The sequence below is a fragment of the Ziziphus jujuba genome, chromosome 5 (genome assembly GCF_031755915.1).
Source record: "Ziziphus jujuba cultivar Dongzao chromosome 5, ASM3175591v1".
Taxonomy (NCBI): Eukaryota; Viridiplantae; Streptophyta; class Magnoliopsida; order Rosales; family Rhamnaceae; genus Ziziphus; species Ziziphus jujuba.
In genome coordinates, this window is record NC_083383.1 from 28462886 (window position 1) to 28523833 (window position 60948).

Consider the following 60948-nt stretch of genomic DNA (forward strand, 5'->3'; position numbering starts at 1 on the left):
TTCCCATGATCGAACAATGATACTCATTATAAGAAAGGTTAAACTATGCTTTTAATGATTCTTATGCATTAGAAAATCCAAGCAAAGGAATACAGGGTTACTTCTAGATAAGAAATCACATAATAGAAACTATTATATTATGTGAGAGAAAAGAACTCCATCAAAGGAAAATTTTATATGGCACAATTCTTTAGAAACTCTCATAAAACCATGGAGATGTTCATGGCTAAAACAACATAACTATGGAAAATAAAATGTGTAAGGAAGGATTCCTACGTGAGGTATGTCAACGTTTACACAAATAAGAGAATGGTTTAAGGACATTATTTCCACCATTTAATCAGTAAAGTAAATATATTCTTGTAAAGGACAATTCAAATGGTAACACCTGATTATCCTACATAGGTCTTAAATGGTAGAACTCTATTACCAGGGTCCACCTTTGCCTCCCTAGTTTCATTTCATGTCAATATGTCAATTTCATTCATGAGAGGAATGTTGAAAAAAATAATGGATTTTAATACTATGCTGAAGGCCTTTTATGAGGAATGTTTTAAATGGAAATTTATAACAATTTTGACTTTTATGAAGGTAACTAAGTTTATAACTCTTTTGTCTTTTATGACACCAAATAAATTGAATAATAAGTTTTAATTTCATTAACCATTACACGAAATAAATTGGATAACAATTTAGAATTTAATTTACAGTTATGGAATTAATAGCAAATATCTTAAAGCAAAAATTAATTGGCAATTTAAAACCACTGCATGAGCCTATAAATTGATATACATTCCTCAGTTTTCAATATAGTTAAAAAGCTTTTATTTCCTTATTCTCCAGAGTTTTTCTAAGTTACTATAGGCTTCTAGTATGATAGACTTTGGGCCATTATTCAAACTTGCCAAAAGAAGCTTTGAAGGTGCAATATTTCGAAGCTTCTAAATGTCAATCGTATATTGGGAAACGTATGCAATTGGATTCATTAGCACCTTTGAGAGGGTGATTATATTTTAAGGAAAGTACATTCAACATAGGCCTCGGATCAAATTCTTCGTCTGATTTTTGTTATATGTATCCAAGTTCTTATTATTTGTGTAAGAAAGAAAATATGTTTTATTGTAATTTATTTTCCAACATATTTAAATTATAATTGTAGCAATTTGTTTCCTATACATGATATATATATATATATATATACAGTTTCCTTAAAAGAGATTCACCCACTTACCGGTACTGGTGAATTCAATTTTGTTTATCTTTCATAATACAATGGATGTTCAGAAGTCTTGAAGCTTCTCTCTAGTGAACTTAAATAATACCTGAACTTTATCACTGGAAGCCTATAGTAAGTAAGAAAAACTTTAGAGAATAAGGAGAAAAAACCTTTTCAGCTGTATTGAAAACTAATGAATGGTTGTCAATATATGGACTCATCCATGCTGGGGTTTTTAAATTGCCAATAAATTTTGGCTTTAAAACATTTTCTTTTAATTCCAAGTCAATTAAATTAACTCTATAACACTCAACTAACAAACTTGCTCACTTACTCACCGGTGCTAGTGAATGTACTTGTGTCTATCTTCCAAGATACAATGGACATTTAGAAGCTTCGAAATATTACGCCTTTGAAGCATTTATCTGGCAAACTTAAATAATGGCTTGAACTTTATCACTGGAAGCCTATAGCGATTAAGAAAACTCTAGAGAATAAGGAGAAAAAACCCTTTTAGCTATATTGAAAACTAATGATGGTTGTCAATTTATAAGCTCATCGATTTAGGGGTTTTAAATTGCCAATTAAATTTGGCTTTAAAGCATTTTCCATTACTTTATGGTCAATTAAATTCAAAATGATTATTCAATTTATTTGGCCTCATAAAAACCCAAAACTTTTATAAATGTATTGGTCTCATAAAAGCCAAAATTATTACAATTTCTATTCATTAAATGGCCTTCAACATAGTATCAAAATCCACGTTTTTCCAACAAGTATCACCAAACCAACATCTTCTCTCTAATAAACAGAATAGTGACATGAGCTTTTAGGGTGTCATTAGGCACTACACCTCTTTCTTTTATAAATCTACTCTCAAAGATATCTGAAAATTAAGGTACATATTTATAATCAAACAATACCAAGTTAAATTACTATTTATTTTAAAAGTTTTACGGCAAAAACGCACAGACTTAATGGAAAGCAAATGAAAATGATAAATCGTTTGTTGTAAATGCATATGCAAAATTAGGCCTAGCAAAATCTCATACAATACAAACCCACACGATAATTTACGAGTTTGGGTTGACGATATCGTATCGGATCCATATCAATATCACCCAATAAAATCCAATAAATTAAGGTTTTAATGGTGAAACACGATAAATATGATAAACCGATTAAAAAGGGATATTTTGGTAACTATATAAATTTTATAATATTAAAATTATTTAATTTATTGTTATATACGTATTAATTTATTCTTTTTTAGTTTAATTTATAAGAAATCTAAAAATAAACAAGAATTTTTGTAAGTTTTTTTAAAAAATATTATTTTATTATTTCAAAGCTAAGTGAAATTTAAATTTTCAAATTTATATCTATGGTTAACAAGTTGGGTGATGGGTTACACAATAATTTATCAAATAGGTTCGGATTTATCTATTTTCACACGAAAATTTAACGGGTTATGTTTGGATTAATTTAATTTCATACGAACATGACACAACACGACACGAACACGATTTAACATGACATATTGCCAAGCCTATGCAAAATAATTGACTTGAAAGCAAAAAGACATGCTACCAGCTACACATTAATTTCACAAATACATAAGACTTCACGGAGTTAATTCACCACCATGGCCCCTCCCTCTTTCCCATGGAACTAGATTTTTTGTATATTAAAGGCTACTGAATTTAGTTTTCTGTTTTGATTATAGTAGTACTATTTCCCTTTATAAGGATTACAATTTTTTATTAAACTATAGGGGAGAGGGCATGACTAGAATCTACAACTTCAAAAGTGATGGTGTGCGGAACTAATTATCATTAAACCAACTTAGTCATCTCCATTACTTTAGCTTAATTTTTTTTTTTTCAAATAAATGTTAGATAATAACGATGTAAGCTAAATAATTAAAATTGTAAATTTATTGTAAAAAGCTTTATATGCGTATATATTCCAAGCAAATAATACTTTTGTCAGACATTTTTCTTTCTATTACTACTTAAATTAAACACACTAATTGCATTAAATTACGAACTTTTAACCATTTATTTTACACACTACTCATTGCATTAAACGCAGTACTTCGAGTTGTATTGTACTTTCCACTCACAAGTACATAGATGAAATTCATATATGGATGGTTAAATACCTATTAGTGGAAAACATAATATTCCTTAGAATATTAGAATTTTTTTTTCTAATTATAAATGTGATTATAATTCTTTGCCTTTACTGAGAAACCCCCAAAGGTCCATATCCATGGTGGAGTCCACCCAGAAATAATTCTTGTAGTCTTCCCCATCAATAGTTGGTTCTTGTTCTTGTCCTGGTTCAAATTCTTCAATTGAAAATTTGGGGAGAGTCTCCCCCTCAGACCAAGGCGTTGAGGAATTATTAATTACTTCTTTCCATGTGATGTCATCTGTTAAGCTTTCCTCCCATCTGCTCTCCTGTACTAGTACCGGAGATAACTCAGTCTCAAGATTTTCTTGTGGTTGAGTACCAATAGTTTCTTGAATTGTAGGGTTAATATTATTCATCCGTCGAAAATGTTTAGAAAGTGTCCGAGGGCGAGGCTTTATTATATTGAATTTAATTCCTATATTATTTTGTTGATCATTATTATCTAAATTCATATTTTATTTTTCATCTAGATATGCCCTTTTTCGCAGTTGCGAATTCCAAAAGTTCTTCACACAATTTGCTGTTCTTCCTGGAAGTCTACCAGCAATGAGTGACCATCTACAGCCATGAAGAATTATAAGCACATGGTTATTGAAATTAAAGTTGCAATCAAATCAGATAAATAATCATAATACGTACTCTCCAGAACAAAAAGAAAGTTATAATGCCAATTTTAATTTATTGTATTTAAAAAATAAATAACATCATATTAAATTATATATATTACAAAATTTGTACCAATTAATTTATGTGCATATACATGCGTTGGCCCACTTGATACGCCAATATACATACATATATATATATATATATACATGTTTATGTGTGTGTAAAAAGTACATCTATATTGCGGACATTCGGACATTTTTATAATGCGAACGTTTACAAAAACAAGAAATCATCATCAATACCATCACATAAATATGAATATTGACAATGGTTTTTTCAAAAACCATTATCTTTTCAGATATCTACATGATAAAAATTTATTATGCAGACGTCCACAATATAAAATCTTTATATATGTAAATATATGTATATAGTTCATTTTCAATGTGGACATTTGCATTTTATTAAAAGACGGATATGGCTTAAAAAGATAGTTTTTAAAAAAACCATCATAAATAATTGATCTTTAGACCATCGTCCAACACGATGCATGCATTGAAAAATTCACATATATATATATATACACGGTACTAATTTTATTGTAACATAATAATAATAATAATAATAATGTCACCAAGGGTCTTTAAACTATATTACCAGTGACACTTATTAGGTCCTCAATCTTTATTTTTTTAAAAGCAAATTAGTCATTGAGTTTTTTAATTTGTTCCACCTTTAATTCTTAACTTACTTTTCATCCAAAAATCCTTTATTACTAGGGGATTAAAGCGAAACTTTTAGGGACTACACATGTAATAAATACTAAAAAAAAACTAAATAATGTTTTTAAATATATTTTTCAATAAAATAAATATTTATTACCAATAATTATTTATAAATCTTGAAAAATTGGGAAAGTATTTTATCCTTTGAAATATTTTTAAAAAAGATAAAAATTTTGAAATATTCATAAACTATTTTCAAAAAAATTTATTCTTACAATCAAATGCCATTTAGTTAAGGTTTTTTGTTTTTTTTTTTATCATCATATGTGCCAATAATTAAAAAATGTGAGAGAAAAATATATTTTAAAAAGATTTTTTTCAAAGATAATTTTAAATTCAAAAAATCTTTATGACTCATAAAAATCTAAAGTTTATATATACGAAACCATCCATACCTTTTCTCCTTTTTTTTTTTTTTTTTTTTTTTTGGGATCAGTTGGTTTATACAAAAACATATCTAAAATTGAATTAAGTATTAAAGGTTTGAAATTTTTTTAAGAGAGTATAAAATAAACAAAAATCAATATAAAAATTTAAAATGTTTACAACTATTCTCATAAATTAAAAACTAAGAAACGGTAGGTATGGTTAGTCCGTAAATAGTTAATCATCACACTGTTAAAATTGGATAGGTTCTAACTATAATCATTGGGGCCTCCTAAAAAGATTTACTAAATTTATCAAGTTGTTCCAAAGGATCAAAACAGCAAATTAATAATGGAATGCCTTGTTGGCTCTAAAATACTCATTAGACGAGGGCTTCCAAATACATCATAAGCAAAACCAGTGCTATATATTTTATAATAAATAAATGAAGGAAGTAAAGTGAAACTTCATTAAATGACATTTGATTTTAAGAATAAAATTATTAATAAATAATTCTTATATATATATATATATATATTAAAATTTTCATTTTAAAAAAATATATTTCAAAGGATAAAGTACTTTCCCAATTTTGTTTTCATGATTCTCTATAAAATAAATAAATAAATAAATAATTTTTTTAAGATTTTTAAATAATTCAAGTTAGTCTCTTTTTTTTTTTTTTTTTTTTACATCTTTCTATGATTATGTTTCATTGTTTGAAAAATAATGTAAATAACTGAAGTAACAAAATGAAAAAAAAATTTGTTAAGTGAAAGTAGAACAAGAAATCATATTATTGATTTTTCTTTTGATGAAAATGAAAAAAAAGAAAAAAGAAAAAAAAATAGAAAAAGAAGAAATAATCGTTTTTGCATATGTCGAGCATGCATCGCCTAAAGGCACATGTAAATTTATTTGATGGCACCATATATGTAGACGAACAAAGCACCCAAAGTTTTTGTAGAAAGCATATGTGTGGGTATATCTATATATAGATGATAATATAACTTTTAAGTTGAGCTTAAGTATTTAGAGCTGTTGGATTATATGTATTTGGATTTTAATGGTTTCAAATAGTTAAATTCACATCCTTACTTAAGTATGAGTTGAGAGATACACTGATGTGAAAATTGTAAATTCGACATGTATAATCTGATTAAAATTTTCCATTTTTAGTGTCTACATTATTATGTTTCTCTGCATATACTAGGAAATAATTCCTAGAAATTTAATTCTCTACATATAATATATATATAAATATATATATTTCTATTATTGAGAATTTTTATATCTAGGTGTGTATGGAAAAATGTCTTCACAAATTACTGATAAAATATCTTAAATGAGAGAATTATCTTGTACAACTAGGCCTTTATCAGATTGAGCTGATGATTTTACTATCAAAACTTACTTTATTAACCATTAAATCACTTTAGTGGTTAAAATTTACAAATTCATTTATAGTTTACTAGGTTCTTACAAGATTCATTTTTCCTGAATAGAGTTTTAGTATATTATCAAATCCATGTTAGACAATTATTATTAAATCATAACCCGTAAAATAATCTAATAACTTATAAAGAAAAATCTGATGTTAAATAACCAAACTCTTCTTCTATATATGTGTATACATAAAATAATTTAAAGCTCATAAGTCATGAGGTTCATAGTTTTATATTAGATGGCTTCTATACTAAAAATTTATATATATATATATAGATAGATAGATAGATATAGATATTGTGTCAATTTCGAGTCCTCCTGATTGTTTTAATAATATTATCTCTTTTTTAGCTATTAGATTGTTTAAAAGATAAGATTTAAAAAGGAGTTTAGTGAAATATTAAAATCTTATTAAATAAAGTGAATTTTTATTAAAATCAAAGAATTATAAAATGTATTTCAAAAAAATTCAAATAGTGAGAAAAAATTTAAAAGAAAAGAAAGTCTGGATGATAATTCTATTAGGTCAATATGATTGTGCGTGTGTCTATATATATATGAGTTCAGATGCAAGTAAAACTTGTATTTTTGTCATCATTTTAGAACTTCCTATGTTCTCAGTACTGAGCTTTACTACCATATACATTATACAACACATACAATAACAATTTTGGACCCGTGTGGTAATGTTCTCCTTCCAGTGTTTTATATACTTTACCAAGATTTACAATGTTGTGCCACTCCTCTGCTCCTTCCTACATGCATCAAGCTACCTTTGTTTTTTTTTTTTTTTTTAAATTTTTTAAAACACTTTCAATGCCTTTTCAATATGCTGGCGCAGTAATACTTAATTATTTTTAATTTATAATAATAATAATAATATATTTGTAATTGTCACGTAAGATATATCTTTTTTCTACAATATAATACTTATTTAATTACATATTTTTTGTCTTAGTTAAGAGAAGTTGAGCTGCCAATTATTTGGCTTCAATTATAATTTTTTTAATTCTTTTTTATTATTTTCATTTTTTTTGGGTAAATATTTTCACTATTATTTTGATTAATCAAATTCTAACAAAAACCATATTTACTTTTGCCATCTGTTTTTATACTTTTCAGTGACTATAATGTGATGACAAATATCTTTACTTAAATATATATATATATATATATATATATATATATATATATATATATATGTGGATATATATTATCATAAAATTTTAATTTATAATTATGTAATACCATGTAAGAAATGATTATTATAATTTTGAACTGGAAATTGTGTCAAATTTTGAAATAAATTCAAATATTTTATGAATCTACATTGTTTTTCAAAGAAGTAAAACAATTCAAACAAAAATTTGTTTCTTCTCAAAAAATAATTTTTGGTGACTTTTCATGCCAACTCCTAGTATTTCTGTATATATGTATATAAACTGAAATTATTATTAGGTTTTCAAAATCGCAATTACATGTAATCGTTGATTATACTTCTGGAGTTGCATGTAGTTGGACGTTAGAGGGTGCAAGATAATTTTTCTATGTATAAAATCTGTCTGCCTTATGACTTCCAAGCTGCATGGCAATCAAAATTAACGAAGTAAAACTTGCCTGTTGCCTAAAAGCTTATGAAGTCTAAAAATTAGATCAACTTCATCTTCTGTGAATTCCCCATTATTGATGTCTGGTTTCAGATAGTTCAGCCACCTCGTTCTACAACTTTTCCAGCATCTTTCCGGACCTGTAAAATCCGAAAACAACAATGAAAATACGTTTATATATAGATAAGCAAAGTCGAGGGAGTTAGAGAATTTTGTTTTTTTTTTTTTTTTTTCCACTTTATTGTCTCCATTAGTGTATAAATATTACCTTCTATTTCAGGTACTTTACGCCAATTTCCAACTCCATATTTGTCTATGCACTGCTTAAGGAGTCATCTTCCTCCGAAGTCCATGCTCCTTTTCTGAAACCTAAGGAGCTTTCGCCTTTCATATTTATACTTGCTGGAATATTATCTCACATATTTACTCTATTGCTTCCAAAACCTTCAAAAAGGAAAGGATTAACTACTAGCCTCGGACTATACTTTTGCTTTCCATACAGCAAACTAATCATTCTTAAATAGCACTAAACAGCAGAATACCCCAAGTGGTAGCACCGTTATTGATGGATAGCAACATGTCAAAATCTTTTTTTTTTTTGGGGGGGGGGGGGGGGGGGGGGGTTGGGAAATCAGGTACTGTTTGAATCACTATTTTTTTCATAAATTTTTAATGTGTGAAAAAAATGACTGATATGATTTCAAAATAATTTATGTAATTTAATATATTAATTTTTTTTATTCTATATTTATCAAGTGTTAAAAAATGTATAAAAAAAATCATATAAAAATATATGATTTAAAAACCATTTAATTTTATCTCAAAATTTAAAAATCTACAAAATTAAATTAAAATATTCTAACTTTACTCAACCAATAAGTCTGTATAAATTAGTTATTTACCTTTCATCTTAAACGATTTACATTATACATTTACTTTATAAAGTTCCAAAGTCTACATGTAAATCTGTACCAAAGTAAAAGCAAAAGCTGCTGTTAGATCATAATGTACGAATTGGAAAACAACTATTTATCATAATTCCAGGAGATCAGCTACCAGTCCAACCTTTTAAAGTACTGTTTGCTGATTTGCTCTACCATTGTTAGTATCTACATATTAAATGCATGTTTTGTAACCGTTTTAACTTTTGGAACGGATTGTATTTTTAATATTGTATCAGTGCTAAGAAAGTAGAACACGACTTTTAATCCCGCTTAAGCTTTTAGAAGGACAATCCAGCGGCCTGCCAGGTTTTCTATCTGCGTAGGTAAAGAGTAGGGTTGGAATTCCTTATTCTTAATATATATATATATATATACACATACATGATTGTTATTATAGGTGAAATCGAAATCCAATATCATATGATGAGCTACCGTTATTTTCAATATTAGATCACGATCATTAAATGTGAGTTATCCAATAATTGTAGATAGCTATCACTTATTAAATATTAGATGACTACTCTTACAATAATATATTTTTATATATATGATAAATAAAAAATTAATTGTAATCCTGGAACAGATAAATTTAAAAAAATTCATGGTAAATTATTATAAGAATATCTTTAATGTTAAATGTCATATTAACATTGCTATTGCTTAATTTGACATTAATATAAATTTTTTAATAGTAAATATTATTAAATTTTACTATTTATGCGTAAATGACAAATGTTAAAAAATAATAATACTAAATTTTAAATTTTATTAAATAACAATGGATTTCATTTTTTATTCTTTTTTTTACCAATTAAACACTGAATAATATTAATTCACTCATTAAATGACATGGGCCACATATTTATGAAAATGGGCTCCAATGCCAAATTTTACCATTGCCAAAGTTTGTCAACACCCATTAAAAAAGCCAATAATAGGAGACAAATGCAATATTTTGACAATGACATGCCTGACTCATGTTTAGGTAAATAAACTTTTATACAATAGAACACAATATAACACAATATGTAGTATAGTTTTTAGCTTTTATAATGGTTGAAATTTAAAAATTAATAAATTTAAAGATTATGGATTAAAAGATATATTAAAATTATATTTTAATATATATATATATATATGTAGAAGTCATGTTTACATCAAGTCTGCGATTTTTTCATTATCTACTTTTTTATTTAGAAAAAATTAATCTAATAAACCATAATTGTATTTTTTTAATTTTAGCATATACAAAAACCTTTGTATATATTTATATTTATAGACGGCAACAAATTAAGAATTTTAAACATATGAAATCAAAAAAACCATAAAGGGTTGAATACAAAGATGTAAGTACGATGCTTTCCGTTGGCCTACCTACGGTGAAGAAATTCGACTAACCATTACCAAAACAGACTATAATTAGAATAAAGAACATTATACTTGCAGATGATCATGGATACCAATCACACCTTAAATTATCTTCTCATTCAAAATCAAGAAGAATGTAGGTGGGGAAAAAGGAAAAGGAAAAGGATAAATCATTTTTTTCATTGTGCTTCCAATTATGGAAGAACATAGGGTTTGTTTGAAAATGATTTACAAACTAACAATCTTGACGATAGGAAACAATTTACTTAATTACATGTTTTGGACGTCGTGGCCCAATTACATGGACTGGTATTTCTGCGAAATTATATGTTATTGGAAAACAAATAAACGCTTGTATATATAGAGATATAATTAATTGTTTGCCACCTTTTTAAAACCGAAAGTATGTGTGTAAATAATATGGTTACGCAAAGCTCGGTCTGAGCTTTGCCCATTTCTCAATTGGTTGAAATATAAATAAACATGACCATCTCTCTGTTTAGTTTCAAGCTTTGAAGGCAAAAAACAGGAAAAAAGAAAAAAGAACCAAAAAAGACAAAAAGAACCAGTTGGCTCCGCCAATCAATAATCATGGAAATGATAGCGGAGCTGACTGGACACCTCCTCCTCCAAGGGTTCTTCTGTTAGACCTCCTTCCCCTGCTACTTAACTCATACTGGTAATTAATCTCTCAGATCCATTTTGCTGCCATTTATTTTTACTTATTGTAGTTTCTTTTCTCTTCTTTTTTTTTTTTTTTTTTTTTTTTCCCATCATGTTCCATGCAAAATATATTATATGTTACAATCTTTAAAATATTTCATCTACATAATCAGATTCTTTAACATAGTTTTTACATATATACAGAACTCATCTCCTGGGCTCATCAGACAACTTAATTATGTTAAAGCAATTATATGTACTTTGTGGTTTATTACCAGTAAAAAAACCACAATGGCATCCAGCATAAGCTATCTAATAACGCCTTATAGATAATTTTTTTTTTTTTTCTGTATAAAAATCTATCATATATAATAATAGGATATTTTGGTAGATCTCAAAATATTTTCCTTCTTCTGTTACTAGCTTTTCTTCACTCTCTGGCCATATAATAATTCTTTTTTTTTAATTTTTTTAAGAGCTTTTCTTGCTTTCCAAAACCCTATTAGGGAAATTAATTTATGCAGAGACAAGAAAATATGATTTAGCTCATCAAAAACTTTCTCAAGACCTTGTCTTCAATCATATCTTTCTCATTCCTTTATCCTCCCATAAATGGCACTTTTTGATCCTCTACATGAAATAAGGAATATCTACCACTTACCATTGCCCTTTAAAGTGAGCAAGTCATAAAGATTACCAAAATGCCTTCATTCCCATAAGATATCCATGACACAAAATTAAGGATTGTGAGTGTAATAATAATAACATCAGTCTTTATTCATTAATTAGCAAAATTATTTGTATAATATTTGAATGAAAGATTAGGTCCTAGGAAGTCAGATTATGTATGCTTAGAAATTGAAATTATTCCTTGTTAGTTATTTACAAAATAGTTATGCAGACCACATAAAATGCACTAGGCTCCGAATTAAAAGGTTCTCAATCTGAATAATGTTGACTTTAGTATATATGGTAGTAATTTTCTGTAACTATGGTCAGTCCATCAGCAAAGTGGAACTGCTTAATGAAAAACGAAATCTCTGCAACTTTGGTGTATCATTAAGCTTAGTAATTGTATTATCAAATGAAGATGCATCACTTTTCTAACAGCTCATTTTCAACAGGTTAATTTATATATATAAATAAAACATAATAAAAAATAAAAGGTATGGAAAATTTAAATGGTTCATCAAACTTGGGAAATCTCTCATATACAGGAAACCAGTTTCAACTTCCCCCAAGAAGTCCAATTCTTTTCAACTTCCCACCCCACTTCAGTTCTGTGGTGAGAGCAGAAGGTTTCCCAAATCCTACTCATGAGTTTCAGGCTTACCACCAGCGCGCTTCATCTGATAGCATCCTCCAAGAAGAGCAACCCTCTTGGCTTGAGGATCTACTTGAAGAGCCTGACACAGAAACACAATGTTTTAAAGGTCACAGACGCTCATTCAGCGACTCGTTCGCATACTCTGATGCAACTGTACCAAAGGCATCTAAAAATGAAGAACGTGGATTCAAAGACATCAATGCAGGAACTCCAAATGAATGTCACAACCATGAACATTATCATCATGAAGTTTCACATGCTCTGCTTCACAATACAAATCGCTGCAAGCCTTCTGATTTGAATGAGTTTTGGGAATCATCTTCTGTCACTGCAGTAACATACTCAAATGGATTCATGTCGACAAATGACACTATGACTCTTCAAACTACAGAGCCTTCATGCATTTCAAAGAAATCTGATAGCATAGTAAAGGCAGTTCAAGAAGAGCCTTTTGTGTCTAGTACTGTTGGAAGTGATAGCTCTCAGATTACCAATGCTCCTGCAAACAACAACGACACCAAATGTTCTAGACAGTACGTCGTTGTGCTATAGTATTTGTCGCTTTCTCTTGATTGCCGTTACTTAACAATTATTCGATAATCATATTATATATATATATATATATATATATATGATGCTAAAAAAACACAGGCAAACCTCTCATGGATCTAGGGTGAGGAAACTTCGGTACATAGTTCAACTTGAAAGGCATCTCCAAGCTTTACAGGCAAAGATGATGAAACTAAATTACCCTTTTTTCACTTTAATCTTTAAAATTGTATATTCCTATTAATTGTACAAATGTTGACACTTTTTTGATATATTGATATTCCAGGCAAGAGGATCAGAAGCTTCAGCACAGCTCGAATTCCTTGACCAGTACAATCTTATACTTGGCATGGAAAATAGGGCTCTCAAGTATAGGTTGGACACCTTACAGCAGCAGCAACTCATAAAATACAGTTGAGTCATTTTATTACAAACTAAGATTTAACTTCATGCATTCATTTCTTATTTCACCATGCCAATAGTAGAAAAGTCAAAAACCAATTCTATTATGCATTGCAGTAGTCGTTAAAGATAAATTCTATATTATAAGTTCTCATGATCATGTCATTTTGTCTATTTTAGCTAGTGATGACATAAAATTGGTATATGTGGTTGGTATAGTGGAGCATGAAATGCTTGAGAGAGAAGTTGCAAGGCTCCGAAATTTATACCAGCAACAGCAACAGCAGCAGCAGCAGCTGCAACAACAGCAATCTACACGTCGACGATCCAAAACTAGAGACCTCGATTGCCAACATGCTAACGTCTTTGTTGTAAGACACTAGAGAGAGAGAGAGAGAGAGAGAGAGAAAGAGAGAGATCAGAGCATGAACTGGTTAATCCTTGAAGAAAAAGCAGCAATTAGCAACTTAGTTGCACCACATAAGATTAAACTTTACTGAAGAAACACAAAACTTTTGGATGGATCCCAAAATTCCCTTCATACCTTTACTACTATATTTCATTTTAACATAAATATATATATTTATGAATTCAGAGATAGCAGGGGCTAGGCTTTGTTAGGGCCCAATGTCTCACTTTTGCCATTGTTTTTCCAATTTTTGAGTTGTGTTTGTTTTAAAAGTGAGCTGAAATGGGGTGGCTGAGCTTGTATTGTCATTTCCTATTTAATACCACTTACAACTTGATTGTCTTTTCTCCCATTTTATTTTATTTTATTTTATTTTTAAAAAATGTTTCCATTTGAAGAACTAAATTCTTAATCCATTCTATATTCATTTACATTTTTAAGTTCAAAATTTTGTTAAAAAATTGACAATAATAAGTTGTCAAATTTACAAAAGTCTTCGCTTCCATTAATCTGACGTTTGGTTAAATACAAATGGATAAATTGCATTTTACTTCCATGTTGCCTCGAAATGTTTTTATTTTGGTAAATTTTTGCATTGAAATATTGCACTTAACTTAGACTAGGAAAGGTTCATTTTTTCCCTTCTCCCTAGCAGTTTTCAGGCACAAAACATATACTGAAATACATTTAGGCATTATAACTTCTTTCTTTTCTTTTTTTTTTTTTCTTTTTTTTGGCTAAAAAAAATCTCCATTAAAAGCAAAAAAGGAACCCAAATAGGGGGATCGCACAGAAATTGCAGCTTCAACTTCCTCCTTTTAACAGTTGAGCACATAAAACAGGAGGCGTATCCTCCAAAGAATATCCATCAAAACCAAAATCAATATTCCATTGAAGGGAAATTTTGGCAGCCAAGCCTGCCATTTTGTTGGCTTCTCTTGCAGTCCACGAAATGTTCCAAGAGTGAGAAAATAACCTGTCTTAGCAGTAAGAGCCCATTCTGCGAAATGTTCCATGTGCTAGATTCTTTTTCCTAAACAAATCCGTTTCACCAGTTGCTGGGCATCACTGCTCTATTCAACATTTCTCCATGCTCACTCTTCCGCAATGTCTGTAGCCCACTCCAAAGCCTTAACCTCTACCGGCTCTGCTGTTAAGGATTGCATAGTCTTCATTGCTAAAAACAGAACCTTCCTTTTACAATCTCTCACCAACGCAGCAACCACATTCCCCTCCAATTTGTTGCCACATTCATGATTATCCAGCCTAGCAAATGCGGATTCCACTTAGCGCTTAGTGGTTTATCTGATGAAGCTTGCTCATGATCCTGGTAGCTTGCAAATTTTTCGACGAAACTACCAAATTAAACAGCACTTGGTCTAACAGATTTTTTCCCTTCAAAGATTTTCTCATTTCTCACATTCCATGTTATATAGAACATAGAAACCAACAAAAACATACACAGCTTCATATTCCTCTTAGGGAAATCTCTTGGGGGGTTTAAGCACCATTTTACCAACTTTTCCATATAATTACAACAAATTTTGTCCAACCGCAGCCCCCATCTACTAGCAAAAACTATAGGTCTTATAAAGTGGAAATCTCTGAAGAGGCATGAAGTTGATTCTTCCTCATTCCCACAAAAGGTACAACCTTTGTACCCTTTCCCAATCCAGGACCAGGACCAAATCATGAATTTGGTGGGCAAAACATTAGAGAGCACCCTCCACAAAAACAGGTCGAGCCTCTCATAGATGCGCCTTCCAGATGAGAGTCCATACATAACCAAACTCTGAACGAGACCATCATCTTGGATGACATTATAGCAGGTCTTGACGGAGTACAAACCATCATCGCTCCCAGTCCAGAGCAATTTATAGCTGCATGTGACTCTAGGCCAATTACTCTTCGTATTGCCTCCACAGAATCAGATGTGTGGTTCTTGAAGCATATCCAGATTCCAAACATTAGCTCCTGTATCCATCAGATCAGCTACATGATTAATCCCTACCACCTCTGCTCCCTCTTTCAAAGAATTTAAGTTGCAGATACAAAACACAAACACAGATTTAAGTTTTCCTTGCCATCATAGATTTCAAAGACCTTTTCTTTCTCTCCCATCTTAAAACTGCCATTTTCTCATATTTCTGCTTCCGATATCTTTTTTTCTCCTTCAGCCAGCTAGAATAATCCTTCCGAGGATCACATTCAATGAAGCTCGCTAAATCATCAAAATCAGATATTTTGTGAGAGCCTTCAAGAAGGCAATCAAGAAACATTGTTCCATTACATGATTCCTCTGTTTCCTCCTCAATGCCAACAGCAGACTCTCTCGTGCAGTTAAGAATGGAGGTATTTTTCAAAGTTCCTTCCATTTCATTTTCTGATCTTTGATGGAAGCATGTGAATGAATTGGTTCTGTAAATAACAAAAGAGGGCAAAAAAAAATTCTTTAGTTATGAACACAGTAAAATAGCAACATACCAGCATACAGAATCAATGTAATTGCCTCAGGTTTTCATCATACTGTCAAAGTGTATATCAAAACCAGGGATACTGATTTAAGAATTTCAACAGAAGGGATAACAAGGGTAAATGTACGAAAGCAATTAAATGTAATTTATCCAAAAGTATTAGTAAATTACAAAGCAAATACAATGACTTATTTTTAATCACTTTTGTGTGATAAACGCTTACTATACTTCCATTGAATAGGATAAGCATTGAAAATTAAGTTCAAAAGAAATTTCACATTGAATTTGATGTGATGATGGCCAAAAATAATTTTATGCAACAATCAAAATCCAATACTGCCAAGCAAATTGCAAGCCATACTTCTTGACCAACGAAGCTATTGTTTTGCTCCATATAAGTATTTCAAAAGGGAGATCTACTAGCACACATGCACATGCATACTAATTTTGAAAAGCAAATCTTCCATGAGGTGTCAATATAAGAGCCAGACTATAGCACAGCAAGGAACGTCTACACACATTTCGATCCATGTTTAAATGGAGAACTAAAGGAAAGCATTGGAGACAGTTATAGGGTATGCAATAATTGCATGTACCTCAAGCGAAGTGTTTGTATCTTCTGAAACTTTGATGCAATCTTTTTGCTTGATTTCTCATCCAATGGGACCTTTAATTTTTTCAATAGCTTAGGAGCATCAAAAATAAGAATAATTAAAGAGACAAAACAAAACCAGAGATAAAGTGAAAATATTTACCTTTCCAACTTTGTCAGAAGATAATTTGGAAGAAGACTCTGAAACAGAATCAAGCAAGGACTTCAAAGCAATTATGTTACCCTCTTCAAGAACATAGAGATTCATCAGTGTCATGATTGTAGATACACAGCCCTTCACTAAGAAATTAACCCCACTAGCAAAACTTGATGATAGCAAGCCTACAAAATGCAAAAGCATCCACTTGGATGTCTTATGCCTGGACAGGTTAGTTTTCATCTTGTCAAATAACAACTTCTGATATGGTAGATACACAGGGAATTGTTGAAAGCAGTCTATGACGCCCATTATGAAATCATATTCCTTACATGAAGCACCTTCCAAGGATTTTGAACAACCCAAACTTACAGTCGACCTTAAATACCAAATAGCATTTGACATTGAATCACTCATTAACTTTAATAAGGAAGCCAGAAGATAGACATCTCCAAGGCTTGTATCTCCCTTTTTATATAATGCACTATCACCAACACCATCAGAAAAAGCTCCGAATATTATATTACCTAATATTGACAAAACATCATCTTTGCATGACTCATCAACACATTCACTCTTGTTTACGTATGCAATAGAATCAGCCACAAGGTCAGATCTTGTTTTGATGAACATATTACATGCATGTGAATCCCATAAAGAATCTGATTTTGTAATTGTATCATAAATTTTATCCCTTGTCACTTCTTGGATTAAAGATTCAAAAGAAGGTGGACAGCTCCCAAACATAAAAGAATTTGCAGAATATTTAGCACCCATATAGTGACCATCCTGAAGCAAACTAGACAAGTGTTTTGTGTACAAGATGACAGAACTTTCAAATGCTGTTAGGTAGGAGGCTCTATGTCTAAGATCTGGTCTTCTATTCTCATGAAACATCCCAGTATTGATGACTTCAGAGATTAACAAAATCAGATGTGCATGGAACAATTTTGGTGCCGAAAGAATGATGGGGTTGAGAAGCAATGATACAGCGACAGTCAGACTCAGTTCAGGAACTCTAAACTCCTTGCCATGCTTGCAACTTGATCTGTTGAGGAAATTCTCAAGTGCTTCCCCATCAGAGAGAGATTGGATGAAATGAATAGAAACCACCTCAAGAACAATTCCAGCGTCAGCATTAAATGAGTGGCACTTAAACATCGCACTACTTAAAGTAGAATCAGCAAGAATAAAACACTTCCTCAACAATTCGTGCATTAAAAGCTCATCTGCAAATACCTAGAGTTTGTATTCCAAATTCAGTTATGTATAGATGCATAAAACTCTCATGAAAAAGAAGACAAAAAAGAAGAAGAAAAGAATAAGTGAAATACAAAAGAAAAACATTAAGAAGAGAATAAGTGAAATACAAAAGAAAAACATTGTAAAAGCAGTGTGAAAAAGTGATTTATAACATGGACAAGGACATCAACGAAGGCATGCCCTATTTTCTAATATTATTACCAGCTTACAATCCGATGCTATGATTCCGAGCAGAAATGAGAGCAAGAAATGTCTTAAATCTATCACATAGGCGAATCAACAATAACAGAAGCCTTTAGGGTGTAATTCTTCTCCATCCACAGAAGGAATGTTTGCAGCTAAACATTTTCGTTTTAAAAAAAGTTTACAGCTAAATATCGTATGATTACAACTAAAGCATGTCATTAATATACATACATATATACATATATATACCAATTTGAAGAATGACCTATATGTTGGTTGCAAAGTATTGCATCAATTGAATACAGACAGGGTGGAGGAGATAGATTATCATGCATAATTAAGTAATGGATAAAGTTTAGGTTATCTGGCATATAACAGACAAGACAAGTCAAAATACGTAAAACATATGCAACCAACTTTAAGACAAGTCGCAAAGTGGGGGGAAAAAAAATCACACAAACAAGACTCTGCAAAATGAGGGCATTTCCTTCACATAATCGATCATCCATAACAAAAGAGAAAAAAGTATCATGCTCAAAAGCAATACTAATTTCCTTCCTGTTACAACCATAACATAAGAGCTTTTAAATTTCCAAAAGTTTACCTCAAGCACTGCACATAGATGCGGCCTGCATGGATCAGAAAATTCTGAGATAGATAAGGAGGCAAAGAAGTCCTCGGAAACAGAAACGGAGCAGGAAGCACCACTATAGGAGGACTCACGAGTTGCAGACTTGTGGAGCCTGATGGAACTTTTATCATTTCCTCCACTTCTAACCAAAGAAAATATTTTCCCAAGTACCGAAAGAAGAACTTGGGCTTTCTCAAGAACAAAATTTTGGTCAGCCAAAGTCAAGCTTAGCATGCAACACCTTAAGAGAAGGGTTAATTCATGAACAGAGGCCTTTGCACATTCATCAGAAAACAAGATTTTGAAACTGGTAAGCAGTTTCTCAAACAAAAGATCAGCTAAACTATGTATATCTTCAAATTTCAAACGACCATCCAAGCTATCTAAAGCACTTTCCATGCTACAACTCCGTGCTGGTCCATTCGATGAGAAATAAACTAGAAAGTAGTAGAGACTTTTCAAATATGGCAACCTAATACCCTAAAATCAAAGAATCGAAATGAAAAATGTTATAATTCAGTTAAAAATTACAACTAACAAAACCCTAATTTTAAGCAACTTGCCGCCAAATTCTACAATATTGTTCAAATTTGTTGCCATAATCCAAACAAGCCCCAAATACACAACAAAAAGTATATGAAAATGCAGAGAAAATATAGTTTTTTTTTTTTTTTTTTTTGTTTGGTTTACCTGAGAGGATTGAATTGCAGAGATTAGGGTTTGGAGAGTGTGAGAGGGAGAGTGATTAGAAGGAGGTTTGGCTTGGCAGACGGTAGGTTTTGGGCGCTTCGTGGCCCTTTTGGAACCCATCTTTACCACCCAGAAATATTTACGCTTTCAGAATCAGAAGGAGAAGAAGAAAATGAAGAAGGTTCTGAATATCTGAGAGTTGGTGAAAGCAATTGACACCACCCAAAATCTCTTTGAACTTTTGGGACATGGAAATATATCTTCGGCGGGAAACAGAGATCCAAAAATACTAAAATCTTCGTTTTCTGAGTTTTTTTTTTTTTTTTTGAATATTATATATATATATATATATATTAGAAATAGCAAAATGACTCCATTTGCCCTTTCCATACTGTGCCACCCCTAAACGACGTGGATGCATGTCGCCCGGTCAGGGTGAGGCCATAGTTAAGGTCGGGATGAGCACATAATCTCCACCCCAAACCATATTAATTAAAAGTTATTATTAATTATGCATTTTTATTATAATTTTTTTTTTATATATATTTTTTTCTTTTGTTTGAAAAAAAAATAATATCATTATTAAGTTTTGGATATTATTTAAACAAATCATTTTTAAAAAAATTAAAAACTTAGGTGGGGGACTTGGGGCAAAGAATGGGGATCCTCACCATAAGAAAATGGGGAATCTCGACAAGGCGTGGAACGATGGAAAGCTGCTCCTCTCGCCCTGTTGCTCTCTCCTTCTTCTTCTTATTAAAAAAAAAAAGGAAAATTTATTGAAACCAAATCTAAGCTAAGAAAAACAAAATCTAAATTCAGAAGTCTTTTTCAAATACATTTTTCTGGATTATACACATATCAAAAGAAAACAAAAGCCAATTTAGATATATAAGCCTATATACATTTTGACTCAACATCCACTAACACACACTATAAACTAATTTATTTGTCCTTTTAAAAGCCCATATAAAAGAGCACAGTTTACAAAATTAAAGATGTACAAGGAGATTTCTTTAAAAAACATATCAGCAGTCCAATAAAATGGTTTATGTCTCTCTAGTTTAAAGCTTGGATGACTAAAAGGGCATCTAATTCAAAGTGCACATTACCCAAATTTTATGTCTATTGAAATCTTATATAGTACACATAATCAATCAAGTAAAAATATGTGTACATTAATTATAAGCCAGGTGAACAAGTTGGAGAACAAGTTATTTTGTTTCCATCATCACCGCTTGTCTCTCGTTCCTTCTTTGTTCCTCACAAGTCTTTTCTTTTACCTCCACAAATTCTTAAATATTCATCTAAATAATGGAGACAAAGTGCTAACGTTGGAAAAATAAAACAGGACATAAGTTTGAAAAAATGTTGAAATAATTTATAGATGATGCTTAGCTCAAACTGATGGCTATCTATCTTTTTTTTCTTTTTCCTTTTTTTTTTCTTTTTTTTTTTATGATAAATGGAGGTTAAAGCCCCAAACAGATTCATCTGATTTTAATACATACTCAATTAGTCTTTATAAATGGCATAATCCCTTAACCAATTATTAATTCTATGTGTTTTAATATTTATAAGACCAGGGTTTTGTGCGTGGGAATGGAATGGATGATTTCAATTAATGCATATTCTAACTACTCAGGCTTCAATATCACGCGCCATTAATTTAGTTATGGGCTCTGGAAGAATTTGCTAATAACAATGTTCTTAAGCTTGCGGAGACTTTTGCTAAGGGTAACAATTTAGCTTATTATACGATTACACAATTTAAAAACAACACAAAATTAGTGAATTTGATTTTATTATTAATGGATTTGGGTCAAATCATGTAATATAATTATTAAATTTGTCATTGATCCACTTAATCCAAAATTAATCTAAATTGGCATGTTTAACTAAACTAAGCTTGACAACCCAATCCAACATGATTATAATCCGTTTAAATTATAACTTTAATATATTAAATTTACCATTAATAAAATCATAACTAATACTTCTTTATTACTAAATTACAAACTTATTTAAAGTTGCATAATTAATTTTCTTTTATGTAGTTATGGGCACCAAAAATATAGCAATTTTTTATGCCTAACGCCATGGGAGATATAGAAAATTAAAAACATAGATTATTAATAAAGTTTTTTATTTTTTTTATTTTTGAAAAAGTAGTATTAGATTTATTATGTATATATATTTTTAATTATTATATGAGATTTGTATATTATCATATCTTATGTTGTATTAATGTAAATTTATAACTATAATTATATATTTATATTTATATATATATATATATATATTAATTTAGGATTAATTAATGACTAAATTATTCTTATTTTATATGAAATAATTAATTTTAACAAGTTAATTTATTTAAACAGGATTATTTTTGTGTAAATAAGTTAATTTTGTATAAATAAGTCATTTTTGTATAAACAGATCATATTAATCCAAATTGACCGATTTAATAAATGAATTATACTGATTATTTGTTTATCAAAAGGGTCATATTCAGATTGAGTATTTTTTACGCGATTAATAAATAGATTATATTTGAATTGAACAATTTCAATACAATTAATAAACAGATAAATTCAAACATAGCTCACTAATAAGAATTGCCACCCCTAACTTTCACATATAAACGTGAGAAAAAAAAAAAAAAAAAAAAAGGAAAGAGATTGGGAAATGAAGTTAGAGTGCTTACTGACTCATTAATGTGAGGTGTCATTAATATTCACGTATATTTATTTCATTGGGTATGTGTACAGTGTACCACATAAGACTTAGCATATGGTGTTGAATAATTTTTCTCTAATATATATATATATATATTAAAATAAAATTGTTGTGATTTTTTGTAAATTTAAAATAAATAAATAAATAAAAAGAAAAGATAGAAAAGGTGTTACTAATTTGGAAATCTATTATCGACATTATTTTATGTTATCAAAATTAAGTATTAATAACTAGTACATATTTGACTCATGGCCTTGGTAAAAGTTTATACCATCCAATAGAATGTAACATGCTCACATGAAAAATTCCAGGTTCGGGTCTTCCCTATTAGATTAGGTTAATGACAGGTGAACCCATTGAGATACCATAAGCTAATTGGTTGTTAATGGTTGAGCCCGTTTATAAAAAGTTATGCATAGATTGAATATGGTTTTGGGAAATATAATTTGAATGTTTGGTTTGTTTTTATGTATTATTCTTTTATGCTTGTGTGTTAATTTTATAGTAATTTTTTTTTAAAATTATATAATTTTTTAGACCAAAAGCATCAAATAAATTATTTAAGTACAAGTTAACTATTTTTTTTTTAAAAAAATTATGTTCAACTTAAAATTATAATTTCTTTTAATGTATTAATAAATTAGATAATAAATTATATGAATTCTAATTAATGGGTTCGGATTTACTTATTGTAACACCGCAGCTTTAACAATTTGTATTCGTATGGAAAAAAAAATTGGCACAGGCACAACATATTGTCTAGCCTATTTGATATTTTGACTTTATTTTGTTACAACAACTAGTTTTAGAAAACCAGTTAAACTCTTAAAAAGGGATTCCAATATTGAAAATTCAAGATGGTATCCAAACACCCTAATGGTAAAAATCATTATTTCCTTTTGTAATGATTTAAGTTCAATTTTTTTACCCCCAGTATTGAAAAAAAAAAATTCATTATTGTTTTTCATTTAAGGATTTTATTTTATTTTTTATTTTTCTGAAGAAGATGAAGAATAAATGTACGAAAACCAATTATACATAGAAAATAACAAAATAAAGAGTATAAAAAGAAAAATCACATTGGATTTTGTGAAGATTTTGAATTTGAATCTTCATACCTCCAAATCTTTATAAAATAAAATGCTAATTAATTAGCCAAATTTCAAATGGTGCTAAGAGCATATGATTCTCTCACTTAAAAATTATCACATCATAGTATCATGTAATTTTATTTCAAATGGTCCTTAGAATATGATTCTTTCACATTAAAATTATCACATCATATAAGTATCATATAATTTTATTAGGAAAGACCAGGTGGTTTGGACCATCTAATTATTTTTGTATTTAATTAATACACAAATACACAAAGAGGAAAAGAAAATAAGAAAAACTCTTATTTGCTTTCTCTAACTTCGATATCTACTTCATAAACTATAAATTTTGGAACATTTAATTAATCGTTCTAAATTTTACATGGTATAATAGTATACAGTAATTTAATTGAATCAATATTCTTTAAAGAAGGTGACATAAATAGCACAAGCAATAGCAAAAACAATGATAACAGCATCAATGGTGAGAGCAGTATAAGCTTGATCACTGAGCTCCATGTTCCTTCCACCAAGTCGATCAACCATATCAGGAACTGGTTTATAGTTCTGCAAGTCTTGCTCATATGGATCTTCCAATTTCATCCTCATTTTCTCAGCCTGTCGACTGGCCGCCTCTTGAGCGAGTGTCCAATCGTAAAATCTCCGGCTCTCTTCGTTGCTCAGAACATTATAGATCTCTCTCAGCCTCAAGAACTTGTTGGATGCATCTTTAAGGGGAAGAGAGGTTGTATCTGGATGGTATTCCTTTGATAACCTCCTGTATGCTGCTTTTATCTCTTCCAAATCTGCTTCTGCTGATACCCCCAAGAACCTTCACATACATTATTTTCCAAAATCTCTTGTTATCAATCATCTTTTATCCAATCAATATTGATAATATTATACTAAAAATTTGGAAAATCTACAATTTAGATTTAATTTTAAAATATAAACATCAAATTAAGAGTTTGAGGTTATAAACTTTAATATAATATTACTCAGATGAACTTAATAAAAGACTTTATTAATTATGTCTTATATGATGTATATAGCATTTAATATAGAAAATGTGAATATTGTTTTGGACGGCATCAAACATGGTATGTCACCCACTTATGAATCAAAAAATTGTCGGACAATATACCATGCTCAATGTTGTTGTACAATAGACATTTTAAAAAATTAATATTCTAGTGCTAAAAATTTAAAAAGTGTGTAACGACCACTTCTTACCATTTATCATATGAATAAAGGAAATAGAAGATTATATGTGTATGATTATGAAACAAATTAGGAGTATAGGATCTATAGTTTTAAATTCCTAAAATTATGATGTGCAACCCTTAAATTGGTGATAATCATTATAGGATCTAAAGTTTTCGCTACTTAAAATTATGATGTGCAACCCACCAACATATGTAAATGATGATTATTATCAATATTATTTTGAATGAATACTATACTTGTGCAAAAAATGGAAACAAGTAATTAAGAATCTAAAGCATGTTTCAAGTAGATTGGCATTTAAGAAATAGGAACAAAAACAAAAGCACTAATAACAAGCCCAAATTTATTAAAGGGTTAAATGTACATTACTACCTTTTTGTTTGTTCGACAAAATTTATTCCAAGGTTCCCAAAATCCAATTTTTTTTTATTTTCTTTTTTAATTTTTTTATCAATAATACATCCCAAATAATCTAAAAAGTCACCATTTATTGGATAAAAATAAACATAAAACAAAAATTAGAATTTAGGATTTAAAATAGATAAACGGTTAGGTCCTGCTAATACGTAATTAACTTTTTGAAATTTAAACAGTACCAAATAAAAAAAAAAGTAATATATATATATATATATAATATACTTACTGATAATGGGAGTCAGGGGAATGGTCGAGCAAATCAGAGAATTTTTCACCCAAAAAATTCTTCCGCTGTTCTTCATCACCAGGGATTGAAGAAGAAGAAGAAGAAGAAGAAGAAGAAGAAGTAGTTTCTCCAATCCAACCTTCGTCTTCGTTTTCCCAGTGAATTCTGGTGTCGACTCCTGGTGGTGCTCTCTGGCGCTCTTTGCGAGTGCCTTGTTGTTGTGATAATGCATACACCTGAAAACTACTAACATTTACATGCCTGGAATTAAAACTTGCTCTTCTCCTTCTTCTTTTTGTTCCATTAATATTTTCTCGGCTCCCAAACAAGAGGGCGTATGAAGTCTGAGAAGCAGTTGCGAATGCCATATTGAGCAAGTAGACGATACAAAGCAGCTTAATTTTGTCATTGCCATTCACACTTTCTCCACCACTTGTTTATGTGGCTCACAATGTATCATACATTATAATCAGCTATTTGGCAGCATATGTTCTATTTATTCCATTAAAACATTTTTTTTTTTTTTTTGTAGTTATTTTGTTGTATTCCCCCTATAATCCAAATTAATTTTAACTTATATTTTCGTAATCGATATCACTTAATCTCACGGAAATTTCCTCCCTTTTGTTATTAGACAATTTATATTCATCATGTACCCACCACCACTCGTGTCATAGAATCCAAATCCTCCATCAAAACCCGACAAATTTCAAGGAAAATAAAATCATTTTAAAAAGTGTGGTGACAAATAAACTTTGTGGTGTATTAAGGGAAATTTCTACAGTAAGATCGTATATACAGTAAGACTTGTAATATTGAATTATAAATTATGCAACATGATCTATAGTTTATAAAATAGTAATATTATTTAAAATATTACTCATATTATGGAGAATATTATCACAAATCATATTACACTAATAGCTAAATTTTATCCAACTTACCATACATCTTTTAAATTTGATTTACAAGTATCAATCAGTTGTTATAGTTGTATAGAATTTCACTGCGTAATGAAAAATGATGGTATGTGCTCAAACAGTTATAGTTAAGATATCTTTCTCAGATAACTAAATAAATAAATAATTTCACAAGTAGTACCATTATTGTTTTTAGTAAAATACACAAATTAGTACGATATTGATGCAAGACATTAAAATGCCTACTTACTTGGCTTCTTCCCTGGTTATAAACTAGTCAAATAAATTTGTACTCCTTTATTCTTTTATTTATTTATTTATTTATTTTCCATCACATATTGGATAGTTTATAACTTTTTTTTATTACGTATAAAATTTGATAATTATATTAGTCCTTGCCTGCTTGGAACCATCGTCGGGTTTTTACGGACAATGACTATAAATTCAAATTCTCACAAATATATAATAAACATATAGAAATATTAAAGTTTTTTTTTTTTTTTTTTATCTGGGAAAAATGGAATAAGTGAATTCAGAATCATCGACGGGAAGAAATTCCGAGAAGACGTAACCAAGTTTTCTTAACTTGCCTGAACTTTATCACCATTTGTTTCCAACCTGTTACTTAAAACTCATTACTATTTTAATAATAACTTAACCTAAGCTCATTCGATCATTAATTAAGTTAATCAATTTGGATCCAACATTAATATCAATTATAGCTTCATCAAGAAACACTACAAACAATGCCGTTACATAAAAAGTGGTAGCTATGGCACAAAACCCATCAAGTTTTTTTCTTGAAAGACACAAAACCATCAAGTTAAACACAAATATGAAAAAGACTGATTATGGTCATTATATAAAGCTCTTTTGTCCCCCTAATTGTTTCCGTTTACCATCCACTACCAATAGACTAGAAATTCACTTTGCATATATATATACAGTCCCTTCTTAATTTCTGCTCCTTTTGTTAATACAACGTTGGATTCCTTTCACTTTCAACACCATGCAAAAAGCTACAATCAATATGGCCTACCCTCCCAACGTAATCACCTAATCCCATTCCCATGCCCCATTCACTTCTTTTGGACTCCTACAATTTATGGATGCCCATCCTTGCAATTTAATATTAAAGTGAAGCAATTCTTGCAATTTAATATTAAAGTGAAGCAATTCTATTTATTTGAAATAAATAAATAAATAAATAAAGATTTATTTTTTTCCCCCTTTAAATTTGGCTACACCTTGAAGTTTTGCAAAAACTTTACGACACCCCTGAAGTTTAACAAATGTCTTAACCCCAAAGATTTGGATATTATTATTTATCACCCTTAAAATTGATTTATGAAAAAAATTGTTTTACCTTTATATATCAAAATAAATATTATTATTCTATTATTATTATTTTTATTTTTATTGGGATAAGATTCTGTCATTAACTTTCTTTCTAATAAAGTTTTGATAATTATTTGAAAATTAGGGGATAAAATAGAGTTTTCATCGATCAGATTACTAAGAAATCAAATCCAAAAAGTGGTAAATAATAATTTTCCTACAGATAATTTTTCAATACCAAAAAACTGACAATAAATTTTCATCAACTCTTAGAAATGTAAATGACTTTTCCTATATAATTAGATTATATTAATACTACCCTTTTGCCATTTTGTGGTCTCACTGAAATATGATTGCCTAAAAAGGAAAAATAAATATAAAATTAATTTACTAATTAACAAATAATTTTTTTTTAAAAAGAAAGAGACAAAAGAAAAAAAGTAGAGAGAATTACAACTAGACCCCAACAGGTTGTGGAGGAGCTGGAGGCGGAGGTTGAGGCGGTGGAGCTTCAGGGAGTAGAGGAGGAGGAGGAGGTACGGATTCTCTACGGCGATGTGCATTCTTGTTATTGTGCATCCAGACTTTTAAAACGTTGCGTTTCACTCCCACCTCCGAACAGAACTGGTTGAGCGCCAAGTCATCGTGTCTCTGTATCCTCCACCCTATTTTCTCTGCAAACGCCAGCATTCTATTCTTCTGCTCCTGCGTGAACTTCGTCCTTGATCTCTTACACGACGTCGTTCTGCTTGTAGGTCCCACATGCTGCACCTGCACCTGCACCTCTTCTCTCTCCGGCGTCTCCGACCGTCGATCGTACTCTTTCTCCTCCACATCCTCATGATGATGATCATGGTGATCGATCAACCTTCCTCTATTGCGATGATGAAGATAATGATGCTGCTGATGGTGGTAGTGACGTTGGGATCGGATCACCATCTTCGGGTCCCACCTCGGGGTGGTGGGACCCGCATTGTAGAGCAACATCGGCGGCGGAGGAGGAGGAGGAGAGTGGACTGAGTAATGCTGATCGGAGCCCGGGAGTTCCCTGCGGTGGAAATTCCGATGGCAACCGCAAGCGGCGCAGGTTAAAGAGTCGCGGGATCCATCGTCGGCACGTGGCATGAACTCACCGCAGCCGTCGTTGGCATGGCCGCCAATGGAAGCGGCGTGGTTTCTCATGCACTCGCCGTATTTGATATGGAAGGCGGAGAGTGGACTTGGGTCGTCATTGTTGTGGTTGTTGATGGTGGTGTTGATGTCGAGGGGTTTAGGCTCTACAACGTCGCCGTATTCGCTGTCGTTGATATCTGGTTTGGTGGAGGAATGGTTGTAAGGGACTACGCTTAAGTCCATGCTTTATGTTAGTAGTAGCACTAGTTAGTCCCTAAAGTAGCACACAATGTGTTCGATAAAATGCGAAAGAGATGGGGAAGGGGGTGGGTTTAAGTCTTTAAGACTTTAAGATAATGAGAGTGAGAGATAGATATGAGAAAAGGGTTAAATTTTGGATGAATTTGAGAATGGGAATTGGAATGGGAAAACAGTGACGTTTTTTCCTTCATAATAATCGTCTTTGCAGAAGAAGCGTGAAATGTATTTAAGACAACCATGACGTGGCACAATTCTCTCTCTCTTTTTCTCTCTCTCTCTCTTGTCATTATATGAACCCAGACCAGAGAATCTACTTTGCCTCATTTAAAAACTTATACATTAATCTACACACACGTGTCAGTTTCCATCCCTTTCTTTCTCAAAATTTTTACGTAATAGCTAAAATTAAAATTTAAACATATGATAATTTTTTTAAAAAAATGTATGTGATTTTTATGGTAAATCTACTTCTAAAATTTTTTATTTTAAAAATTTTAAAAACACAACACGTCAAGTAAATCTACTTCTAAAAATCGATCAATATACATATTTTTTTTTTATCAAAGTGAAAAATATAGTAATATACTTTATATATAAATAAATAAATATTCGAAGAACTAGAATAAATGTAGGAAGAAGAAATATGAATAAATAAGATGAAATAAATAAATATTTCATTAATTTTTGGTTAGAAAATGGGTAATTGGGTGATAAAACTGACACGTGTGTGAGGGAAGACGTAAGAAAGGGAATTAGGGAAAGAGGAGATAGAGAGAGAGAGAGAGAGAGAGAGAGAGAGAGTCGTATAAAGGGTGCTCGTGAAGGGTCGATGTCTCATTATCAGGGGAGGTGGGGGGCAATGGGACCCACCACGTGGGATTTCTGAAAGCGGGTCAGAATATCCGACGGTGGGAGAAGCGCTGACGAGATCTTTCCAGTGTATGGGCACCATATCTGATCTTTCTTTGTTTCCCGCACGTCACGCTTTTCCCGCCATGCTGAGTGGGACCCAACGCCAAAACCCAAAACGTAAAGAGAGAGAGAGAGAGTCTAATAACAGCGAGCGTGGCTTCCAAGGTAACAGAACAAACCCCATCACCGTCCATTGGGCTTCCTCATTACTGACACCTCTCTCTGCCACCACCTAATCTTTCATTTGCTTCTTCTTCTTTTTTCTTTTTTTTTACCAAAAAAACAGCAGCACACTATTTTGACTTTTGAGTGAAATTTTAAAGTGTTAAAACTTCCTTTTAATTATTCTTTTTTTTTTTTTTGCTCTAATTTAATTATTTAATCATTTAATATTTTATAATTTTGCAAATGGCAATGGTGGATATATATGCCAAATGATTGCAACATGTCATTATTAAGAAGTTAAATAATAATAATAATAATAATAATAATTCACATGCAAAAATACAAAGGAACATTGCAAACAATAAAACAGTGAAGTGTTTTGCTATGCCGATGACCAGAATAATTTTTCCAGGCATATTTTTACTTTCCATTTTCTGATGTATATATAATCACTCAACAAAAGTAATTTTTTTTTTCAAATATAATTATTTAATGATTTGTGACATGCCGAAACCTTACCACATCTTTATGATATTATTTTTTCTTTTCCTTAGTTTGCGAAATATTATTTTATTCATTTATCATGCACATTGCAATGTGAACTCCCATACAAATAAAGTATAAGCATTATGTCATTATTGTATCTCTTAAGGTGATAAAAAACTTTAATAAGAACATTAAATAAACATATGATAAGTAATATGGACGTATTGAGTTTTTATAAAAGATTCACCATATCTAATATCTAATTATTTGGCAATAAAAAATTTAAACGCTTCAATTATAGGAGAAACAGGAGTGATTTTGCAATAATCCAATTTGCAAGTTGTCTATCAAACATTTAAATTGATTATAATTTTTATTTTATTTTTAAATTCACTTTTAACAAGTCCATAATCAAAAACAGGCTCTAGTACGGAGGAGTGTAAACATAATTTGAATAATAAAATAGTGGATCATGTTGAGAAAACTCAGAAGAAAAAAATTTAGAAAAAGTTTTTTTTTTTTTTTTTATATATAATTTTTTTGATTGAGCATGGTAGAAAAGAAAGGAGAAATATAATACATGTAGAATCAAACAAATATAATTCCATTTTCTTTAATGGTATCAAGAACAATTCCAAGCTTGCCTTCAATACGCTCACCTTTTCTGGGTTCATAAGACATAGCATAAACGTCAGCTTCCTTTGATCTCTCAGCGATAAGCTTTCCAATAACTCTGCATGCATTATGATCTGTAAGTGAAGGTAAATTGTTCCTAAGATCCTTTGCGTTTGTTGTAGCCACCGATATCACTTTGCTTGTTCCCCGGTGCATCACCTTTGCATGAATAAATTTTTTTGAAAAGAAAACATTCAGCAAGAACGGCTTCATATACATTTCTGTCCTCTGTTTCCATGATTTTCTGTTAGGTTTTTTAGCCAATTCGCCTCGGGATCTCCTGGTCCATGCCGCTGCTCGAATAAAACAATCCTCCTACAAGAAGTGCATACATCAAACTTAGATTTTTCTTCTTGTCCTCCTGTAAAGAGTGAAGACAAATAGAAGACGAAGGCAGTATGAAATTGTCTTTATGAAACTAAATTAAAAGGTTCAATGGAATTTTGGAGTTGTTTTGAAGAACAATTTAAGAAAATTAAACAGTTTCTTAAGATAAGCACTAAACTATATAATGCATCAGGAAATTCTTCACCAGCTTATGGAGATTAACAGAAATTGGAATGTGGTCAATTTTCTAGTCAAACCATGCTGCTTTCAATCCAACAAGAGATAAGAAAAAATGAAAATTTGTTTAGATCTGCTTAGTATAGTAGTATCTTATAGAAGCGGCAGCAAAATTTAACCGGAAAGCGCCTAGTGCATGCATGCAAAGGGAGATGGCATACATATTAAGAAACCATTTGGCTACCAATATCCCACTTCTTCTATGGATGCAACCAAGAAGAAAACACAAGTGCCCGACAAATTGTTAAATGGACCTATTGCAAGAGAATATGTGAACAGAGCCAACATGACACGGCAAAGCAAATTGCACTGATGCTTCTCTCTTACCACCATAGCCAACATGAAAAGGCAAAGCAAATTGCGAACACTGCAAACCAAATTGCTCTGATACCTCTTACCACCATTTCGTCGGAGCTTCGCTAGGTTCTAGTAAACAACAATTATAGATGTTCCGAACAGAACAACTGCTGGGATTAGAAAGAAAGATATGACAAGCATATTGGATAACTAGAACCAAATATACGTGTCACTTAGGCACAAGCACGTAGAGTGCACAACCAGTTAAGTTCTAGAACATTAACCCTAGATACTAACCAGAATACACACAGTTCAACTACCCCCTTTCTTTTTCAGGCTGTTGGCAGGACAGGAAGTCAGCCCAACCAGGTTAAGGTAATTTAGCTTACTTTCTCCATAAGTTCATTTTACAATTTGCATTTTTGACTAATTAGATTGATTTTTTATCTTGGTTAGCAATAGTTTAACATACATATAACAAGTTATTCTGATCCTACAATTGGCATCCAACAAACTCTAAAATCCCACTGGTCTCATCGAAAAGAGAATATATGGATTTTCGCTTTACATTCATCAAGCTGAAAATTACCAGGGTCACAAAAATAGCGTAATGCAGTAACAGATACTTCAATTACTACGGTAGACCAAGACAATTCCTTCTTCAAGTGCATATCAAAGAGGATGGAAAACATATATATTAATGTGAATAAAGACCAGTCTAGGCTACCAATTAAAAGAAATATAATGGTTCATTTAGGACTACAAAGGCTTATATTCTGGAAAATTTACATTTACAGTTGACTTACTACTAAAGAGAACTTGGAAGTAGGAACTAGTATCTCATCTTTCAAAAGTCTTCTAGCGATTACAAAAACTATTTGCAAAAATTAGGGATCCGCCGGGACGAATTACATTTGTAATCCTAGGTTGACGTTCTCAATCATGAAAATATTGGGATAATTTCATTATTACGTTTTACAAACCAACAACAAGCGTAACTTCCATTTCATCCCTGAAAAAGAATTTAACCTAAACATATTATTTCTGGCATTTTGTTATGCTAAAAAGCCCTGACATTGCTACCAAAACAAAAAAATTATTAAGCCTTTCTTCAGAACCACCAATTAAGAGCTACAAAAAATGGGGATTTTACGGTTCTATTACAGACCTAAATACGAAAACTGTTTTCAAAGCACATAAACAAAAACAAATGCAATTCCTTGGCTTTCCAAGGAAAATAGATGAAAAAGAGAATTAGAATAAACTAAAATCAAGTGCATTTTGTTTCCTATCATTGTTCAAGACCAATAAAAGAGAACCCACCATCCAATAGCTCAAGTTGATACAGAACAGTAAAACTAGTAATTGTAATTGAAATTTCTTTCCTTTTTTTTTTTTTTTTTTTCCTGGGAATTTTCTAGGGAAGAAAGAAAGTGAAGGTTTTGATGATGAACTTGAGGATGGAGAACCAACGTACCTTGTTGAGTGGACAAAAGGGCGGGACTTTGATGGTGGATATGTTAATGGTAGGAAACGAAGAAACCCATGAGAGTGAACTTGAAGAAGAACGAGCCGGAAGCAACTCGAAAGAGAGATGGGTCCGAGTTAACGGAGCTGGAGAACAAGAAGATGAGAGTATGCACGCCATATCTTGAGCTTCTCAGCTTTGCCAAACGGCAAGAACAGACGGAAAATACCTTGGAAAAATATATCTCCAAAAATATTTTTTTTCTTTTTTTCCCTTTTTTTTTTTTTTTTTTTTTTTGGCTGACAAAGTATTTTTATGTTTTTCATTAATCAAAGTAAAATTTAATTATGAAGTGAAAAGAAAGTGCATTTCCTTGTACTCTTTAACGTTCTTCTTTTTTTTTTTTTTTTTCCTTTATTATTATTATTATTATTTTTTTTCCACAAAGTACTCAGTTTCTTTGATGGACAAATAATTAACATGCATTGGATAATTCATTCACAAATCGCCTCCTCTATCAATAATCGCCAACATGCTTGCCATACATTATTTTCCAGTAAAAATTATTTTCAGTAAAATCTTCAAATGATTTTCTTTAGATTTAAAATTCTTTTGTCCCTGTAGGAACATTCCAATCCTCCTCTACCTCCAGTATTAATAAAATAAATTATTTTATTTTTTAAATTATATCAACTTGATCTCTATTAATTTTATGCTTTTTTCTTTCAGACTATTGTAAATTTAAATTGAGAATTCTTAAAATAAATTAATCGCTCGTGTAACTTAAGTTTTATCATACGTAAAAATATTATAAGATTATTCCAGTGCAGATCATACAATAAAACTTGGAGAATTTTTTTTAAATTTATCACTTTTGATTAAGCTTGAATTTTAACCTAGATTGTGGCCATTCGACGGCACTTGACATACCATAAATATTAAAATCAAAACATTGTTACGGATCAAGGAAAACAAAAACAAAAAAAGAGTGTATATTATGAACTAGGAAAATACATAAAACAGAAAATCATGATTTCCAAGAATGTTACCTTTTTTTGCTTTGAATATTTCCAAAATATTTTAATAATTAAATCCATGTTTTCTCTAATCCACTGGGAACCAAAATTTACAACATTACATTGAAGAACAAAAGCGAGCACGACAGGAAGATTGCTATACATTATACAAACTACTTTGACTATCAAAAGCTAGTTTACTAGTGATAAGATTAGTATATAGCTATACAGGCCATTACTCACGCATCGCCCTGAATCTCTTGTGCCAACCAAGAAAGGTACTCGGCACCCTCTTTGGATTGATCCGGTGGTGTGACCCTCTTCCTTACCAGCATTTCTACAGTAGGGTACTTCCTCTTCCGTCCACCTCTCGGCCTTGAACGGAACTGCTCATCCGTCTCTTCAAAATCTCCCTGAATAAGAAAATACCATTCTCGATGCATGAATTCATTTTCTAAGATTTTATATGAAATGATGTCTTCTGATCCTAGAATAGGACTTACATGGATGTAAACATGAGCTCCAGTCTTCTCATGCTTCTCTCTCACGTGCTTGTATGAAAATCTCATGCTGCAACCCGAGAAGCCACAGGCAAAGGGTTTTCTCTTAAGATGCACAGCCTTCACATGTTGTTGAAGATTTGATTTCTGCATAACAACATGGAAAAAGGAAAAGGAAAATTTAATAGCCAAAATCATGCACACTATGAAAACAGATATAAGCTAATTCTTTACCAGAATGAAAACCAATTTTGCCTTGGTGACGATGAACATATAACCCATGCCACAGTTTAGGAAGCAGCAACTTACATTTGAAAATGTATGATCACAACCCTTGTAGTTGCATTTAACTCTCTCCGTTGAATCTTTTGTATCATGCGTACGGAGGTGCCTTTTAATGTTCTTTCTCAGTTGCTTGGTTCCACATATCTCACAGGTAATATGCTGATGGTAAGATTGTAGATGGGCCTTAAGGCATTGCTCGTTAGTAAATGGTTTCATACAGCCTGGCTCTGAGCAGAATGCCTCAACTGAATCCAACTTTACTGCAGCAGTAAGGTCGTAAGACATTCATAAGAATTCACGAATCGGAACATGTTGCAAAACATAGTAGAAACATTACCCTTTGCTAAATTTCATGAAAAAATGTAAAACCAGTCAAAGAACTTCCTGTTAACGTTAATAACAACAACAATAATAATAATAAAGTAAAATCATAATAGTAAAACAGGGAAAAATGAATGGAACTATGAAAAAAGCAACCTACCATGGGAATCCTCATGCTTTTGTAGCCTTGATGCAAATCTGAACACCTTTCCACAACCAATTTCCTGGCACACATACTGCTTCTCACTGGTCGGGGGCCGATCCTCGTCATGGAGTTGTCTGACATGCCTCTTCATGTTTCCTTGGATAGCGAACTCACAGTTGCAGTTCTCAATTGGACACTTAAAAAGTTTTCCTTGGTGCTGAAGAAGATGGCGAGTCAAGTGGTCCTTTCTTCTATAACTGGAATGACAATCTTCTACTGAACATCTATATGGCCTCTGTAATAAAAACAAGCACCTATAGCTGTAAAAAATCTACACATTCACAGCAACTCAAGTGGCAACTAACATACTCACGAACAACCATCAAACCTCAAACTGATTGTGGCGTGATTGAGGCTCACTTGATGGAGCTTCTCAGGAGGTCGCCCAACCCGATACTGGTCCTATCAAGTCAAAATCCTCTTGCATTTTGGAGTGCTTATTTGTGGGATCCAATGCTTCACGCTGTTTAATTCCACATTTTATTTTTTCCTCAACTATATAAATCCTGCAAAAGTTTATCACCTTCAAATTGATGAAATCTTAATTAACTGTAAGGAAATACAACGATATCAATGTCTTCAGCAGCTTAATAACAAATTGCCAACATCTGCTACATCACAAAAATACCAACTAGAAGGTTCCACTCGACTGATTGGCAACTTATGGGTTACTTGACTTTTCACAGGTAAAATTTTATACATTTGAAAACATATTGATCAAAGGCAAAAACAGCTTTCAAATCAGTAGTGGCCTTCTGATTTGGGTCAGAGATAACAACATACAGAAAGCAACCCAATTAGAGACAAAAGCATAATTATTATTATGTTCTCTCATGAGGCAATATACAAACCCAGAATTTAACTGCTATCCACCACTTATGACCAGCCATGGACCAGATCCTTGTTCTTAGCCAAACAGTAACTTACAAAGAATTTCAAAAAAAAAAAAAAAAAAAAAAATGTTCTTACTAGAATGCAAACCATGAAGTTCTTAATCAGCCACAAAATGATAGCGGATTAAACAAAATAGAAAGACAGGAACATGAGTAAGGGTTTATAATCCAATCAAGAACAAAACTTGAAACCCATACAAGGAGATTGCATAGAACATGAATGGTTACCATGTTGAGATGGCATAATCTGTTTAACATGTCAATTTGTGGGCTAAAAAAGCAACCCCAAAAAGTTAACCTAAAATAGAGATCCCATACATGGTCATGCCAGTAATGAGAAATGCATGTCCATCTTAAGTAAACATATCTCAAAGTTAGTAACTCAGCAAGATGATAAAACAGGTGAAACTGATAAAGAAAATCCATCCAACCTAAAAGGTGTAAAACTTTAAAGAAAACAGTAGATACCTCAAGAGAATGACTTTGCATATGTTGTTTCAAATATGCAGGTTTCTTGAAGCTAACACCACATTCTGGGCACGTATTGGATGCTTTTAACCCCCCTGTGTCCCCATCTCCATCAGTCCTTGCCTTGTCTACTTCTTCCTGCACACAAAAACGAAAACAAAAACAAAAACACACATCATATATCTCAAATCCTCCAATTGTGAAACATTTCAGTCACTCCCAAATAAGAATTGATAATTCCCATCGTAGGATGCTTTTAAACACTAACACTTTTTCTGCTCTAATGTGTTCAGTCACTCCCAAATAAGAATTGAAAATTCCCATCTTAGGATGCTAAAAATACTAACACTTTTTGTGCTCTAACGTGTTCATGGTGCTATTCATCTGTCACCCCATAATTGAAACATATTGGTTTGCTACACATACAGTGCAAATTGACGACGACCCAGTATATTTCCTCGAATAAAAACACCATATATATACATATATATACATTAAAAAAAAGCTCCTACCTTCCTCTTAAAGTTCTTTTTCCGTTTTAAGTAGGAATTATTAAAACTTCTACCACTGACTCACAATGGAAGGAGTCAAAGACTGGTATCTCTATATATGGGTCAAACAAGAGTAACAGAGCAGCCCCTCACAGGAATACTGAAAAAGAAGCCTAGAAGCATACAACAACAAAGTAAAATGAGAAAGGGACTAACCTTGTGATGAGTGAGCATGTGAGCAGCAATCAGCGACTTCTTAGACCTACAAATACCACAGTAGTCACAGAAATAGCGCCTTATGTCCCTAAAGATCGGCTTCTTTATGTCATCCACTTCCTCCATCTCCCTCTCACCACAGAGAGGGCTTCACAGATCGACGATCAAACACCAAATAACTTCTCTATAACATGCAGAACGCAACTTCTTTTTTTTTTTTTTTTTTTTCAGTGACAATTTTACCACCTTATCCTCTTTGCTTCTGCCACAGAAATCCCAGATTAGAATACTTGGGTTCATTGGCTATAAACAAAATTATTGTCTAGCATGAAACTATAGACTACACATCCACATGCTAGCGGCAACAGAAAGTATATATATGCTTACAACGTATTTAATTATGCAGAAAACCCCCAAAAAAAAAAAAAAGTTGAGTCATAAATAATCGAAGTGACCCAAAACCAGAAATAAAAAGAAACGAAAAATTATAGTCGGCCACATGAAAAATATATTCAGTTCTACATACTTAAAAAACCAGAAAAAAAAAGTAATTGATATGAATTACAAAAGTGTTTCTTGAAATGCCAGAAAAACAAATAATAATAAGAGAATCATTTACAGTAGATATTGATTTATATGAAAAAAAAAACTTGTCAATTCTGGAAGATTTTCCAAATAACAAAACTAAGACTTTCAAAGATTTCGATGACAGAGAAAATCAGAAATTAAATTAACGAATTTTAAATAAAAATTACGGCAAACAAATATACCTGATTTCCGGGAAAACAAGAAAAAAAGAAAAAATTGGTGTCTTTAACTGAATTCCAACCGAACAATTGGAGGACGATACAATTTTCCGGCACCGATTGGTTTCTAACTTGGGGCTGAAGGAGGGTAGCCAGCAGTCTGAAGCCGCAAGAAGATGTAAATTAGGGTTTTTATAGAAGGCACGCTGTCCTGCGCCAATTTGACATTCATTTTCCGATATTACCCTTATCTTCGATAAAGAGCTGTGTATGACAGAAAGGGCAAAATCGACCAAAAAAAACTTCATTTTAATTTTAATGAAATATTTCCACTTTCATAACCCATAAAAAGTATATTTCTTTAATGCATATTTTTTCTGGTTTAAAATTATGTTCAGACAAATGAATAAATAGCACTTACTTGTCTTTAATCCAACTACTATGTTATGAAGATGGAAAATAACAAAATAGATATCCTTTATATCCTTTATATCCTTTATCCTTAGTCTATAATATAAATAAGAAGAGCTGGAGGATTTGGTCATATTTTACTATTTATAATGGTTAAAAAACGACCATTTTTTTTAGTGTTTTATTATTAATTTTTTTTTTTTGTGCTTTTAGTTTGCATATCCATAAATACACTTTAGTGATCATTTTATTTCTTTATATTTAGATATTTCTTTTAGAAATTTGAAGGAATTTGAGGGTTATTGACGTCTTTTCAAGTATTTACTAACTTTTGTACGGAAAGTTATCTTTCCTTGCCTATGGATTCTTCTTTCCTTCTTCCATTGAAGTTCAGAGTCACCCCCAAAAGAAAAGGGAAAAAAAAAAAAGAAAAAAAAGAAAAAGAACTCTGGAATCTGCTTCAAGTTCATCTAGGTTATCTGGTGAGTATATATTTTATTTTATTTTTTCTTTCTTTCTTTATTTATTCTTCCTTCCTCCTCAAAATTTGAAGTAAAGGGTGGATGGTTTTTAAGTAATTTTTAACATTATTTTTTATGATTATTGGAGAAGCATGCAATCTTGCTTTGGATTTCTTTTCTTGTTTTTTCCCCATATTTTTGTATTTTGTTTTGTACGGTTTTGTATTTTTGTTTCCAATCTATTATATATTTTTTTATTTGATCTGCCTATGCTCTTTCTAAGATCTTTGATTTTTTTTTTCTTTTTTGGTCTTTCTGTGTGGTCTAACCTTGTTGCTAAGCTTAAAGCTTGCTTTTTGTTTATTTTTCTAAATTTTATAGAGATGGGTTGGACAAAGAAATGGGAAAAAATGGAGTTTTTGAAAGAGTAATAAGATAGAAGAAAGATGAAGAGAGAGAGAGAGAGAAAGAGTTTGGAGAGAAAAAACAACACCACCCACTCACACATAAAAAAGGGCATCAGGTTCTCTTTCTATACAAAAAAGTAGGTTTGTACCGATTCACCTCCCATCTGTGAATATGCATTATTAAGAGACTTTATGCTGTTGGACACAGAGAAAGAGAGAGAGAGAGACCAAAAAAGAAATAGAAAAGCAAAGAAAGAGTGAGAGAAAGTAGGAGAGAGAGAGTAATGTAATGTGATCTGTCATGGAGGCTATGTTTTTCGAAATGTCAGTTTCAGTCCCTCCCTCCATCCCTCCCTCTCTCTTTAATTTCCAAACTCGCACAGAAGGCCCATGTTTGCCATACTAGAAGACAAAAAAATGATTAAAAATTAAAATATAGGTAGGAGAAATAAAAATAAAATTGTCCAATTTATATTATTCAAAGTAGTTTCAATTTCATTTTAATCTTCTTAGTTGATAAAGATAAAGAAGGTCAAGCCTTTTAGCTTCATATTAATATTTTTCTTACAAAGCCAAATGTGATTCAGTAAAGATGAAGAAAATCAAAAGCAGAGGATTTATGAGTAGTTTTGATATCATGTAAATGAATCGTAGGATCACACTGCTGACTGCTTTGAATATCACTGACAATTTTTAGAATTCTATTATTTTTTTTTAGTTTTTGGATTGTTATGTTTTTTGTAGAAGATAGTGATGAAGAAACATATACTATGAATAGTAAAATATGATCAAATTCTGTGACTATTCTTATTTATATTATAATAACAAAAGAAGATTATATGCTAAGGATGTAGAAGCTACATATAATATGAATATGTTATTATTTGAATTTTTCAAGCTCAAAAAGTGTAGATTTTGGCTCTTTCGTAGAAATAAAAGTCCTTAGAAATTTGATTTGTTGTCTTCTTTTATCTTTAATTTTTGTTGGATATTAAAAATTTATTTTTTTTTAAAAAATAGCAAATGTAGTTTTTATTTTTATTTTTGTAATTATATACTTGCTAATGTCTCTGTAAATTTTTATTTTTTTTAGGTGTTAACTGCTGCTCCATCTTACATTTGATCTCACTTTTGTTTGTTAACAAGTTTGGCAAGTTCAAGTATTTATATATATATATATATATATATATATATATATATATATATATATATATATTTGTTTCTTTTCTAGATATCTTTTTTAAAGTTTTTAAAATTTTTTACATAATTTTGGTTTTATGAAATTGTTGTGTTAGTATATTATTATTGGTAGATAGAGATAATATTGACAATTTCTCTACATAAGTTATCATGAATAACAGTATAACCATTATTAAAAGGAAAAAAAAAATATTGTAAAAATTTATGAAGGTGTCATTAAAGGTTTTTTTTCTTTTTTTTTCTTTTTTTGTATTACATACTTGATTACTAGATTTATGTAGTTGAATATTTAAAAAAATTATTATTATTATTTTTTTTTTAAATATGTTGTGATCTTATCTTTTTATCCATCTTTTGTTTCTCTTATATATTTTTTTACTTTGCATTTTCTATCGTGAAAATAGAATTTGGTGTGTTTAAAATTTTGGATATGGATTTATAGATATTTATTAGTTGTGAATGCAATCTTGAAATCATAATGTAGATAACAAACCAAGGTTAAAATAGAAAAAAATGTACTTTAAAGTGGTATTAGCTATATGGATAGATAACCTTAAAAAAAGTTGTTGCTCGTTATCTTTTGTTGTAATCCATTAGGTTAATGCCTCAATCTTCACCTCTGCTCTCTCCACCCAATGCTACTTCAATGATCTAAGTTTGACTGCCAAGCCAACCTTCTAATAAGGCCTCATGGGCAATAAATTCCCTTTCAAGCTAAAAAATTAACATTTAAGCTTGGTAAAAGAAAGTTAGAAATTAAGCTTGGTAAAGGAATGACGAAAGCATACCTCTTTCTTTACCCAGTGCGTTCCTTTTAAAGCTCTCATTTTCCATTTCTTGGTTTGATTCCTAACATTACCTTTGGATTTTGTCCAATGGTCAATTTCTTAACTGGTTTTTATCCCTAGATGGGACTTATCATTGCCATGGTAAAATCCTTTTTTTTGGTTTTCCTTTGGTCTTTCTTTTCGTGCACACCATGCCATATTGGTTAACTTTGTATTTTAGTTTTACAAGGTGGTTCACGGTTACTTAGATTCATGTGCATGATTTTTCTTTCAATAAGATTATACTCACAGCCTTGTTCTTCAGCATTTTAAGCCTAACAAGCATGGCTAGGTTTTCCTAGTGACCTATGTTGGGTTGGTAATATTATAACAAAGCCATCTTATACTTTAGGATTGTATTAGCACAGTAAGTCCTATAATCTAATAGAAACAATTTGGTGTGAAGCTTAATATTTTCTTATCACATTCAATTTTATATAATGTAAAATCCCTTATTCAATTATAGTACAAAAAAATGTTGTACGCTAAGTGCATTTCATATTATTTAGTTTATAATTAATTATCACCTCTAATTGGTAATTCTTCTTTTATTTAGGTGCCGAGTCATTGTTGATTTGATAGATGATTCTTCATCTTTGAATGTTACATTGTTCGGAAATCAAGCTGAAAAATTTCTTGGTTGCACTGCATATGAGTTAATGGATAACTCTGATGGGGTAATATAACTCTTTACATATCTATTTGAGGAATTGAGTTGTCAGTTTTAACTTCTTCTTTGAAAAAACATATATAAATCATGCATATGCTTATGTGAGTACTAATTGTGAATCTTTTTTTTAGGATACTGTTAAAGATATTGAAAAAAATTGCTACATTATTCAGTAGTCATAAGCTTCTAATTCAAGTTAAAGCATCTAAACATGAATATCATGATATTATAAGATGAAAATACACAATTCTTTCTATTTATGATACTATTTCAAAAGAAATAAACACATTGACATAAACAAATGTCTCAAGCGATGCTGAAGTTAGTCAGGTTTTAGAAATTGTTGAAGAGTAAAGTGGAAAATCATTGGACATAACTGAATTGAGAGGTATGAACATGTTTGATATATTATATCTTAAGTGAAATTACATGGATTTTTATTTAATGTTCTGATGTATGTATATTGGAACTTTCAAAATTAGATGTCTAGAAATATTGACGATGCTAAGATAGAACAAGTGAACAATGAAGATAAAGTCTTAGCTAATGAAACAATGCAACAAATAAACTAAAGCTAATGGCTTTCAAAAGTACAGGTGAGGCAGATCCAATAGTGCTGAATGTTGAATATTAAGAGCTTGATGAAGGAAGTACGAAGCAGCTTGCCAAGCTTAAAGACAATGCTTAGTTTGTCATCACATGAGCCATCTTTTTGTTAATGTTGACATGATAGATTACTATCAGTTCATAAGTAGATTATTATCAGCCTTTTGTGAACTCATAGCACATTTTGACTATATTATGATAGTAACACTAACATTATATTTTGTACATTGCAAGATGTAATAAAAAATTGATTTAGGTATAACCTAATACATTTCTATTAAATCTTGCAATTTATTTTAGGAAGATAGTAATGATCCTAAGATAGTTTCATCTATGACACAAGTATTTTATGACAACTTTTTTGTTTAATGAAAGTAAAATAGTAATTATGAGTTTTTAAGATTGTACTTATATTTTCTATGATCATTTTTTATTTTTTTGCTTCTTGTAGTTAATATATAAGTCCATAGATGATTTAATCTCATAATAATGGACTAGAATCAAAATAAATTGTTTACGTTTTAATTAGTTTTAAAATTAATTTATTCTCAGTAAATAGCTAAAGACATTTCAATATTGATCAGTGTATTTAAAAAAAAAAATTGCAAGGATGAAGCTAGAATCTAATTAGGAATGGTAATGGTTTTTGCTTTCTTTATGTCTGTTAATAGTTTAAGATTAAATCCTTCTAAAAAAATTGGAAAATATTAATTAAAAATATTAATTTAACAACTTTTTAATTCAAACTTTTCCAAATTAATTAAAAACTATTAAACATCCAAATTTTAATCCAAGCCAATGGACGTGGCCATACCTAGTCCTTTGTCTATACTATAAATGAGAAGTGCTCACAAATTTTGGTCTTTTTTTACTATTCAAAATGGTTAAAAAACGACTGCACCTTCTGCGCTTTGCATTTTGTTTTGTTTTGAATTTTTTTTAAATTTTATTTACTATTAACATGCTGTCGTTTATAGTCGAGATACCCAAACCTACGCTTTTGTTGTTTTCCTCCCAAAATGGTATGCCAAGGATATAATAGTGACTTTACGTACATTAGAAAACAAAAGTGCAGTGTCAGAGAGTACAACGTTGCAGTGTCAGAGAGTATAACGCTTTTGTGGAGATGGTGTATCTACAGTATGGGAAGGATTCTGCAAAGTTAAGGGAGGGGTGTACTAGGGTATGGGTTGTATTGATTCTTGCAATGGGAAAGGTGTACTTTGCCATTGTTTTGGTTTGCTCCTTAAGGTGTGAATCTGAGACCTCAAGAAATTATCAGAGTTAAAGTTGGTTGCAGTGATGAGGATGTCAAGAAGCAACAGAAACGAGGAGGAGGAGGAGAAAGAAAGGCCATACAAGACGAATGCACTGACTTTTACTTCATTCTTCACGGCTAGAACCAGGGTAGCTTCAATCTTTTTTTTTCTTTTTTTAATTTTTTACTTAATACATGAACCCTTTGATCTCTGTCTTTGAAGAAACTCCCTATTTCTTTTTCTTTCTCTCTCTCTCTCTCTCTCTGTATTCTCTGTTCTAGCATCTCACCGAATCCTCATCCCCACCACACAAAAGGGAAAAAAAAAATAAAAAAAAAAGAAAACAAAAAAGAAAATGTCTTCCCTAAACAAGCTCTAGGGGATGGATTTGATGAAACGGTATATCCTTTGTGTATACTATAAATGGGAAGTGCTGACGAGTTTTGGTCTTTTCTTACTATTCAAAATATATTATATAAATATGAGTGGTAGGAAATCGCTTTAACGCTTTCCCTTCCTCGACTCCGTGTGAGCACCTCTTGGCCATTGTCGAGCACGGTGAGCATATACTCAAAACGGTAGCCCTGATTACAGAAGAACCGCTCCATAAATCTCCTCTTAGATTTTATTGGAGAACAGAACAACATTAGGTATTCTCTCTCCCTCTCCTCCGCTTTTCCCTCTTCCTTCTTTTATGTTTCTTCAATTTTAAACTTATTTATATTCATTTCTTGCTTTTATTTCTTGGTCCTTTTTTTTTTCCCTTCCTAAGAATCGGCAAGGCTTGATGATTTTACAAAGAAAATAATAATAATAATAATAACTAAAAAAAAAAGTGGCAGCGTCACAGAATAGAGAGGAAGAGGGTTGTGACTTGGAAGAGAGATTTTGTAGAGCATATCAATTGGAAATCCCTGGTCTTGGCCGGGAGCGATTCAGATCTCTGGCATTTTGAATTCCATTTTATACTTTTTATCCAAAAACAATCCAAGCCATGTTGCGGGAAAGACCCAGAAGAGGCACTCTGCCTCCTGCTCAAGAGGTACACCAACCTTCTACAATTAATTTCTCTTCCTCAGATTAACGTTTTAGTTTTTGTATTTGGTTCTCGAGAAAACTAAAAAACTAGAATATCTCATTTTATGTTTTTGTGGGATGGGGCTGAAGTTTTTATTTTTAATTTTTTTTTTGCGAGCCAAATATCGAGTGAAACAAAAATTTATGGAGTTCTATATTTTGCTTACTAAACTATAAATGAAAATTCCTAAGATTATAAGTATGCTCAATTTCTTCCCCCCCCCCCCCCCCCCCTTCCCTTCCTCCTCCCTAGATATTTGATAGCTGTTAAATGGTGCGTGGTTTTTACATTGGATTTGGTTAGTCGTTAAATGGAACATGCTTAAATCCTTATGGATGATGGCAGAAAAATGATCAAGTAAGCTGCTTTTGGTTTATGGGATATGGGATATCGAAGTAACACAAAAGATGGCTCATTTTGTTATTTTTCTTTGTTTTGTGTTGCAATTCTTAAACGCGATCTCCGTTTAAGTTTGATTTTTGAGTTTCAAAGAATGATGATTAATTTCAATTGCTAATTTTTGTGGATCTCAATCATTATGGCAACTAAATATCCGAAATTACTCAAAAGACATGGAGTTTTTCTTGCAACAAATCTCGTTATTTTGGCTAGCAAGCATGATCCTCAATCATAATGTAGCCTGTTTTTGCTTTTAAATGCAGCATATTGACAAATGAGTAAAAGTTGTAGAATGGGTAATTGCTATGGGGCTCAACAAATGTACAAATCGATCAGTGCAAGGTATAATCATTTCTTTTTTCTGTTTTATTGTTGTCCTATACATTTAGATCAAAACTTTATCTTATGTTTCACACCTGAGATGAAAAATATAATTCTATTGATTATAAATTCTTCATGCATAATTAATTAGTGTGTTTTTAATGGGGAAATAAACCCAGTAGTTGTTACTTACTATCATATATGTAGATGAATTAGTCTGCCCTTATGATTTCATAATGGTCATTTTTCTTCTATGTAACAAGCTATCTTTATTATTAATTCAGGTATACACCACTGATGAAAGTCGTGCATGCTTTATTGCAGATATGCATCTGCACAGAGGTATTCTGAAGCATTGTATATCCTTCAGGTAGGTGCATGAATTCAGCTAGAACATGGGCAGGTCATATAATTATGAACACTTGAATATTTGCATGATATCTTCCCTTCATTTAGATATAACTTTATGCCACTTGAGCACATCCATTGCAAGTATCTAGGATAGGGCTTGCAATATGATAAATTGGATTGAGTTTTAGCCTACCGTTCAACCATTAGGTCCATGTCTATCCTGGTTAACATGTGTGTCTTCATCCATCTGACTTATTATATGTGAACCTTATTTCATTTTTTTTTTAAATTATAATATATCTATAGTTGAGATAAGTGCTGCTGAGGCTCTGTATGATCTGTACATCTTGGACCATATCATAACAAAGGAAAAGTTCTTTATGATGATGAAACGTTTGGTCAGTTTTTAACTTGTGATGTAGTATTATATGCTTGTCAATTTTCTCTTGGTTGGTTCTTACCTTTCACTATTATGATGAGTACTTGTTGAGTTTCCCTTGGTGGTTATAATTACTTTGTTTCATCTTATGCTATATATTGTGAAGTCTTCTAATATGAAAGAAACTGCATCACATGATTATATGGCGATTTATGGTTTTTGGTCTATTTAACATTTATGGTGTTGTCTTTCTTGGTAATTATGATAAAATATTTTTCTTAAATCGTGCCAGGAAAATTTATGAGAAGTTTCCTAAGATTCCTATTGCGGCACTAATTTAACCGAAGATCAGGACATCCAATGACTTTCTGAAGCAATTGGGGATGCAAAAACACGTGTAGAGGGTTGCTCATCATTTTTAAAAGCTGCTATTAAGTGAGACAATATGCCATTAACATGCCTCTGTCACCATAAACTTCTTTGCCTAGAAGTAATGGTTTGGAAAGGATACATGTGAAAAATAATCTCTAGGATATTTATCCTAGGAAGAAGGAAAAAGCAAAAGAAAAATTAACGGGAGTTTTAATAAATATATATGATATATTATTTATATTATTTGTTGAAAATTATGTTAAATAAAAAGTATTTTGCTTTATCTTGTGGATCAAATATTTAACATCCATATAAAGTAATTCTTTTGTTTTTAGAGGTGTGAATATATATATAAACACATATATACATATACATATGGTTAACACTTTTACACATCAATACATGTGCAAAGCACGTGGGCCAAACCTAGTCCTTAGTCTATAATATAAATGAGAAGAGCCAAAGGATTTGGTCATGTTTTACTATTTATAATGGTTCAAAAACGACCATTTTTTTTTGCGTTTTATTTTATTTTGTGCTTTCAGTTTGCATATCCATAAATACCCATAGAGATCATTTTATTTCCTTATATTTAGATATGTCTTTTGGAAATTTGAAGAAATTTGAGGGTTGTTAACGTCTTTTTAAGTATCTACCAACTTTTGTACGGGAAGTTGAATTTTTCCTCACCTGTGCATTCTTCATTCCTCCTTCCATTGAAGCTCAGATTCACCCAAAAAAAAAAAAAAAAAACAGAAGAAAAGAAAAGAAAAAGAACTCTGGGATGTGCTTCAAGTTCGCTTGGGTCATCTGGTGAGTGTATATCATATTTTATTTTTTCTTTCTTTCCTTATTTATTCTTCCTTCCTCCTCAACAATCCTCTGCTTCGTGGTCTCTCTCTCTTTCTCTCTCTCTAATGGGCTTTCCATTTTCCCCCAAACTCTATATTCTCTTCCTGTATGTCTACAAGTATGCATATTCATGTATAGATTGGGTTTTTTTTCTGCCTTTCAATTTGGACCAAGTTTATTTATCTGTTTCAATTTTAGAGAAAATAAGATTAGGGTTTGTATTTTATTTGTTTGTTATTGGAAGCCGTGTGAACCTTTTAGTTGGTTTTGGAATTTAGTATTGTTTCAATGTAGTCATTAACTTGGAATCTATTGATCATATTTGATAAGCGTGGTGAAATTATTAAAGAATTTTGGGTTATGATTTATCTTATTTATGAATGTAGAGACAATGAAACCCCAAATAGGGTGATCAAGGTTTTCCATGTGTTGTTGTGTGGAAATAAAATGCTTTTTGTAGTTGATGTGGGTTAACTTTTAGGAGTGGGGAAAAAAAAAAAAAAACCAAAGTAATCATGTCGTAGCTGGTGTCTTGGAGTGGTGGAAATCTTGATTGAGTTTATTTTACAGAGCTGGAAGAATGCTTAGTTGTAGCTAAGCTATGCGTTTGGAACCTGAGCCAGTGGTTCACTATTATAATTCTATAATTGTAGTGGCATTTATGGTATGGAACCAGTATAGTATTTCTTAGCTGTTGAGTAAAAGGACCCTGACTAGACTGGTTCATGGAGAGAGAGAGAGAGAGAAACAAAAAAAAGAAATCGAAAAGAAAAGAAAGAGTGAGAGAAAGTAAGAGAGAGAGAGTAATGTAATGTGTGATTTGTCATGGAGGCTATGTTTTTTGAAATGTCAGTTTTACTCCTTCCCCTTCTTTATAGTTTCCAAACTCGCCCAGAAGGCCCATGTTTGTCCAATTTATATTATTCAAAGTAGTTTCAATTTCCTTTTAATCTTCTTAGTTGATAAAGATAAAGAAGGTCAAGCTTTTTTAGCTTTATGTTATATTTTTGTTTTATCTTTAACTTTTGTTGGATATTAGAAGTTTGTTATTTAAAAAAAAATTAGCAAGTGTAGTTTTTTTATTTTTTATAATTATATTCTTTGCTAATGTTTCTCTATAATTTTTTTTTTTTAAGGTGTTAACTCTCCTACATCTTACATTTGGCCTCACTTTTATTTGTTAACAAGGTTGGCAAGTTCAGGTATTTATATATATATATATATATGTTATTATTTGATTTTTTTAACCTAAAAAAGAGTGTAGATTTTGGCTCTTTTGTTCCTTAGAAATTTGATTTGTTGTCTTGTTTTATCTTTAATATGTGTTGGATACTAGAAGTTTATTTAAAAAAAAATAAAAAATTAGCAAGTGTAGTTTTTTTATTTATTATAAGTATATACTTTGGTAATGTTTCTTTGTAATTTTTTTTTTTTAGGTGTTAACTCTGCAACGTCTTACATTTGGCCTCACTTTTGTTTATTAACAAGTTTGGCAAGTTTAGGTATTTATATTTATATATAGGCTAAGGATTTGATTTTTTAACCTAAAAAAGAGTGTAGATTTTGGCTCTTTTGTTCTTTAGAAATTTGATTTGCTGTTTTGTTTTATCTTTAATATGTGTTGGATATTAGAAGTTTATTTAAAAAAAAATAAAAATTAGCAAGTGTAGTTTTTTTTTTATTTTTTATAAGTTTATACTTTGCTAATGTTTCTTTTTAAATCTTTTTTTTTTTAGGCGTTAACTTTGCTGCATCTTACATTTGGCTTCACTTTTGTTTGATAAGAAGTTTGATAAGTTCAGGTATTTATATTTATATATAGACTAAGGATTTGATTTTTTAACCTAAAAAAGAGTGTAGATTTTGGCTCTTTTGTTCCTTAGAAATTTGATTTGCTGTCTTGTTTTATCTTTAATATGTGTTGGATATTAGAAGTTTATTTTTAAAAAAAAAAAATTAGCAAGTGTAGTTTTTTTTTTTTTTATAAGTATATACTTTGCTAATGTTTCTTTGTAATTTTTTTTTTTTTAGGTGTTAACTCTGGAACATCTTCCATTTGGCCTCACTTTTGTTTATTAACAAGTTTGACAAGTTCAGGTATTTATATTTATATATAGACTAAGGATTTGATTTTTTAACCTAAAAAAGAGTGCAGATTTTGGCTCTTTTGTTCCTTAGAAATTTGGTTTGCTATCTTGTTTTATCTTTAATATGTGTTGGATATTAGAAGTTTATTTAAAAAAAAAAAATTAGCAAGTGTAGTTTTTTTTTTTTTTTTATAAATATATACTTTGTTAATGTTTCTTTTTAAATCTTTTTTTTTTTAGGCGTTAACTCTGCTGCATCTTACATTTGGCCTCATTTTTGTTTGTTAAGAAGTTTGGCAAGTTCAAATATTTATATTTATATATAGACTAAGGATTTGATTTTTTAACGTAAAAAAGAGTGTAGATTTTGGCTCTTTTGTTCCTTAGAAATTTGATTTGCTGTCTTGTTTTATCTTTAATATGTGTTGGATATTAGAAATTTATTTTAAAAAAAAAATTAGCAAGTGTAGTTTTTTTTTTTATAAGTATATACTTTGCTAATGGTTCTTTTTAAATCTTTTTTTTTTTAGGCGTTAACTCTGCTGCATCTTACATTTGGCCTCACTTTTGTTTGTTAAGAAGTTTGGCAAGTTCAGGTATTTATATTTATATATAGACTAAGGATTTGATTTTTTAACCTAAAAAAGAGTGTAGATTTTGGCTCTTTTGTTCCTTAGAAATTTGATTTGTTGTCTTGTTTTATCTTTAATATGTGTTGGATATTAGAAGTTTATTTAAAAAAAAAAATTAGCAAGTTTTTTTTTTTTTATAAGTATATACTTTGCTAATGTTTCTTTGTAATTTTTTTTTTTTTTAGGTGTTAACTCTGCAATATCTTACATTTGGCCTCATTTTTGTTTATTAACAAGTTTGGCAAGTTCAGGTATTTATATTTATATATAGACTAAGGATTTGATTTTTTAACCTACAAAAGAGTGTAGATTTTGGTTCTTTTGTTCCTTAGAAATTTGATTTGCTATCTTGTTTTATCTTTAATATGTGTTGGATATTAGAAGTTTATTTAAAAAAAAAAATTAGCAAGTGTAGTTTTTTTTTTTTTTCTTTTAAGTATATACTTTGCTAATGTTTCTTCTTAAATCTTTTTTTTTTTAGGCGTTAACTCTGCTGCATCTTACATTTGGCCTCACTTTTGTTTGTTAAGAAGTTTGGCAAGTTCAGGTATTTATACATTTGGCCTCACTTTTTAGGTGTTTTTTTTTTGATAAAAAAATAGCAAGTGTGATTTTCTTTTTCTTTTTTTTTCCATTTTTTGTTTATAATTATTTATAATTAAGTTCTTTGCTGATGTCTCTGTAAACATTTTGTTTTTTAGGTGTTCCTTGTTGCTATAGCTTAAATTTGGCCTCACTTTTGTTTATTAGAGAGTTTGGTAAGCTTGTATATATTTTCAATTCTAATTTATCATTGATAGGTGAGAGTATGGAAAAACAAAAACAAGATCAACAAAAATATGATAGTATGTCAAATGCTAAAAGAGAAGAAAAAAATAAAAACCGAAGAGAGAAAAGGCTATTACGTAATGAATTACTAAACATAAATGTTAGACGAGATCGTTTATTTTTGAAAACTTCATTTGTTGAATGTCACAGTAATAACATTGGAAACACATCTGAAGCAATGATAGGTGTTGATGAAGGAAGAAGAAAAGAAGATAATTTAGGAATAGAAAACACCTATTCTAAAAAGAGCAAGTCAAATGGTATGCATATAAAAGATAATGATAATTTAGTAATAGTTAATAAGAAGGAAGAACAATTAAGAAAAAGAAGATAAAGATATGCAAAAAAATCGAAAGGGAAAGAAAAAACTAATTAATAAGCAACAAACCAAAGAAGGAAATGCACATAATGAAGTGTTAAAAATTATATATTTAGGATCTTCATCAAATCAGGTTGGTATTAATGATGCAGAAAATTTACCCATTGGATATGTAACTAAGAGTGGCATAGTTAATGCACATTTGAAAAATCAAATTGAAAATGAGTCATTAATATCTAATAAAGGAACAAGTGTTTGTGCGAAAAGAAAGCAATGAAAAAACATTTTGAAAGAAATAGTTAGTAGTGTGCATGTTCTATCAAATCCTACATTTTGTAATCATTGCAATGCTAAAATATTACAATATGAACACAAGGGATTTTGTTATTCAAATGGAGAAGTTTTATTGGTTCATAATAAAATGCCTATTGAGTAGTATGAATTATTTACTTTAGATGCTGAAGAATCAAAAGAATTTAGAAAATATGTTAGAACCTACAATAATACATTTGCTTTCACTTCTTTTGGTGTTAAATATGATAAACAACTTTGTATGAGAAATAAAGGTATTTACACTTTTCGTGTACAAGGACAGGTCTATCATTACATAAATGAATTGTTACCTATGGATAAGCAACCATTATATCTACAATTATATTTTTATGACACTGAACATGAGTTAGAAAATTGTCTTCGTTGTTCTAATTCAATGAATTTAATGTTGCTACAAAAAATAACCAATATTCTTTCTATGAATCCTTATGTAAAGTTTTTTCGAAGCTTGAAAGATATTGAAAATTTACAAAATTATTCTATTCATATCAAATCTGATGTAGGATTAGATCAGAGAGTGTATAAGCTTCCCACTGCATCTCAAGTAACTGCTATATGGATAGAAGATATGAATTCTGAAAATAGAAATCGTGAAATTGTTGTGTATAATCAAGCTGGATATAGTCATAAAATAGAATACTATTTTGGTTGTTATGATGCATTACAATATCCTTTGATATTTCCTTTTGGAGATGCTGGTTGGCATCAAGGAATAAAAAAAATTAACAAAACAAAAAGACAATCATATTGTGAAGGTCAATTTTTGACCAATGTGACTGAAATGGATTCTGTTGTAGACATGCTTGACAAGGAAACAAAAGGTGTATTTTTTTTTTTTAAAAAACAATAGAATTTATGTATATATATTTTCAATAGTCCTGCTAATTTATCTTCTTTGCATTGTTTCTACAGTGATGGGAATGAAGAAGAAAAGAAATAGCGTTTCATGTCGTGAGTATTATTCTTATAAGTTGCAAATTAGATCACTAAATGATTCGATGATTTTGCATATAGGACGTCTTTTGCAACAATTTGTTGTAGATATGTATGTAAAATTAGAAACTTCTAGGCTTGATTATTTTAGAAAAAATCAAACTGAAATTCGTGCTAAATTGTATCAAGGAATTATGGATAGTGTTGATGTTGGAGAAACTAGGGGCATAAAAGTTGGTCGAAGAATTATATTGCCTTCTACTTTTATCGGTGGTCCTAGAGATATGCGTAGAAGGTACATGGATGCAATGACTTTAGTTCAAATATTTGGAAAACCAGATATTTTCCTAACTATGACATGCAATCCAAATTGGATAGAAATTAAACAAGAATTGATAAAAAATGAGGAAGCACAAAATAGACCAGATTTAGTTTCATGTGTGTTTAGAGCTAAATTAGAAGAGTTGAAGAAAGATCTTTTTAAAGATGAAATTTTTGGTCCAATAGCTGCACATGTACATGTAATTGAATTTCAAAAAAGAGGTTTACCACATGCTCATATATTAATCATTTTAAAATCTAATTCAAAGTTACTATGTCCCGATATATTTGATAAGATTGTATGTGCTGAAATACCAAATAAGAAAGATAATTTACATTTATTTTCTACTGTAAAAAAAATATGATGCATGGACCTTGTGGAAAATTTAATCCTAAAAAAATATTTATGAAAAAAGATGGTACTTGTAAAAATAAATTTCCTATGTCATTTACATCAAAAACTGTTTTAGGGAAAAATTATTTTCCATTGTATAGAAGACGTGATGATGGTTGCAAAGTTAAGGTTAGAAGATATGTTCTAGATAATCGATGGGTGGTTCCTTACAATCTTTATATGCTTGCAAAGTTTGACTGCCACATAAATGTTGAAATATGTTCTACAATAAAGGTTGTTAAATATTTATATAAATATATATACAAAGGACATGATAAAGTTGCAATGAATATAAAGTCATTTAAAAATAATGAAGATATTGATGAAATACATAGTTTTCAGTCTGCTAGATGGATATCACTGCCTGAAGCGATGTGGAGAATTTATGGCTTTTCTTTAAATGAAATGTATCCACATGTAATGACATTACAACTTCATTTGGAAAATAAGCAAATGATGAGTTTCAAGAATTCTGTTAATTTACAATCTATTATGAATAATGATTTCTTTGCAAAAACTATGCTTACTGAATATTTTGTTATGAATCGTGTAAATGTAAACAGTAGACAATTATTATATAGGGAGTTTCCTGCACATTATGTTTGGTCATCCCAATTTAAAACTTGGAATATACGCAAATGATGTGATGTTGTTGGTAGAATTGTAAATGTGAATCCATTTGATCATGAGAGGCATTATCTAAGATTATTATTAAATCATGTTAGGGGAGCCACATCTTTTGATGATCTTAAATGTGTAAATGGTGTTTAATGCTTATCATATCGTGATGCAGCTTTGTTGCATGGTCTATTAGAATCTGATAATAGTTTTGAGTTATGCTTGGAGGAAGCATCTTTGTACCAAATGCCTTATAGTTTACGAAGGTTGTTTGCTACTTTATTAGTATATTGTAGTCCAAGTAATCCGAGAGATTTATGGATTAAATATGAGAAAGCATTATCTGATGATTTTAAATATTTAAATTATAGTGATAAAATTAAAAGATCAAAAGTTTTAGGACATATTAACATTATCCTAGAATCAATGGGAAAACTTTAGCTGATTATGATCTTTTGGAATTTGACATTGATGACAATGATATTCATGATGATAATAGAGAAATTAGTGAGGAATTATCAATTGTTATAAATGATGATGATATTGCATGTGCACAATCTTTAAATATTGAACAAAAATATGCATACGATCAAATATTAGATAAAGTGTTCTCTAAAGTACCTGGTTTGTTTTTCATTGATGGCCCTGGTGGAAGTGGAAAAACTTTCTTATATAAAACAATTCTTGCTGTTGTTAGATCAAAAGGTTTAATTGCCCTTGCTACAGCATCTTCAGGAGTTGCAGCTTCCATTTTACCTGATGGAAGAACAGCTCATTCCAGGTTTAAAATTCTTTTGGTGATGGAAGAACATAATACATGTCATGTTAGTAAACAATCAGGATTAGCGAAACTTATGAAAAATGCAAGTTTAATAGTATGGGATGATGCTCCGATGGTAAAAAAGGAAGCAATTGAATCATTAGATAAGATGTTACAAGATATAAATGAATGTGATTTGTTATTTGGTGGTAAAGTAGTTGTTTTTGGTGGGGATTTTAGACAAGTTCTTCCTGTAGTTCCAAAAGGTACTAGAGAAGAAGTTATAAATTCATCTTTAGTTAATTCATATTTATGGCCAAAATTACATAAAATAAAATTAAATCAAAATATGCGAGCTCAATTTGATCCTTTATTTAGTCAATATTTGTTACGCATTGGTGATGGAGTTGAAGAATATATTCATGATGATTATATTAAATTGCCATGTCAAATGATTGTTCCAAATGTTGATAAAGAATATGCATTGGATAACTTAATTAAATATGTATTTCTTGAAATTGAAAAGTATGCTGAAAACTTGGATTTTATGATAAATAGAGCTATTTTAACACCTAAAAATGATTATGTGGATCAAATTAATAATGTCTTAATAAATAGATTTGTAGGTGATACAATAACATATTATAGTTATGATGAATGTTTAGATAAAAGTCAACAAGATATTCATGAAGATTTCTTGAATATGTTAGTGCCTAATGGATTTCCTCCACATGAATTAAAATTAAAAGTAAACTGTCCAGTTATACTATTAAGGAATATTAATCCTTCTGAAGGGCTATGCAATGGAACGAGATTAATTTGTCGTAGATTTGATCAAAATGTGATAGATGCTGAAATTAGTGTTGGAGAATATCGAGGAAAAAGAGTTTTCTTGGAGAATATCGAGGAAAAGAGTTTTCTTACCTAGAATTCCATTTATGCCAATAGAGAATGTAAAAGATGTTTTACATTTTAAACGTAAACAATTTCCAATACGATTATGTTTTGCAATGACAATTAATAAAGCTCAAGGACAAACATTAGACTATGTTGGTGTATATTTACCGGAACCAGTTTTTTCTCATGGTCAGTTATATGTGGCTTTGTTTAGAGCAAAGATGGGACAATGTATAAAATTTTTGAATATTATGCCTTCAATCGATGAATTAGATTATACATTGACCAAACATGTTGTATTTCATGAATTGTTGAGTTTAGTAAATTCTTCAAATAGGTAAGCTCAATGTATATTACTTATATTATTGATGTTATTTTTATTTATTTATTTATTTTACATTTTTTGGTCATTTTTTATAGATTTGAAATCATGCTTTTGAACATATATGATTGTTTTGTTTTTTTAGTAATCTTGAGTTTGGTAATATATTGACTTTGATCAATCATTAAAGTGAGTGTTTACCATTCCTAACTGTTAACTGTCAAAAATTGACCTTTTATTTTAAAAAGCAATGCAATTCATATATATGGGGTGGACAGACATTGTGACAAAAGCATTGACTATTGTGATGGTTTTGGGCATAAAACATTGAAATGTATTGTTTATTGGTTATGGTCTTTATTATTGGTTATCATCACTTTAGAATGATTTGGGGGAAAAAGAAAGGGAGTTAAAACTTTCAGTACGACCACCTCTGCTCAATCAATTGTGACCTCACATCTCTTGGATGCTTAGCAACTAAGAATTGATTGGTAATACAATGAAGCATTACACTTTTATTGCTTTTTTGTTCTGAAATATGCATAAGCCTTTTACATATTGCTCTGTCAGTAATATAAATATAGGTACTTTGCAACTTAGTTTGAGTGTTAACTGCTCAGTTAGTGGAGTTATTTTGGTATGAATTTTAATTCTAATTACTTTGGATTTATCTTAATGAGTTACTATCTTTCTCATGCATTTTTCTTTTAAAGTTCTTTACAATGTTCGCAATCAATGTGATAAACTGACATTTTATAAATGGAAATCGTGTAGTTAATGTCAATATAGAATTTTAAACTGTGGCAAGGCTGGAAGCTTTGTGTTAAAAAGGATATCTCCAAAGCAGGTTTGATGTTTCCATTCAAGACTCATTATCAACTTTTAGTTACCTGGAATTTTTTTTTCATGAAATCAGTAGCAGGTAGGATATTTAAGCCTTTTTGTGATTTTCTAGCCACTACATGTAGGATATTGAAGCATTTTTGTGATTTTCTAGACACTACACTAAGGCTAAGATGCTAGATGCAAGGGCATTGTACGTACACACAGATACATCTGCACACACTTGGCCACCAACATGCTCTATTGTGTATGTATCACGCTTCTCTACATGTTGAACACTCCAACATCTATTGTCATGCATAATTATCTGGTAATTTATGATAACATTCATTTTAATTGAGAGGTAGTTTTTGACTTTTGAAATATTTTAATTGTCTGACACGTGTTACTTAATGTGACAAGGACAATATAAGAAGTATATTGAGTTTCATTTTCATTATTGTTTTGATAATTTAGGAACAAAGCTAATTATCATTTTTTTTACTATATTAAAGTTTTTAAATTTGAAAAATAAAAAATAATAATAATAAAAGAAGGATAGCTGACTGCTTATTTTTGACTTGAGATTTTTAGAATTGCCAAATTCAAATGGTTTCTTCATTATTGAAGCAAATGGTGAGTTAAACCAGCAACATATATTGGTACATTATAAATATGTTTCGGTATGATGGTTTTAGCAATTTGAAAATTGAGAACACTTCTCCTCTCTACCCCACCATAAATGAAGAAACAAGCTGAAAATATTGGTGCCAAGTATCTATATATGTAGGATATCCCTGGTTAGGAAATGGCTCTGTACAATAGTCTTATGTTTTCCAATGCATGTTGGTTTGGATGCAATTATGCATCAGGGATATGTTTGTTTATAGTTATGCAGTAGCATTTTTGAATTATATTAAAGAATGTTTTCAAGCGTTTTCCTAGGGTTTAAGATGTCTTTTTTTGCTTAATTTTGCCACAAATATCTTAGTTATGATGCTTATTTTTCATGCAATCTGATAGTTTCTCTCCTTTTTCTTTTGCTCCTTAATTCTCAAGATTGGAAAGCAAGGTTAAATGTACCCCTTCCTAATACCTGCTTTGAAACAAAGGTATGTTTTCCATGCTTTTGTTATATTGTCTACATTCTCCATGCTTCTTCGAAGCTATATCAAGGGAAGCTAATTTCAGGTTTTATGTCTTTAATTTCTATATTTGAGTTGATTTTATCATATCATTTAGTATCGTTCACCAGTATGGTCAAAGCATGCTTAATTTGTTTTTCCTTTGTCACACCTGCTGCCCTTCTTTTCCTATTTTAGATTGTAGTGCAGCATTATTTGTTATGTGGATAATTATGGTTGAATTAAATTTTTTTCGGGAGGTTGTAACATGTTGTATGGCATGGTATTTTTATATATAAATAAACATAACCTTAGAATAAATAGATGTCAATACACATCATTTTTTGTTTTTCAACATATTTTTTTATATAAATATTAAATTTATCACTTACAAAAGATTTATTATATTGATGTTTTTACTTGATTAGGTTTTTAGATGTCCATTATATTGTATATATATATATATATATATATATATATATATTATGTACTCTTTTTTTTTTCAATACAAAAATGTAACAAAAATTTTCCTGCATATATCTTTTAATTAAAATAACAAGTTAATACCATTTACACAGATTAAAATAATTTTCATTTTAAATAATATCATGACTAAAAAAGCATGGTATATTAGCTAATATATACTATTTATATATAATATTAAATTAATCTAATAAAAAAATCAACATGTAAAGAGCTATTGAAAAAAAGGTAAGGACAGCTACAAGTTTACAATATCCCATTAAGAAATATGTTATGGTTTCATGTGTATGCATATAAATTGAATTTTAAAATAAATTAAAAAAATCAAATATTTTTACTAAATGTTTTATCAAATATATCAGCATATATATATATATATATATATATATAATATGATACTGATTTGATCCAATATGTATAAAAAAATAAATGTAAAACAAAAAAATAATTTATGTTTTGATGTGTATATAAATATGTGCATACAATATATATATATGGTTTTCAAAGTAAATTAAAAATAAATAAATATTTTTGTTGAATATTTTATCATATGTGATGTAGTAAATTTTTTCACTTTAAATATTAAATAAATTTCTGTTAAATGGGCTGGGCTTTTTTGTTAATAAATAATGGACTGGACTTACTCCAACTATTGCTTTGCATTAGCCTTTTATCTATTAGGTTAATTAAAATCCTTGAATGTTCCATCACATATTTGATATTCAACAATTGCCATACTGGTGAGATCCACATTTTATGTTTCTTTTTTTATTTTGCCATACAGGTGTCAGGGGTTGTGGTATGGCATGCATTATGGTTATGATGACTTACAGTATGGTAAGGATGGAGTTAGTGTACTTTATACAAAATTTTGGACTTCATTATTGTACTTCAGAAAGGACTTTGACTTATCATGTAACTAAAGATTTTGATTTATAATATTTTAAAGCCTATTTCCTTGGTTTTCAGTATTTAAATGCCATTGGCTTTTTTTCTTTTCTATTTTTTTTTTTTTTTTGTTTTCAGCTTTTCTCTCCCCCTACTCTCTTTATCAGTGACGACAAAGAACCTGAAGATTGTGCTATTCACTACAAAATTGGTAACTTTAATTTTTTCCATTCCTTTGTCTTATTACTTAATTTCCTCGTGCATTTCAATTCTTTTGTGAGTTCATGAATTTCATTGTGCATGGATCTTTGCATTTTTCATTGCTTTTGTGTGCACATGCATATGATTTATATTTCAGTTCTTCACCCAATACCACATATTGATATATGAAAAACCAACATGTATTTATGTTAACAAAAGGACTAGCTTGTCTGCGTAGATTATCTCAAACATCCATTTTTTAAGAGCTCTAACAACTGGCAGAGCATCTGTGTTCCTTATTCTATAGTCTTCCCTTCTTTCATTATTTGCTTTAGAAATTGCAAAATGAAATGTAGCATATTCAACAACCAACCAAAATCTAAATAAAAAAACTTTTTATGAACACTATGTAAAAAACAACTCAATATAAATTGTTGGCTACAAAATTTTCACACTTGCTCAAG

The 60948-nt window shown here is 30.4% G+C and overlaps 7 protein-coding genes, 2 long non-coding RNA genes and 1 pseudogene across 14 annotated transcripts; 4 read left to right on the forward strand and 6 right to left on the reverse strand.

Moving 5' to 3' along the window:
• Window positions 1-3444: 3444 nt before the first annotated feature.
• On the reverse strand, window positions 3445-8619 carry LOC125422961 (transcription factor MYB114-like; annotated as a pseudogene).
• Window positions 8620-11017: 2398 nt separating this feature from the next.
• LOC107405041 (uncharacterized protein At4g06598-like) lies at window positions 11018-14079 on the forward strand. 3 transcript variants are annotated; one of them, XM_025068920.3, is made up of 5 exons: window positions 11018-11219; window positions 12328-13063; window positions 13203-13257; window positions 13366-13492; window positions 13662-14079. In XM_025068920.3, the coding sequence occupies exons 2-5, from the start codon at window positions 12372-12374 to the stop codon at window positions 13862-13864; spliced, it is 1077 nt and encodes a 358-aa protein (XP_024924688.3). In that variant the 5' UTR covers window positions 11018-11219; window positions 12328-12371; the 3' UTR covers window positions 13865-14079. The 3 variants fall into 3 exon arrangements, with proteins under 3 accessions (XP_024924688.3, XP_015867530.3, XP_015867531.3); XM_016012044.4 differs by having other exon boundaries at window positions 11023-11219; window positions 13182-13257; XM_016012045.4 differs by having other exon boundaries at window positions 11024-11219; window positions 13182-13257; window positions 13701-14079.
• Window positions 14080-14388: 309 nt separating this feature from the next.
• On the reverse strand, window positions 14389-20194 carry LOC107405037 (uncharacterized). 2 transcript variants are annotated; one of them, XM_025068916.3, is made up of 5 exons: window positions 19884-20194; window positions 19167-19673; window positions 17120-18226; window positions 16961-17031; window positions 14389-16308 (listed from the first exon to the last, which is right to left on the reverse strand). In XM_025068916.3, exons 1-5 carry the CDS (start codon window positions 20001-20003, stop codon window positions 15960-15962), a joined length of 2154 nt encoding a protein of 717 aa, XP_024924684.3. In that variant the 5' UTR covers window positions 20004-20194; the 3' UTR covers window positions 14389-15959. The 2 variants fall into 2 exon arrangements, with proteins under 2 accessions (XP_024924684.3, XP_015867527.3); XM_016012041.4 differs by having other exon boundaries at window positions 14390-16308; window positions 17120-18352.
• Window positions 20195-23986: 3792 nt separating this feature from the next.
• On the reverse strand, window positions 23987-25985 carry LOC107405040 (NAD(P)H-quinone oxidoreductase subunit T, chloroplastic). Its single transcript, XM_016012043.4, has 2 exons — window positions 25590-25985; window positions 23987-24551 (listed from the first exon to the last, which is right to left on the reverse strand). Exons 1-2 carry the CDS (start codon window positions 25955-25957, stop codon window positions 24134-24136), a joined length of 786 nt encoding a protein of 261 aa, XP_015867529.3. The 5' UTR covers window positions 25958-25985; the 3' UTR covers window positions 23987-24133.
• Window positions 25986-27992: 2007 nt separating this feature from the next.
• On the reverse strand, window positions 27993-29478 carry LOC107405038 (zinc-finger homeodomain protein 2-like). The gene has a single exon (XM_048476019.2). The coding sequence runs from the start codon at window positions 29201-29203 to the stop codon at window positions 28304-28306; it is 900 nt and encodes a 299-aa protein (XP_048331976.2). The 5' UTR covers window positions 29204-29478; the 3' UTR covers window positions 27993-28303.
• A 1781-nt stretch (window positions 29479-31259) lies between these two features.
• LOC125422912 (uncharacterized) lies at window positions 31260-34089 on the reverse strand. The gene is made up of 2 exons (XM_048475496.2): window positions 33798-34089; window positions 31260-31774 (listed from the first exon to the last, which is right to left on the reverse strand). The coding sequence occupies exons 1-2, from the start codon at window positions 33966-33968 to the stop codon at window positions 31373-31375; spliced, it is 573 nt and encodes a 190-aa protein (XP_048331453.1). The 5' UTR covers window positions 33969-34089; the 3' UTR covers window positions 31260-31372.
• A 732-nt stretch (window positions 34090-34821) lies between these two features.
• LOC107405043 (transcription factor IIIA) lies at window positions 34822-39111 on the reverse strand. Of its 3 annotated transcripts, XM_060817200.1 has the most exons (8): window positions 38954-39111; window positions 38184-38445; window positions 37477-37614; window positions 36071-36350; window positions 35775-35849; window positions 35614-35741; window positions 35308-35451; window positions 34822-35217 (listed from the first exon to the last, which is right to left on the reverse strand). In XM_060817200.1, exons 2-8 carry the CDS (start codon window positions 38307-38309, stop codon window positions 35044-35046), a joined length of 1065 nt encoding a protein of 354 aa, XP_060673183.1. In that variant the 5' UTR covers window positions 38310-38445; window positions 38954-39111; the 3' UTR covers window positions 34822-35043. The 3 variants fall into 3 exon arrangements, with proteins under 3 accessions (XP_060673183.1, XP_015867533.3, XP_024924686.3); XM_016012047.4 differs by having other exon boundaries at window positions 35614-35849; window positions 38954-39110; XM_025068918.3 differs by having other exon boundaries at window positions 35614-35849; window positions 38184-38442; window positions 38954-39100.
• Window positions 39112-39536: 425 nt separating this feature from the next.
• LOC107405042 (uncharacterized) lies at window positions 39537-43778 on the forward strand. Its single transcript, XR_009638976.1, has 3 exons — window positions 39537-39822; window positions 42792-42912; window positions 43502-43778. It is a non-coding gene; the product is annotated as an uncharacterized LOC107405042 (long non-coding RNA).
• A 1986-nt stretch (window positions 43779-45764) lies between these two features.
• On the forward strand, window positions 45765-51187 carry LOC125422913 (uncharacterized). Its single transcript, XM_060817321.1, has 8 exons — window positions 45765-45812; window positions 46853-46938; window positions 48290-48483; window positions 49659-49724; window positions 50259-50324; window positions 50554-50619; window positions 50850-50905; window positions 51140-51187. The coding sequence occupies exons 1-8, from the start codon at window positions 45765-45767 to the stop codon at window positions 51185-51187; spliced, it is 630 nt and encodes a 209-aa protein (XP_060673304.1).
• Window positions 51188-51424: 237 nt separating this feature from the next.
• Window positions 51425-59348, forward strand: LOC112491393 (uncharacterized). Its single transcript, XR_009638977.1, has 4 exons — window positions 51425-51492; window positions 51723-51788; window positions 53634-53672; window positions 57741-59348. It is a non-coding gene; the product is annotated as an uncharacterized LOC112491393 (long non-coding RNA).
• The last annotated feature ends 1600 nt before the right edge of the window (window positions 59349-60948 follow it).

Coding starts and splice junctions, on each gene's coding strand:
- LOC107405041 (XM_016012044.4), top strand. CDS start 12,372: ATGGAAAATTTAAATGGTTCATCAAACTTGGGAAATCTCTCATATACA. Junction 13,064..13,181: donor GACACCAAATGTTCTAGACA/GTACGTCGTTGT, acceptor AAAAAAACACAG/GCAAACCTCTCATGGATCTA. Junction 13,493..13,661: donor GCAGCAACTCATAAAATACA/GTTGAGTCATTT, acceptor TGTCTATTTTAG/CTAGTGATGACATAAAATTG.
- LOC107405037 (XM_016012041.4), bottom strand. CDS start 20,003: ATGGGTTCCAAAAGGGCCACGAAGCGCCCAAAACCTACCGTCTGCCAA. Junction 18,353..19,166: donor ATCTATGTGCAGTGCTTGAG/GTAAACTTTTGG, acceptor TACAAACTCTAG/GTATTTGCAGATGAGCTTTT. Junction 16,309..16,960: donor ATACAAACACTTCGCTTGAG/GTACATGCAATT, acceptor TGTTATTTACAG/AACCAATTCATTCACATGCT.
- LOC107405040 (XM_016012043.4), bottom strand. CDS start 25,957: ATGGCATTCGCAACTGCTTCTCAGACTTCATACGCCCTCTTGTTTGGG. Junction 24,552..25,589: donor TCCCCTGACTCCCATTATCA/GTAAGTATATTA, acceptor ATGTATGTGAAG/GTTCTTGGGGGTATCAGCAG.
- LOC107405038 (XM_048476019.2), bottom strand. CDS start 29,203: ATGGACTTAAGCGTAGTCCCTTACAACCATTCCTCCACCAAACCAGAT.
- LOC125422912 (XM_048475496.2), bottom strand. CDS start 33,968: ATGGCGTGCATACTCTCATCTTCTTGTTCTCCAGCTCCGTTAACTCGG. Junction 31,775..33,797: donor CCTTTTGTCCACTCAACAAG/GTACGTTGGTTC, acceptor CACTTCTTGTAG/GAGGATTGTTTTATTCGAGC.
- LOC107405043 (XM_016012047.4), bottom strand. CDS start 38,309: ATGGAGGAAGTGGATGACATAAAGAAGCCGATCTTTAGGGACATAAGG. Junction 35,850..36,070: donor AAAGCATGAGGATTCCCATG/GTAGGTTGCTTT, acceptor TTACTGCTGCAG/TAAAGTTGGATTCAGTTGAG. Junction 35,218..35,307: donor GAGCTCATGTTTACATCCAT/GTAAGTCCTATT, acceptor TTTCTTATTCAG/GGAGATTTTGAAGAGACGGA.
- LOC125422913 (XM_060817321.1), top strand. CDS start 45,765: ATGTTGCGGGAAAGACCCAGAAGAGGCACTCTGCCTCCTGCTCAAGAG. Junction 49,725..50,258: donor AACAAGGTTGGCAAGTTCAG/GTATTTATATAT, acceptor TTTTTTTTTTAG/GCGTTAACTTTGCTGCATCT. Junction 50,620..50,849: donor AACAAGTTTGACAAGTTCAG/GTATTTATATTT, acceptor TTTTTTTTTTAG/GCGTTAACTCTGCTGCATCT.